Source organism: Barbus barbus (genome assembly GCF_936440315.1).
Source record: "Barbus barbus genome assembly, chromosome: 22".
Classification (NCBI taxonomy): Eukaryota; Metazoa; Chordata; class Actinopteri; order Cypriniformes; family Cyprinidae; genus Barbus; species Barbus barbus.
This window is the reverse complement of record NC_136750.1, coordinates 1,797,943-1,870,031: the sequence shown is the minus strand read 5'-3', so window position 1 is coordinate 1,870,031 and position 72,089 is coordinate 1,797,943. Positions and strand designations below refer to the sequence as shown.

General features: G+C 36.7%; 3 protein-coding genes and 1 pseudogene across 4 annotated transcripts; 3 read left to right on the top strand and 1 right to left on the bottom strand.

Moving 5' to 3' along the window:
- The first annotated feature begins 12,925 nt into the window (after positions 1 to 12,925).
- On the top strand, positions 12,926 to 22,142 carry LOC306842513 (uncharacterized protein C14orf132-like). The gene is made up of 2 exons (XM_079373434.1): positions 12,926 to 12,964; positions 21,075 to 22,142. Exons 1-2 carry the CDS (start codon positions 12,932 to 12,934, stop codon positions 21,291 to 21,293), a joined length of 252 nt encoding a protein of 83 aa, XP_079229560.1. The 5' UTR covers positions 12,926 to 12,931; the 3' UTR covers positions 21,294 to 22,142.
- Positions 22,143 to 31,502: 9,360 nt separating this feature from the next.
- Positions 31,503 to 48,320, top strand: LOC306888246 (HHIP-like protein 1; annotated as a pseudogene). Its single transcript has 10 exons — positions 31,503 to 31,562; positions 31,716 to 32,106; positions 38,344 to 38,990; positions 40,044 to 40,187; positions 44,072 to 44,400; positions 44,603 to 44,729; positions 45,340 to 45,485; positions 45,582 to 45,663; positions 46,288 to 46,370; positions 47,665 to 48,320. The product of its transcript is annotated as an HHIP-like protein 1 (transcript).
- Positions 48,321 to 50,539: 2,219 nt separating this feature from the next.
- LOC306888222 (protein YIF1B-like) lies at positions 50,540 to 55,509 on the top strand. The gene is made up of 8 exons (XM_079446417.1): positions 50,540 to 50,696; positions 51,052 to 51,272; positions 51,465 to 51,569; positions 51,932 to 52,010; positions 52,156 to 52,213; positions 52,984 to 53,139; positions 53,665 to 53,758; positions 54,771 to 55,509. The coding sequence occupies exons 1-8, from the start codon at positions 50,678 to 50,680 to the stop codon at positions 54,924 to 54,926; spliced, it is 888 nt and encodes a 295-aa protein (XP_079302543.1). The 5' UTR covers positions 50,540 to 50,677; the 3' UTR covers positions 54,927 to 55,509.
- A 2,705-nt stretch (positions 55,510 to 58,214) lies between these two features.
- Positions 58,215 to 60,946, bottom strand: LOC306888017 (mRNA decay activator protein ZFP36L1-like). The gene is made up of 2 exons (XM_079446110.1): positions 60,813 to 60,946; positions 58,215 to 60,232 (listed from the first exon to the last, which is right to left on the bottom strand). Exons 1-2 carry the CDS (start codon positions 60,864 to 60,866, stop codon positions 59,204 to 59,206), a joined length of 1,083 nt encoding a protein of 360 aa, XP_079302236.1. The 5' UTR covers positions 60,867 to 60,946; the 3' UTR covers positions 58,215 to 59,203.
- Between the last annotated feature and the right edge of the window lie 11,143 nt (positions 60,947 to 72,089).

Here is a 72,089-nt window from a genome sequence, read left to right as displayed (position 1 = left end):
GCAGATTATTAATCAATAAAGGCTTCTTTTTTTTTTTGCATAGTTCCTAGCACAATACTATGTTATGAGCTCAAAACACTTTTATTATAGTGCATGATTTGTAAACTAATACATTTTGATGTTTGCATCACATAAGCAGCTCCGTATGTTTGGATTTTCTGACGTAGTAAACTTGCTCATGAGCGCACCCGATACAGTGCTATACTTCTGATGTGAAGCGCTCGGGTATGAGTCTGTGATACATGATTCATGATAAATGCACGATAAAATAGAAATGCTTCAGCAAGTGTTTTTTATTTATTTATTTTTTATCTCACGTTTACTATTGTCAACACAATCAATCAGTCAGAATTAGTGTTTTTCAAATGTGTGTTTTTTTTTTAACGCCACTCATTTTTTTTTAGTGCCACTCGTTTCATTCAGGACATTTCATTCCTGAACTGCTGTGATACGTACAAAAAACATCTTTATAAAAGTTGCCAGTTTCACATTTATCTGTTTCGGATAAAACTCTCTTTTAGCACCATTGGACATTTAGCTTTAACAGTGTTGCAAAACGCCTTAAAATAATGTAACATTTCTGCAAAAAATGTCACCATTAAAGTTTTTTCAAATGAGCATGGGCTGACATTAGTTATTGTATCATCACAAATGAAGAATTTGGAAAACGACAGAAAAATTCTAAAAGCTTTTACACGATCTAAAAAGTATTTTTGTTTTGTAGTAGAAAATGCGTCTGTATCATATAGCCGATTTTAAAACAGGAGCAAATGGTTTTAAAAAGAAATACTGAGTCTTTAAATGGAAAAGTGAAATTGTTTTCTGAGATCAATGTCTGAGCACTCATTGCTCCACGTGTTTGCATGTGACACATTAAGAAAGCTGCTATTCTAATACCCCGAGGGCTCTTTACAGGCGTCAATAGCTTAACACAATCCCTGGAGAGCATGAGGTAGAGCAGAGTCTGTTCGACAATCAAACCCCCAGAGGGACTCTCATGAAGATATCATCAATCTGCACTTCGGAAATACACAAATAATTACTCACCACGCATTGTACCAGTGGGACAGTAGAAACTTCCCGTCCTGTTTTTTATTCTGGTGTTGTATCCATGCCTGCAGGAACCGCTGGAAGCCCCTTGCGGCCCGGATCCTCTCCCCCTGCACCCTTTCTTCGGCCCGGTCCAGTTCTGTCACTCTTACTAAACAATCCCTCACCGTTCAGACGGCTCGTCTATCCCGAGCTCAGACCGTCTCTGGAGCCTGGAGAATCCAGTTAGTGCGAGCTGGTTGGCTGTGCTGAGCGATGGAGCTGGTGTTTCTGCTGTGAAGAGAGAGAACAAGAAGCATGCTGAGGTTCATGAATCTTTCACTGCAACAGAACCGAGTGAGATTGAGGGTCCCGCTGTCCTCGTCTGGCGACGGCGTCCTGCATGGTATCGCTCAAGCTTGTCTTGATTGTGCACATCCAAAATAACACAATCTGAGTTCCTTTTGCAAGTCAAAATGACCCTCCTTCAGAGTCTGTGTCAAGGAGTTATGACGATGTCTTCTGTACTAACCAAGAATGGGAGACAGGTCCTCTTTCAGCTGGAATGAAGGCTTGAAGATCAAGTATCAGATGGAGAAGTTTAAAGGTCAGAGGCCAGGAAACCTTGCAGATATTCCAGAAAGGAGCAGGAAGGACGCTGGGAGCTCAGCTTTAAATATTAAAATCCCATCTGACAAAACGTCCAAGGGAATCACAGCATCTACGATCAACGTCCAGAAGACCTGAAGACTTTAAAAATCCCCAAGCATCCTGAATTTGCCTTCAACGTCTCCCATTTCAGAATCTTTGTGTGGTTTTTCTTTTCAGTCCCATTTTTAACTGTGTTTGGGTCTTTCTTCATATTTTGTCTGGCATCTTCCCTCCCGAGCTCTCAGTGCTGCTCAGAGCTCTCTCTCTCTCTCTCATCAGTTACTTTCCCTCCTCCTGCTCTCCTTGTCTCCTCTGTTGCTGTCTGTATCCTCCGTTTTTCCCTCTCTCCTCCTCCTCCTCTCTCGGTCCACATGGAAGCTCCCAGAGCAAAAGGCAGTAACAGACTGAATTCATTCATCAGTGGCTCCAAAATCACTCACGCACACAGAATAAAGAAATGAACAACATTTGAATGTGATTTCAGAGTGCCAGACTGAACTACATACAAAAACACTGATACAATTATATATATATTTTTTTTTTAATTATTTTGTATAAATTAATTTTATTTTTTTTTATTCTAATGTATGTATAATAATTAAATAAACTTCATAATAATTGAAATTATATATATATTTTTAAATTATATATATAAAAAAAATATTATCAAAATCTGCTCAAAAGTTTGGGATCAGTAAGATTTTTAATGTTTTTTCTCTTTTGTTCATCAAGGCTTTTATTTATTCGATTAAAAATACAGAAAAAACAGTAATATTGTGAAATCTTATTGCAATTTCCAATATTGTTTATTTCTATTTTAATATACTTTAACATAGAATGTATTTCTGTGACGCAGCTGTATTTCCAGCATCATTACTCCAGTCTTCAGTGTCACATGATCCTCAGAAATCATTATAATGCTGATTTATTATGAGTGTTGAAACTGTTGTGCTGCTTCATATTGTTTTTTTTTGGAACATGATATTCTTTTTTTTTTTTTTTTTATTCTTTGATGAATACAAAGTTAAAAAGAGCAGCATTTGTTCAAAATATAAATATTTTCTAACAATATAAGTCTTTACTGTGACTTATTTAAAAAACAAAAACATTAAAAATCTTACTGATCCCAAACTTTTAAGCAGCAGTGTATATATAATCATACATAATATATATATATACAGTATATTATATATATATATGTAATTTATAATTTACATTAATCAATTATTTTATTAATAATTAATATAATTAAATATAGATTAATTAAATTCAAAATCTATAATGATAATTATATAGTCATAAAATATTGTATAAAATACAAAATTGTCATAATCAATTTTAATAAAAAAATAGCAAAGGTGAGGGCACAACCTATTTTAAATGACCACCTTATAGAGACAGTGTCAGGAGAACAAAGTGAAAAGGAGGGAGATTTCTTTCCCTAATTAGCTTCAGTTACAGAGCATGTCGGGGTATGTGATCGTAGAGATAACTTCTGATGGCCTGACTCAGCCGTACACACATTCACACACATGCACACCATCTCCCATACTGGCGTTTTCTTACTTCTGACTTAACCCATAATCCAACAGTAGCCAGTTGCTTAGCAACTGCCTCCAGGGAGACTTTTCCGCATCAAAAGCAGCCTGCCCAAGACATGTGAGTCAGAAAGCTAAGGAGGTAGAGAAGGGGAATGTGGGAGGATGGAGAGGGAGGGATAGATAAGGCTGACACAGAGTCAGAACATATGTCAGAATAAGAGAACTGCAGCTCCTCATGAGGAGGAGGCAGAGTCCTGCCCAGTTCCATCAAATGTTATTTATTTATTTATTTTTATTCACCCTCCTTTACTTTTAGAGGAGAAGATGATGAAATATTCACAGGCTGCAACGCAATGGCAAACCCAATGCAAGCATCTCTTACCCAAAGCTTACCAGGCTGATAACCGCTCAATATAACAGCTCAAACGGCAAATCTGCTCTTTACGTTCAGAATGGTTTTAAATGTATTTTCCAGTGTTTTTGTTGTTGTTGTTTTGATTAGTTTTTACAGATATGTTTTATTCATTCATAAATGTCATTAAGCTCTTGGGGAGTTACACCAACCAACTAACCTTGCCTTGCCATAAAAAGGTCAAATGATCTAATATTTTAAGAATCTTGTTGATAGAGACATGAGGTACCTTTCTGTGATTTTATTTATTTATTATTATTTTTTCTGCATACCCATTACCCCATGGTGTATATGTCTGTCCCTTTCATGATATGATACATTTTTCAACCATATTAAACCAATACATTCATATACACATATGCACAGGATCTGTACAATTTTGTTAAAAGTGAAATGTTCATTTGCAGTGACATTATTTATGATTCATTTTTAATCTGGTTGGTCTGACAGGATCAGATGGGTGATGCTCACATGCATATGGCAGAATGTGAACGCCATCCAATATTCATTAAGTCATTTTAAGTTAGTATGGAAGCCCATTTCTGCCCCAAAAGAGAGAAAAAATGCTTTGGTAAATCATAATTATGAGATACTAAGTCCATTATGCCTATTTTGCAATTATGAGATAAAAATGTAAAGAAAAAAAGAGATAAAATAATTTTTGGCATATCACATCACAATCATGAGATAAAATTTTTAAATTACATAAAAAGTCAAACTTATGCGATCAAAGTCTAAAGTCAAAATTAAAACAACATTAATTTAAAGGTTAAAATTGACATAAAAAGTTGAAACTATAAGGCAAAAAAGGGTCGTAATTATGAAATAAAAACTAAAAATTTTGACATACTAAGTCATGCTTATGAGACAAAAGTCAAAATTGACAAAAAAAATAAAATTCTGAGATAAAATCTTGATTCAATAATAACTATCTCATAACTGTCGAAATTGACAAGTCATAATCATGAAATAAGTTGAAATTATAAGATAAAAAGTCAAAATGATAAAAAAGTTTAAATGAAGACATAAATAATTATGAAAAAAGCCAAAATTGACAAAAAATTAATAAATTGAGATAGTCATGACCTAATCAAAATTGGCCATTTGAAATTATGATAAATCATCAATACAAAATAAATTGAAATTATGGTATAAAAATCTAAATTATTAGATAAAAAGTCAAAATTATGACATACTAAGTCGTAATTTGTTAGTAATAAAAATTGACTTTTCATGTAATGAGTTTTTATCTCATACTTTCTCCTTATAGAATCTCATAATTGTGACTTTGTCTCATTTTGTCTCTTTATGATTTACCAATGTGTTTTTTTTATATATACATATATATATATATGTATGTGGTGGAAATGGCTCTCCATAAGTTAGCACTAACACTAACCTGCACCCAAGCTGTCCAGCTGGGCTCATGGCGTTTTCAAGTTGGCCGATATTGTTGTTATTTGAGTGCTGATTGTCAAGAGAAGATCATTTCTAACTATAAACTGCTTGCGCTGATGGTGTGTGTGAGTGCATACTGTCTATAATGAATGAGCTTTTTGATGTCACGCTATGAAAATGTGAATGGAGAGCAAGCGTCACAAAGTGAGGAAAGATGTCAGAATGTGTTGAGCCTGAGGACTGAGTTCCTCCTCATAGAGAACGAGTGCTTGTGTGAGTGAATGCGTGTGTGTCCGGCTCCCTCCGAGAGATTCACAAACCATGTAGGCCTCAGAAAATGGCTGTCACTTCATTCTAGCGCTCGCTCTACCCGAGGCTCTCCAAACAAACTCAAGCATCCTGGAACTGAGCTAACTGCTGATGCTCAGGGACCGTCTGAGTCGCCTTTGAAGATTGGGGCAATTATATTTTGACTGACATGTGGAAGTGGATTATCCTGTAAAATCCAACAGAATGAAGTGATAATGAGATAAAAACAGCAGCGCTGCGTGCCATAAGGCGATCTTTACAGTCAATGACTTATTGATTTCCTTAGACACAGAAATAATTAGTAACAAGTAAAAGAAGCTTTACTATATCACACGCCGATTTACAGACGTATCAATCAGTGGAAGAGTGACAAACTCATGATCCACACACACACCATTAACCCCTCATAGCATTCATTATATTGGCTTGTTCATTGGACTGTAAACTGACTACAGTGTACTGTATGGACAGCACACTCACACATGTTTGTGGGGGCATCCCATAAGTGTAATGGTGTTTATACTGTACAAACCGTATTTTCTGTCGCCCTACACCTAAACCTACCCCTTACAGGAAACTTTGTGTATTTTTATGTTCTCAAAAAAACTCATTCTGTTTGATTTATAAGCCTTTTGAACTATGGGGACACTGAAAATGTCCTCACAAATCACCTTATCCTTGTCATACCCATGTCATTATACAAATTGATGTCCTCATATGTCATAAAAACACACACACACACACACACACTCACACACACACACACACACGTTTGTTTCTGTGAATTGTGGGAATTGTGGGGATTTTCCATAGACTTACCTAAACCTACCCCTTACAGAAAACCTGTTTGCACTGTTACACTTTCAGATAAACATCATTTACATCTTTCTTTTTTTTTTTTTTTGTTTACCGCAGGCCGGTCCCCACAATGTCAAAGTTTCAGGTTTTACTATCCTGGTGGGGACATTTGGTACTCACAATGTAGCATAAACAAGTACACACACACACACACACACACACACACAGAACAAAGAACACACAGTGTTTAACAGAACAATTTTTATTTTTTTTAATGCATTATTATAAGTTGTTCTGTGTCATGTTCTTCAATCATTTTCAAAAACCTGTTCTGTATGGAGAGCCAGAAATATAACGTGCCAATGCCTTCTGCTGGCTTTGTTATGAACTGCACGTGTTCGATGGAAATATACAGCATTTGCACAGAAAATGTAAAAATTGTGTTGTATTTTTGCAATTAAACACAAGATTGTGTTTCTACATATGATCTGAGACCACCCAGCATTAAAAATGTGTTATTTTACTATCAATTAATTATTTATTTATTAGATTTTATTAATATTTAAAATTAGTTTTTATTTCTATGTATTCCATTTTCAGCTATTTAAAAACTGAGTTTTCCAAACACATAAACACACATATTAGTGATAAAATTGCTTGGGTGAAATATCATCAAAATTCATAGCTGGTTTTCAATGTTTGCCAATGAATTAAGATACTTTTACAGTAAGTTTACATACAGTAGTTACAGGCACTGGTGGTCCTGCCCCAGATTTCTGATCTCTGGGTACACATTTTTCTGTAACAAAATCCTTCTCAATGCCTCACGACCTCCATACATTTACACATTGCATTTAATCAAAGGAGAAACTGAGCTCTCTAGTGGTGAATCAAGAGCACTGCACTCATTTAATGCATCACTGAGGACTTCAAAAAACAATACAAATACTGGAGAAATCCTTTCTAATTACACATTATATCATGCATGCTTTTTGTCAAATTTGACTTCTGGACACAGCACAACATAAATGGAAAAGTCTGACTGTTGGCATTAAACCACAAACATGCACTTGCATTTCTTTGAGCTGTTCTGTGGGATCTCAGAAGTATTTATTTTTGTTGGGTTGTGAAATATCTCATAAATCCTCTCCTCTGCTCCTCTCACCCTGATTTTCACTGATTTTAGGTTAGAAAACACTGACTCTCCCGTCGTCCTACACCCGGACCACAAGCAAAAAGACCTAGATTTGTAGGTTTTGCAATGTATAAAGAGATTTGTGAGGGTTTGTCTACATTTGAAGGACCAAATGTCCTCAGCGGGATAGTAAAAGCTGAAATCAACAGCAAAGCAACTTAATACAATGTACTAAATAATGCTTTCAGCAAAGTCTAAAAATGTATAAAATTTGGATTAAGAAAGGGTAGAAAACATCATTAGCGCTGAATTTGTATAATAAAGTCTAGAAATACAGTAAATTGCTTTGATCAGCAAATAAATAGTCAGACATGATCTTCACATCTCCCATACCTACAGACAGAAAGAGAAATCCGAGGAATAGCTGGAATAACATAACCATAATGTTAAAAGGCTGTGATAATATTTGCATATCCTTCACTATCACTGACGACAAGTCACAAGTAATCCATATAAATTAGTGCAATCTGAAGACGTTTAATCTTGAAATTCAATGACAATCCATTATGGGATATTATAAAACGTATTACATATTTAAATCTATAGGGAAAAAATGATTAAAATGCAGAAAATAAGTATATAAATGTAAACTATTTCAATAGTTATTATGCCAGAATTATTTATAAACACGTTTACACAAATTACAACTGTACCTTAGTTGTGTTGTCAGTTTTTTATAAAGCCAGTGGGAAAAAAACAAGGTAAATATATATTTCAAGTTGTAATTTTTAGCAAATTATGAAAAAAAAAAAAAGTGCTGCAATGGTAATAGGGTGGAAATATTACTGTGGTTCAATAAAAATGTCAGAATTCTCCTGTGAAGTGCGTATGCTGGACATTGTTAGTGGACATATGAAATAAAATAAGGAAAGATAGCATATTAAAATGTGTTTTTAAAGGTTTTTGAGTGAGTTCACTTGCTAAATGAAGTTGTAATGCTTGTAGTTGATGCAAAGAATCTAAACTGGATCAAATATGTTTGCGTGGATCCTCATGCAGATATATCAGGCAGAATACCGACAGCTGGCACAGGAAGGCATTAACTGACCCAACATACAGCATGATGACCTCAGCCGCCTCACGCGGGTGCATATAGTAATCTGGGGCAGCATGGCTTACCCAAACAGCTCTTGCACTTTGGAAGCTGTTTGTATTGCTCACACTGTGATACAGGCACAAAGTTTGAGCTTTCTTTGGGCAATTACCCAGCTAATAGGGAACATTCGCTTTGAGTGCCTAGAAAAGCTCTATACAAATGTAACAAATTAGAACATTCTGGCAACATTGTCTCAAAGTTAAGAACAAATATCAATTCAGAAACATTAACATAATGTTCATTCAGCTTGTTCTGGGACCAGTTGCATAAACTTAGCCATGATGTTATGATGGTGTCTTAAGAACTAGCAAGAGGTAATTAGTCTTACTTTCCAATTTCAAATTAGATCAATCTTCCATTTTATGTAACTGAATTTTAAACTGACCAGTATTGAAGAAAATTAGATGACTAAATTTTAAGACTTGTCTAAGTAGTTTATAAAACCGGTCACTTGTCTTTAATAACTCATCTTCAAACTGGTCTTTGTTCATTTTGTTAACAATGACAACCTTTTTTTTACATGACAGTGACATCATTTACTAACTTTGACTATATCAACATGTAATATCGTTGACAAGAACAAACAATACTAAACTTAAAAAACACTTTATATCAAAAATATTTTCTTGAACAAGTAGGATGAGAAAATTATAGACTTTCATGAGTTTGTATACATGGGGTTGCCAGGTAATAATAATAATAATTGAATAATATGGAATTATTTAAATTAATGTTAGAAATTTCACCGTTTTAGCTTTTGAGGGAAGCTTTTGAGTCTTACCAGTCAACTAAAACTTGACTATACAAAAATCCTTACTAGTTATACATTTCATAACCCAGAAACCATGTTTAAAACATTTTTAAATCTAGATATTTTGATCGTTCAGAGAACATTTAGAGAGAAAAAAAGAAACATGTTCATAACTTAACAGGAACATTAGCAAAACGTTCCTAGAACATGTTTTGTTAGCTGGGCTTTGTGTGTGTGTGTGTGTGTTTGTGTCAGAAATATTGATAGAGATGTCAGGCAAGTAAGATGTTGGCAGTATAGGGTCTTGGAAGATTGGCAGCAACTTGAACCAGTGAGGATTTAAACAGCTACACACACACACAAGCACACACACACACACACACACACACACACACACACACACACACACATACACACACACACACACTCACAGAAACATCCATAAAAGCAGTCTTTCTCTCTCATTATCTCTGTCTCACACACATGCACACACCACATCGGGTCTCCTCATGCGTGATCAGCACACACACCAGCGCCTGAAGCGACTGCTGTACTGTCTGCTCAAAACCAGAGTAAAACTGTGTGACACGACACGACGTCTGAATGAACACTAAAGTGAAGCACAGCACAGGAGACCAGCGAGACAATGAGCATGTATGGGCACACCAGACAAAACAAACGCTTTGGCTTGAATCTGCAAAACTGAGCTTGCTGTTACATTATATAATGCAGAATGTGTTGTATCGTCAGATTTTGAAGTTTAACGTGATTTAGGACTGGGATTTTTAACCCTCCATTGCTATCATTTATCCAGCATGCATTATTTGAGGCACTGTATTGAGTTACAGCCCTCTAGTGCTAAAGCCATTAAGTTAACCAATAAAGTGTAACAAAAGTCTGAAGCTTCTGTTCAAATGACACTGTGCTTTTTACATTGCTTTGGGGTGAGAGATGGGAGTTTGTCTCTCTTCGCTGCGTTTCGACACTCATTGTGTGTCCGCATGAGGCATCTGCTCCCATCAGCCGCAAGCAGCTCCTCAGCCTTTGTTATCACTTAAAGGGAAAGTTCACCCACAAATGAAAATTCTGTCATCATTTACTCACCCTCAAGTAGTTCCACACCTGTATGAATGTCTTTGTTCTGCTGAACACAAAGGAATATATTCTGAGGAATGTGGGAAACAGAGCAGTTCTGGGGCACCATTGACTTCAGAAAGTATTATTTATTAATTTTTGGGAGAACTATCCCTTTAATAAAGCAAATGTGTAAAAATAGCTTCAGCCAGGAGGTTAATAATATTTAACAGTTTGAAGTGATTCCAGGCCTGGAGCAATAAGATGTCTACGAATGACAGATTGCCTCAAAAATACTAATAGTTCCTTCTAGCCCAGAAGACGCTTTATTTCATAAAATAAAAGCATTACTGCACATTTTTCATAACAGTATTATGTCCCATATTGAAGTATTTCTATTTCTCACGGTACCATTAAATGTTTTATTACAGCATGACTTCTAACAGTCAGTTTGAATATCTATTTAGTGAAGATTGTTTAAAAGGTTTGGAAATGTATTCAATAATTTGTTATATGGTATGTATTCAAGATTTTGAAATATGATGTTCTGGCCCTTAAAGAGGAAAATAGGTGAATAATTCAATAGAAATGTCAACCTGATGAGATGAAAAAGGGACCTTTTTAATAATTGATGTTAGACATTGCTAAACTATTTTCAGTTATTATAATTTATATCTATTAATTATTTTGAGAATGGTCAATTTTGTTATTCAAATTGTTCAGGGTTTCAGGTAAGACAAAATCTGGAAAATTATTGTGACACAAAATACCAACAGAACATGTGGTTTAAATCATTTTACCTATTAATAACACAGAAGCACATAATGTTAAAATAAGGGGCTACATTTGTATTTTTCTGTCATGTGCGACAGCTTCACAATAATGCCACATTATTTTATTACGTCCAAGATGCCCCCTAAAAAAACCTTATAAACGATCACAATTAGATGTAATTTAAGTAAGCCAAAAAGTGCTTCATCAGACCTGCTAGTGGTTAAGGGAACATGTGAAGAAGCTTTAAAATATCTTCAAAATATTGGTGAAATTAATGACCTCAAAACAAGTCTGAAAGGCCATATATAAAATGATAGAGCTCCGTTACATTTGAATGGGAGTTTTTGTAATATTTTATTTGTACTAATGTTTATATGATGATATTGTTACCGAACTGACGGGTGTTGTGTTGGTAATCAGAATATAATTGATAACTGGTTATCATTTATGTACATCAGTGTAATTAAAGCAAATGTAAATGTTGTTTGGTTTCATCAATCCATTTTTTTAAGTTAGCTGCAGCTTGTTGCCCATTTGACACATTTTATAATCTTTCACTGAGTTTAAATTAATTCCCAAATATATGCAAATCTGCCTTTGTTGTCCTGTTGTTAGAGGAGGGGATCTTTCCGACATGAATAACTATAGGAAGATCTCTAAACTTAGTTTTTTTCTTATGTAAGGTTTTTGAATCTCTCATTAGTGAGCAGTTGACTTCATGTCTTATGATATTTTATCATATAATCAGTCTGTTTTCTTTTATGAAACAAAACAGCACAACCACAGCTGTGACTAGGGTTATAAACAATATCACTGAGGTGCTTGATAAAGGTCATTATTGTGTTTCACTTTTCATTTACCTGTCCAAGGCTTTCGATACTGTTGATTTCATTTTATTAAAAACTAAACTGAAACAAATTGGGTTGTCACATGACACAACCTCCTGATTTGAAAGCTACTTAGTGGTCAGAAGACAATGTGTGCAAATGGAAGGCCATTCATCTGCACCATTCCAGATTATAAGGGGTGTTCCTCAGGGCTCTGTCTTGAGACCTCTGCTCTTTATTTATTTATTTTTTTTAAAATTGGTCATGTTAATGTTAATTTTTATGCTGATGACTCTGTGATTTATTGTAGCACCCCTAAATTACAACAAGCTGTGTCCCTACTCCTTTTGATGCTTTTGATGTTGTGCAACAAAGGCTTTGTGGCCTAAAATTGACTTTGAATTTGACTAAAACTAAAGATATGTTATTTTCAAGATCAAAGCATGTGGCAAATCAACAATCACTCAAAACATTACAGGGTACTATAATTGAGGTAGCGACAGAATATAAATATATTGGTTTTATGATTGATGACTCCTTATCTTTTAAATCCCGTATTAATCAATTAAGGATGGAAATAAAGTTAAAACTTGGGTTCTGTTATAGAAATTAACCCTGTAAATGAGAATTAACCCTGTTAAGAATTAACTTGTAAATGTTTTTATTTGTGTTTTGTGTTCTGAAATGTATTGCTGCATCTTGGCTAGGTCACTTCTGTAATATATATATATTTTTAATCTCAGAAAGTTTTACATGGTTAAATAAAGGACAAATAAATAATAAATACATAATTAGGCTGTTGATTTAGATATGTTTAATGAAACTTGCTCCAACAGTAATTCATTATAATTCGCCTGATAAAAGCTCTGCCTACAGGCCAATAAGTTGTGAAGTGGTAGCAGGCAGCTTAACAGTGTGTTTGACCGTCAAAGAAAAAGCGTAATTGTGTGAGGATGGCATGCGCGTGCACGCCTGCAGCTGAATTCAGCAACAGAGGCGCGCGCCGCGTAGGCGGCCACGCGCTTAGAACAGCGACAGAGACGCGAGTTCATCTCATCATCAGCGGGTATGAGCAGATGATCATGGAGCTATCACTGATGGCTGCGCAGGTAGGACTTACTGCGACATTTTTATTATTAAATTATGTTTTAATACTCATAATTGAGGCTAACATTGAATAGTGTATTGCAACAATGCTGGACTTGGTTATAATGTGTTTTTCAGTGCAGTGTGTAACTTCTGCTAGCTGATGTTCGAGTAGAGTGTTAACACTTAACACAATGTTAAAAAAGTGGAAGTTACAAGGGATTTGTATGTTATCTTTGAAACTCTTGTTTAGCAAATAAGTACTTTGTACTTATTTAAACTTTGTGTAATAGTACATTTAAAATGTGAGATTTAAAAACATTTAATAGTCATGTGAAACACAAACAAAACAAAAAATACGAATAATCTGAACAGATTGGGAGACATAAATAATTCCATCACTCGCTCACCAATGGATGCTCTGCAGTGAATGGGTGCCGTCAGAATGAGAGTCCAAACAGATGATAAAAACATCACAAGATCAAGCAGTTAACATCTTCAGAAGACAAAAGCTGAAACAAATCCATCATTAAGATGTTTTTTTAATTAAAATACAAGTCCATAATCCATAATAACGCTTCCTCCAGTGAAAAAGTGTTCTGGTCTGAATCAGGAGAGAAATCTGCACAGATCAAGCAGAATAAACAAATATGTGGCTGGATTTTGATGTGAGAGACAACAGGAGATGGACTTTTTCACTGAAGATGAATGATGGATTATGGACTCAGAAGCAATGGTTTGAAGTTGTAAACGTCTTAATGCTGGATTTGTTTCAGTTTTTGTCTTCTCCAGATGTTAACTGATAGACTGGAGTGGTGTGGATTATTGTGATGTTTTTATGAGATGTTTGGACTCTCATTCTGACGGCACCCATTCACTGCAGAGCATCTATTGCAATATTGCATTGCATTTCTCCAAATATGATGAAGATACAAACTCATCTTCATATTGGATGGCCTGAGGGTGAGATTTTCATTTTTGGGTGAAGTATTCCTTTAAGCAAGTTTGAAATGAAGATCTACTCATTGGATTTCAGGATACAGTCCTTCTGCATTGTGTGTGTGTGTGTGTGTGTATGTGTGTGTGCGCGTACACATGTTTGAAGTTTTGAAGTTAATGTGACTGTTGAAAGTCAGATGTCCGTGCAGCTCAGAGTAACATGATTCACTTGAGGCTAATATTTTCTGTAATGTGAATGTCAGACCAGCTGAAGATGGATTGATTTTTCATGTTTAGTTTATTCCCTCTTGCAATCTGAGTGCATTGTGGTCTTAATGGAAAATGCTCTGGTTGTGCGACAGAACTGGCTTACAGAGATGGATGACATTTGACGAGCTTCTCGTGAGATCCAATCAGCATTAGAGCGAATCTGAGCCAGTTTACAAACTAAGGCGAGAGAAATATGAGCTTTAGAAACAAACAGAAGGGTTGCATAAAAAAACAAAAAACTAAAAATGTTTCAGATATACAAGATTTACTTCAAATGAATGGATACAAATCTGTCTTTCAGTTTCTGTTTCTGTATCTGAATAAGTGAGATTGTTCTGACTTGCTGCGAGTAAAAGTCAGCAGATCAGCAGAGACTGACTGTAATCAAGCAGCTAGATCTCTCTCTCTCTCTCTCTCTCTAACACACACACACACACACACACACACACACACACATGTGTGGATCCGGGTACAGTCGCTGTAGAATATGAGTGACACGACTCTTATAAACACACTTTTTCCATCAATCAACTCAGGAGCTGAAACCTAGAGGTACCCGTTTAACTTTTTCTGTATTTATTTAATTTCCTCTTCCCCTGCTGATAGTCTTTTCTGTGTCTGTATTTCTGTCTCTATATTGTGCTTCAACTGCTCTGATAGCAACAGATTTCATGAATTCTTCATTCTTGTGATATTTGCACATTCAGTTTTGGTGTGATATAAAGCGTTTATTACAGATAGTGGTTTGATAGCTGGATTGTTATTAATAAAATGAAGTTCAGCGGTTTGTAAATTGAATTTAATTTATGGCTGTAGAAAACTGATTCAGATTCAAACAACATGTTCCCAAAGAGAGAGAGCTATAATGTATTTATACTTATATACTTATTTATATGTTATCTATATTTATGTATTTAAGTATATAATAGTAAAATAATATATTATTTGTGTTATTTATATACATATAAGAATAACAACAATACTACTACTAATAATAATAATAATAATAATAATAATTATTATTATTTATTCATCTCTATATACTAATTACTGTAGAAAAACATTTATTTCATATGTAATTATTCAAATAAATAATATTTTCATTAATGATATCATTTATTTCTGTTTTATATTTTTACTATAAATATATTTAATGCATATATATACATATATACACATATGCTTAAGTAGTGATACATTGCTTGTGATCAGCATTGCTCTGGATGGCACACATTAGTGTTAATGAGTTTTAGCGTGGGGTTGCATGTGTTTGTTGACCTTTTAATATCCAAATGTGCTGGCATGTGGCAGCGGGACGCCTGATTATGCACATGACTTCAGGAGCGAAATGTTCGCGCTGATGCACCTCATCGTATTATGTTATTTTACCTTGTGCTGCACTCAAACGTTGGCTGTTTTACTTTATACATTTTGCTTTGTGCTCCTTTGGTTTGCTTTGCAATGTGCTGGAAGTAATGAAGAAATCATTTCACTGGAAACGCGCCTCAGCTTGAGTCCTGAGATGAGAGGAAAACAAGAAACATTGGAAGAGCGACCAGTCTCATTTATTAAATATGCATATCACGAGGCTCGTGATGATTCTAAAGCAAGCTTGTGCAAAGTCAGTCATAAATTATTCTTATCAGATATGGTTATGGTCCTTTTAATATCAGTTGGAAAATAAGAGCTTAAGGTTTATAAAAAAAAAAAATGACAATGAAAATGTATAAATAGCTGTCTTTGCTTTCAAATCTGTGTGAATATTGTATATTTTTAATAAAATAAACCAATAAAATGGGTATTTTTGCAAGAGTAACAGATTTGAATTGCTAAAGGGGAATGAAATTTGGGCCACACTAGAATTTGATTTAGCTGGCACTGCATGGTTAAACTGATGTGTTTCTTTATGGTTTGTGTTATGAAGAGCGGTGGGTTAATGACGTGTGTCTGTGTGTGATCTCTGAGGGAAGCTGATGTATTTCTGAAGCGTGACGGAGGCTTCACAGCTGTTCTTCCTCTCTGAATGAGCACAGAGACCCAGAAACGCATGTTTACACGAGACGACGCCTCATTAGAGAATGATAATCACTGATAACGGCCTTCATCTGTAACAAACAACACTAGTCGCTCACTACTTGTAGACAGATGTGTTTTCTGTGTGTGTATGTGTCAACTAACAGGATTTATTGCTGCCTGTCAGTCTCTGTACTATTAATGTATTTAATGCAAATAATATTCTATTGACCTGAATTGAACTTTGCATATCTTTTTTTGGCTCTTAATCTAATCATATTAAGATTTGAGTAGTATGCAGCTAATGAGCCGTATTCAGATAATGAGGGAAAACTGTCACTTGAAATTTGTTTTAAGTTGGCACATCATTAATTTGAATTAAGAATACGAGCGTTTTATTTATGCTCAGTTTTGAAGTCAGCATGAAAAAAAAAATGCATGTTAAACTCCGCCCCTAAAAGCTCTCGCTTATCTGCATACACTTGTGGGTCACATCTCAACATCCAATCAGCAACCGATGCATAGAAGTCAAAGTCCCGCCCCACATTTTTTAAGTTTAGTATAACTGATATACTTTTTTTGTTAATATATTGAATTAGAATATTAAATTAAAATATTTTGAAATTATTTTTACATTTTCTGTTTTCACTTTTTTTGTTTTGTTTTAGATAGTTATATGATATTTTAATGTCTGTAGTTTTTTTTATGTATTTTTGTATTTATTTGTTTAAGTTTTTTAATTCACATTAAACTAAACAAGAATTAGCAGCAGTAAAGTAAGTTTAAGTTTTAAACATGTTTTATTTTCTATTGAAGCTCATTCACCATGGAATAAATACATAAACAGGCAATTGTGACTTTCTCACAATTCTCAGAATTGTTTGTTCAGTTTATTTCTCATAATTCTGAAAAGCAAAAAAAAAAAGAAAATCAGAATTGTCACAAACACCAATGTCAACAATTTTCCTTTTTCAAGCTCATAACCCATTAAATCATTTCAAGAAGTAATGAATATAGGCTAAACCATGGGTGTCAAACAAAACGATGAAACATCTAACCAGGGCGATTTCCTTTGACACCATATGAAGCAGTTCTTCTCCAACCTTCAAACAGCTGTTCTGAGGTCAGATGACGATTGTGACGATCTGATGAATGGAGCTTGTCATTGTGTAGATAGAGGAGCAATGAGGTGACGAAGAGCAACAGAACAAAATGATCATCATTAACCAGAATGCACCTGTACACCTCCAGACTGATGACATCATATGCCAGATGGGAGCCATCAGAACATGACATGATAAATAGAGAGGTGTTTTTTAAAACCTTTTTTTGTTCTTTTTTTTTAGCCAGGTATGTTATCAAACAGCTCAGAGCAAGAAAGTCAAGCTTTTGAGAACTCTATCCAAGACGCTTCATAACTATAAAACTATAAAAGTAAATTATTACTTGGAGAGTTTTATTAATTGAGATTTAAACTTTTTTTACTTTTATTAATTGGGATTTTTTTACAATACAAATCTACAGGAAATTAAGTTTCCACAATATATTTATATATTGCAGAAACTTAATATATTTAATTTATGGAAAAATTGGGTAATTCTGTATGTTGTCTGAGCGTTGGCATCCTCTGAGGTCCTCTGAGGGGTTGGCATTATCTTTTCTCAGGTGTTCGGTCATCTCAGATCATTTAAGGGTTGGATCCAGACTGAAGCTTCTGTAATTCCTAGTTACCACGGTATGTTAATCAACAGAGAAACAAATAGAGACATGATTAGTGTAGCTGCTGTTCCATCTAAGCAAAAATGATTTGTTCAACCCAAGCTAAAGAATAATAATAATATACATTTGATCAGATATAACTGCAGTACAAGATTATAAGATGCATTATGTGAATGCTTGGCTAAAGAGATGTGTCTTTAATCTAGATTTAAACAGAGAGAGTGTGTCTGAACCCCGAACGTTATCAGGAAGGCTATTCCAGAGTTTGGGAGCCAAATGTGAAAAAGCTCTACCTCCTTTAGTGGACTTTGCTATCCTAGGTACTATCAAATGTCCAGAGTTTTGCGACCTTAGAGAGCGGGTTGGATTATAGCGTGGTAGAAGACAAGTTAGGTACGCAGCTAAACCATTTAGGGCCTTATAGGCAAGTAATAATATTTTGTAAATGATACGGAACTGAATAGGTAGCCAGTGCAGAGACTGTAAAATTGGGGTAATATGATCATATTTTCTTGACCTGGTAAGAACTCTAGCCGCTGCATTTTGGACTATCTGTAGCTTGTTTATTGAAGATGCAGGACAACCAGCTAGCAGTGCATTACAATAGTCCAGTCTAGAGGTCATGAATGCATGAACTAGCTTTTCTGCATCAGAAACAGGTAGCATGTTTCGAAGCTTGGCAATGTTTCTAAGATGGAAGAATGCTGTTTTTGTAACATGGGAAATATGATTTTCAAAGGACAAGTTGCTGTCTAATATAACGCCCAGTTTTTGACTTTAGAGGACGTGACAGTGCATCCGTCTCGTTGTAAATTATAATCCACGAGATTCTGTGTACTGTTTTTTGGTCCAATAAGTAATATCTCTGTCTTATCTGAATTTAATAGGAGGAAATTATTGATCATCCAATCTTTTACATTTTTTACACAATCTATTAGCTTAGATAGTTTAGAAATTTCATCTGGTCTTGTTGAGATATATAGTTGAGTATCATCAGCATAACAATGAAAACTAATCCCGTATTTTCTAATAATATTACCAAGAGGCAACATGCATATTGAAAATAGCAGAGGACCTAGGACAGATCCTTGTGGTACTCCATACTTTACTGGTGATTATTGAGATGACTCCCCATTTAAATGAACAAAGTGGTAGCGATCGGACAGGTAGGATCTAAACCATCTTAAAGCCTGCCCTTGAATACCAGTATAGTTTTGTAATCGATCTATGAGTGTGTCATGGTCTATAGTGTCGAACGCAGCACTAAGATCAAGTAATACTAGCAATGAGATGCAGCCTTGGTCTGATGCAAGAAGCAAGTCATTTGTAATTTTAACAAGTGTAGTTTCTGTGCTATGGTGAGGCCTGAAACCTGACTGAAATTCTTCATAGAGATCATTTTTTTGCAAGTAGGAACATAATTGAACAGACACAACTTTTTCTAAAATTTTAGACATAAACGGACGATTTGAAATGGGTCTGTAATTTGCCAGTTCATTAAAAACTAGTTGTGGTTTCTTAATAGTATAGTAAATATAGTAAAGTGTTACCCTACTTTTTAATAACGTGCAACATTAAATTGTGCACAATGCTTTAATGAACTTTGACACTGTCATTGAACTGAATAGAGCTGAATAATGACACTGCTGTCCTCTGTAGAGCTGCTTTACAGCTGAAATTAAATTTGTTTCATAACTGAACTTTGTAACATTTTGTAACACTATTTGCCTGTGTATTACTGTAAAGCTGCTTTGATACAGTCTGCATTGCATAAAGTGCTATATAAATAAATTTGGCTTGACCTGGAACATCCATTCAGCCTGCATTTTGTCATGCCATGTTGACTAGTTTTCAACTAAAAACTGAAATCTTTTTATGCTTTTTGGCCACTTCCGTTCACTCACCACCAGAGGTCACCCGCTCACCACATGGACTCTTGCACTACACTAGTGTTGCATTTCCCCCCGGACTACAGTTCCCACCGTCCATTGCACTGATGACATATACACACACACACAGCTGAAAGCACTGATTACACAGCTGATTCCTATCACACGCCTTACTTAAGCCATGGACTTCCTCATTCAGATCGCTGAGTATTGTAAGTACATTTCACTACCCTAGATGATAGCTACTTTACAGAGTTTATCTTAGTCTTAGTCTTAGTCTTAGTCTTAGTCTTAGTCTTAGTCTTAGTCTTGTCTTGCCTGTTTTCATTCTAGTCTGTGAATCTTGGTTTAACCCTTTGCCTTGCTGTTTTGGATTGTGTTTTTCCCTGCCCGGATTATTACTCGCGTACCTGGATTATCTCTCTTTGCCTTGCCCTGTTGGATACTGTTCGCCGATCGTAGACCCACGCTTGTCCTAAGAATACTCTTCTTTTGTCTTGCCTCATCTATGTCTGTTTGCTGTGTATCGACCAATGCTTGTTTCATGACCAGGCCTTTTAATAAAGCTCTGCAGATGGATCCACACGCCTCACGCTTCTGTCACTCCGCTACAGTAATAAACACAAACTTTTAAAAACAGGTTTTAAAGTGTGTAATGCATTACTAAATAATTAATTACTGTAATATAATTTGAAAAGCAAAGCATGGAATTACTGAATTTTTCTGAAATTTAATTACAGCATTAAATACTTTATATAAAACAATAGTGGATTTAACATAAAAATGTAACATCTAATGTTAAAATGTATGCTTTTCTTCCTTTAAATACTTTGGTCAGTTCAATAATAATTTATGCAATTTTTATTATTTCATTGAAAGAATTAAGAGCAGAATTAATTTGAGAATTAATTAAGTTTCGTGTCTGTCCTTGTATTGTTCAGTTGGTCGAGGTTGATTTGGGGTTTAGAAAGTAACTAGTAATAAGAAACGTGGTACTTTTAATCCCATTACACTGTTGAAGATGTATTAATCAGTAGCTAGTAATTAATTACTTTTTAATATTAACTTACCCAACATTGTCACTGATTTACATGTTCACGTAATGTTTCTTTACAAAGTGACATGGCCAACTACTGGCCTGACATACAGTGCTTTAAGATGTTTTCACGGATCATTATGATAATGTTGCTGTCTGTATGTGAAAAACGCTTTTGCCTTGACATTTTTTAGTCCAAATGCACCCTCAGTAATTACGTTAATCTTTATTCCATCACAAAGAGTTTTTTTATTTATTTTTTTACAGCATTTGCAAGCAGTCAGCGGGTCCTTCATGGATTCTCCATACAACGGCAACACGTCTCTTCAGACGTCCTCCTCCAACCTCAACACCAGCTTCTCCAGACCAGCTGAGCAGGACGAGGAGGGCAAGTTCTCCAGCGATGCCATCTGGCTGTGGGTGGCCGTCATTGCAACCATTGGCAATATTGTGGTGGTAGCAGTGGTGTGCGCCTGTGCCTTTTAGACCCCGTAGTCTTCAAGAACACAGCCTGAACTCCTGATCCCTCACCCGTTTGCACCTTAGCACAGTATGTAGTACGCAAGCAACAACCTTATGTCTCCTTCCTCCAAAAATGTCCCCTTTGAGTGCATTTAAAGGAAGCCTATCGATTTCTATTTTATTTGCACTTAGTCTATAGATCTGTTTTGTGACTGAACCAAATAATGGGTCAGTTTATTCATCAGAAGGGGTTGGTTACAGTTTGCTTGCTTATGTAAGCCAGCATTACACAACATCTGTCAACTGTTGGTTAACGTGATCAACCAAATCCATGGGACACGTGTCTGCAGATAGGACTCATGTTTGTGGGAGTCAGTTCTCGCTAAATCAGACAGATGGTGATTGTCCGATGGGTCGACGCATTTAGCATGAGTTAACTTTGCTTCTGGTCATTCTGCCCACTTCTCTCCGCTTCTGCCTCTTCTGGTGGAGTCAACATTGTTTTGGTTTATTTTGGGGCAATATAGGAGCAATATATGATGCGTGACGACATATATTAGCTGCAAGTGTGATAATGTGTTGGTGCATTCAAGTCGAGTCAGAAATATTGCATTTAATTGAGTTGAATGCACAGGAACAAAGCCTGTTTTAAGTTTATGTGTGCAACTCTGGAAGCCCAGACTTTCTGAGTTGAGGAAATGCAAAGATGTCAGATGCAATGGATGCAGAGTCTATATTTAAGAATAAATTTGTTAACATTAATGAAATAATTAGGATTTTAAACCAAAAGCAATATCTAAGTTGCATGCATGGAATACCATAGTAATTATGATCAAATATATAATGATTCAATTTACAGAATATTCACATGTGAATAAAAACAAAGCAAAAATACATTCAGTGCATTATTGTCCATCATTTTGTAAATTATAAATTGTGCAGCACACTCTGCTCTATTTCTATTTTTATCTAAGCTACTCGCATTCACTATTCTTTTTCTATTCTATCTACTAGTTTTCTTATTCATATATATATATATATATATATATATATATATATATATAGTTCACAAACCCACTGCTCTCCCATTTAATTGGGTGTTTTTAACACTTGTGTTGTTAAAAGAAACATTAGCCCTGCCAGCTTCAGTCCGAATTCATATTTAAGTGTGATCACATGCAAGATAATATTAGTGCTTGAATGATCCTGAATCTCTTCTTCTGTGGGTTACAGATATGCCAGCTCATTAATTCAATCAGAGCTAATTTTTCAAAGACCAAAAGTCTTTTTTGTAGACTGTTGATGATCCACACAGTTACTAACGGTCTGCTGGATCTCTGAACCGAGACGTGACTTCAGTTCCAGCACGATTAATCAGACCGTGGAGGAGAGATTCAGGTTCAGAGGTTAAGACGAATTTAGCACGCAGTCGCTCTGTATTGTTAAATCGTGGGTGAACTCATTTTGTGGGGTTTTGGTTCCGGGATGATGTAGTGTGAACAGTATAAACCCTCTATTGCATGATGTTGCCTCGGGGTCTTTACTTGGCAAACACATTAATGAATATAGAATGGGAATAATAGTTAATAATGATGTGATGAGATTAAGTAAACTTTTTTCTTGGACCATACATACATACTGTGTATATATAGAAGAGTTCAGATGCAAAAGGGTCTAAGTGTCATCTGAAATTTTCTTCTAAAAATAATAACCTATTTATTGCCATAAAAGCGAAATTACTGAACCTACACACAGGAGCCTGAAAAAAAAGCTTAAATATTTTTAATCCCAAATTTCATATTTTGTTTAAATATTTTGGGTTAACAAATTAAAGGCTGTCTTTAAATCTTAAATTCATCAGGCTCACAGATTTTTTGCTCTATGCTGAAGCCGACTGAAGGCTTGAATCGTGTCTCTCTGCCTCTGTAATCTCCTTCAGGAGTTTAGCAGCAGGGCTGTGGTATTTTTCTGGCCGTGGTTTGATCTCAGAAATGTGGCACAGCCCGGTGTCGTGTTTAACTCCGTTTGTGTGCTTGGCTTCGGAGTCAGTGGAGACATAGGTGCCCATCAAACCACACCACAATGTGCCTTAAAGCTGCCCTTCCGTGTGCTCCGGCATGGAATGATCCGTCTCGTTTTGGAGGTAAGCTTTCTTTAATTTGAAGGCTCTTTAAACACCTTGTGTTGACTCGTGTGACCTAGGCCTGACAGCTCTAAGCACAATATCCAGGTTCTCTTTCAGAGGCAATAAGTGTGGCTCACAGCATGACGCTAACGTGTGGAGGATGTTATATTCATGTAAAGACCACATAAGCAGGGATGATCTTAACGGATTATAAAATCCAGTAAATACCACACTCCTGGTAGAGTGTGCCCAAACGCTAAGAGGTGAAAACCACGCACCTCGTAAGCCAGCAAAATTGCTTCCCTCACCCCGTGACAAATTCTGTGCTTCGATGCGGCAAGCCACGGCAGCCAGCATAAAAGCTAAAGTGGGCGGGGCCTGCGTCCCGAAGGCCAACTTCCGAGAAGTGAAAGTGGCGATGAAAGTGGCGACAAAGGGCCGAACTGCTTCTACAGTGTGCAGGACCCATGGAGACACATCTGGCAGTAGTTTCCACGCTGCCAATGGTCTGCTAAGGGAACCAGTCTCCTGAAACTGGTCTCTGGTGTGCTTAGAGCTGCTAGCTCGGTGCCCTGGAGTGGAGGACAAGCAGGAGATGGCCGAACTAGCTGCTCTAGAGACCCCCGAAGGGGTGGCGAGCCTCTCACAGTGCGTTCACACCAGACGCGACTTGCGCCGCAGGATGTCTATTCGCGTCTTTGCATTGACTTAACATGTAAACCACTCACGCTTAACACTTCATTCGTGTCTGGTGTGAACGCACCATGAGAGAAGCGCTCGCTGGAGACCGCTGCGCACTGGAACACTGGCAGGGTTGGCAGACCGATCTCCTTTTTTATTTTTTTTACAATATAAAAGCAGCAAACCGAGCAGTGTGTAATTTGTAAATGTGAATTATGCCACTCAGAAACCACTCGTTGACTTTAGATGACTGGGATTCGCGGGGCTCGTGGGACCAATCAATAGAGAGCTTCCACGAGGCGCGCGCCAGCACTGAGATCGGAGTAGGCTGCGGAAGGCCTTCCTGATTGCTAGGCGGGGGATCGTTGGCTGAAGCAGGCCCGAAATCCTCTGAGTCGGACGCCGCGGTGTACAAAGATTTTTCTATACCGGAAGAAATCGTTTAGCTTGCCTCCGGGCTACAGCATAAAAATCATATGAGAAGTCAAACCGCGAATCCGGACACGTTGGCTCAGGCGAGAAAGGGAGAGAAAGGGCGAGGCCCGTCTGCTCACTCTCCATCGCCTCGAGCTCAACATCCGAAGCCCAGGCCGTAGATTCACAGAGGGCCTAGGCCGCTTCCGGAGCACGACGGGGAAAGACGGACGACTTGAACAGTTATACATTTAAAAGCGCTGTAAACCGCATCGCACGTGTGTGAAAAGCCCAAACATAAAGTTAACACGCTTACCGTGCTGGTCGTCGCTTGCGATGAAGCGAAAACACGGCGGTTGGCAGTGGCGAAAATCCATGCACTTCACTGTGAGGAGAACATAGTTCCACTATTGCAGTCGCCGAAGTACAAATGAAGAAGCTCAGCGAAAAACAGTCCGAATATCAGGCCAGAAAAACCGCAACAGAGGGGCTGATATGGCCACTTCGTGAAGGCAGAGAAATCTGAGGACGATATGGTGCATTCGCCAGTATATGGATGACGACGTAAGAATGTCGAGGACGACATCCGCGCCATCAGCCAATGAATTGGCTTGTTTCTATAAGGGCTTCAGACAGTCGGCACACCCAGAGGGCATTCCCAATGCATCATAGCTACGCAGCGTCGAGTGAACCTATGAAAGACAACTGGAGTTCATCATCTGCATGTGTTTATTCAGAGGCTTTGATTTTTGCCTATATATGATTAAAACATTTCAACATTATTCTGTATTCCATTTTTCTATTTATTTTTATTTTTATATTACTGACTCATGCAAAGGGATCTACTTTATGTGGGCTCTTCTGACCCTTTGAACATCTCTTGTCTTTCAGACTAGAAGAAGCATGTTGCAGCCTAAAGGACGTTTATATGAAAGCAATGAAATGCTTTGAGACACTTTGGTTGCTGCAAGAGCCCAGTGGAAACCTGGTTAGAAGACACGGAAGTGGAGGAGCTTCAAATGAACAATATATATTATTGCTTGAGAAAGTGGATTCATGTTGGAGAAACAGATTCATAATTGTGAAATCTTTAATGTGCTCTACATGTCTGCAAATGTTAGGATTGGTAGAATTAATTTGAGTTTTTTCTTGTATTTTGCAGTTGAATCACAAAATGCATTCCATATTTTGGTTATGTGTGGTAAAGACAGATTGTTTAAAATGTGCAAAATTATCCTAAAAAAATAGCCAAATAATTAAAACAACGAGAACTTTAGTATTTTTAGAACTACTAAAAAAGTAATAAATAAGTAAATAAAAAATAATAATAAAAAAAAGTTTTAATGATAATATGCAGTTAATTGTTGATTATTGTTCATGCATTAATTAAAAACAAGTGCATAGTTGATGAAATGTGTTCATATATTGTGTATAAATGCACTTTATTTACAGTATACTGTATGTTGTTCAGTATGAGACTGACTCTTAACTTTGGAATGGGTTTCATTTTAAGAAATCAGCTGTTCACACATATGCATGCATGCATATGAATGAATATGATTTAACTGCTTGCTCAATATCGGTCTGATCTGTAATTTGTGAGCTAGTATCACCGGACGCTCAGGGACGCTCTTTGTAAACACACACCTGATGCCAGCACAATACAGCACTGTTTCACATGTTTGATTTGTTGCTAAAAAATCCAAGCAGTTACAGTCATCACAAATTCTGCTGTTAAATGTATGAAATTAACCTTTGAAAACATATAGATGTGTTAAATATGTAAATATTATTCCATTATTAAAAAATAGCAGCATAAATGCATAGGATTGCATTGATGTAACAATTTGGATCATATAAAAACAACCACCAAGAAGTGTCAGAATGTGTCTCATTCATCCCTTAACAAAATAATTGGATTTCATTAAAGTCAACACTTCTGTAAGTTTTGCCTTAACTGATGGCGGTTGTTTGCACATGATGTACATTTTAAAATCATGATAATTTTACTTATTTAATTAATGCATTTTTTTGTGAACATGTTTTTATTTGTTTATTTTTCTTTCACTCCATTCATTCACACTGCTAGATCACATGATACTGTCTTGCATGGGAAATATTTTTCTGTTCTGCTGTTATTTTTATGCAAGTATTATTGTCTTTACAGTATGTCCAAAATGTGTCAAAATTAAGGATTCCTTCATGTATCTTCTTAAAATGTTTATGCAGCAAATAAGTTGCACTCACACACACAGTACAGTATACTTTTCATGTAATTTTGGACACCAATTTATGTAATTTTTTTATTTATTTATTTTGTATCTGTAGTAAAATTTGCAACGTTTGTGTGTAGAGTTACGTATGATCCAGATGTGAACTTTAATGATATTTTAATAACTTTTATCAAATATATGTTTGTCTTTTTCCTATATACTATATACAGTATATCCTATATAAAAAAGGTGCAAAAGCTGTCACTGGGGTGGTATCATCTCAATAGGTACTAATATGGACCTTTTAGATACTAATATAACACTTTAGGTATAAAGGTGTACCTTTTGAAGAGGTATCGTCCCATTAGCAGCTTTTGTACCTATTTTCAGAGAATTTTCTTCTGCAAGAACAAGTCAATATAATGGTCTATTGGACACAAGTGTGCAAATACCCTTTAGTGACTGCTCATCTGTACAACAGTTCAATCACCATGACTAGTCTAATGTTTGTTGGGAACAAATGCAAAATTGTGCACTCTTTCCTTTGGCTCTTTTGACCTGGAATGGCCTGTGTCCGCTGTCTGGAGGCTTGACCATCTGCTGGAAATTAACTGTGAAGCCGCTGTCTCTTCATTTAATGTCCTCTCAATAGTAATTACACACCACAAACCAGCCAGAGATCACTTATAGACGTAACACTATTTCTCTCTGTCTCACACACTCTTTTTTTACTTCCACATAGATAAAGTACAGAGCTGAGAGCTAACCATTAGTATTTCAGGTCAGCCCAGAAGGTAACCCTGATTCTGTAGTTTTGTATTTAACCAGCAGGGGCCAATTAGGTCGTGTTGTAACCAGCCAAACACATTAGAAGGCAAATTATCATCACAATTTGTCTTCCAATTTGCCCAGGTTCATTAAAAGGCTGGCCGGTTGTTCAAGTGACCGGTCATCCAGTAATGCCTCAACAGAAGGATGCAATCTGCTCTGATTGAGTACAGTGCAGTTAAACTACAGTCGTTTCTGCTGCCTGTAATCACAGAGCTGCTTCAGAGCATGTTTGACCTCATCTGTTGTTCCACACCATGACTAAATGTCGAGCCGGAGGCCAATTCTAATTAAACATCATTTGTGAGGATTACAATAATTTTAGCTGTTCATTATCATTTCTAAAGCAGGTTACTAGGTGAAAACGAAGAGTATAACATTATTTACCCATTTCCCATAAATAATCTTAACAAATAACATTATTTTACAAAGCTGCAGGATTAAAGTGTTTAATATATATATATTGTGCAGATTAAACATGACATAACATGCAAAATCAGTAACAAACATTCATACTTGACATTCATACTATAGTGAATTTTAATTATTGTATGAAAAAGCTGCATAGAGATTCTTTTTGGAACAGTTTGAGTAACAGGTCTAACTAACAGCAGGATTCTTCTCCAGCATCCCTCACTGCTGTTGTGTCGTCATGACCTCCCAAAACCCTTTTATCTCACTACTCTGTTTATTCACTCTCCTCAAGGACCATCTGAACTTCTCGTCATAACAGAGACAGTGACTCAACACACTTTTGAAAGCATTTGCCTAGTAAGGTCTTTCTAACATAACAGCAACACTTAATCTCAAGTTCATGCTGTCCTCCTGGCTGAAACACACACACTGGAAAATTTAAAGGGAAAGTTCACCCAAAAATGAAATTTGCTGTTAATTTACTCACTTTCATGCCATTCAAGATGTAGGTGACTTTTTATTGTTTAGAAAAACAGTAAAACAATATATATTTTTTAGCTGAAAAAAAAATTATGTAAAAAGGTGAGCTAATGAAGACTATTATTCACTTTATATACTTGAGACATGTAAAACATCAATTTCACATTTGTACTGAGTGCTTTAATAATATAATTGTGTATGTTGACGTCATTGTGTGAATTGATTGTTTGAGCCAATTTATTGAAACAAGCTCTAAATAAAAAAGTTGACGGAAATAATCTGACCTGTTCGCTGAGGTTTTGGATTACAGGTAATAATCTTGTAAATAATGTACAGTTTCTTGCACAGACCAATCGTTTCGCTTCATAAGACCTCAACATATTGTATAAGCCACAGGTATTAATTTTGTCTTGACTGTATTTCAGATGTTGGTAGCCACCGACTTGCATTTTGTGAATCACTAAGAACCAAGGTTTCCGGTAATTATTATTATTATTTTAAATTTTTCTACTGAAAAAATTCCCTTACGAAAATTAATCCTGGTTTTATTTTAAAGAGTAGTAGGTTTACAAAGTCACTTTCAAACCAAGCAGCGTTCGTCCAGCGTGGTAAGTTCTCGTGACCAATTCAAATTCGAGGGAAATCTGCGTGGGAACTTTTTTTTACCCTCATGCAACGCTCCCACTCCCACAAAGTAAGTTCTGCTTCCAGTTATATACGTTTTTAGTTACCAGTACAAAAACAGGATGTTTAATGCGCCTTTATATTGCATGCTGGTGCTTTGATATCACGTTATTTTTATTATCATAAATGATTATGTATCGGAAGTCTCGCACATTGACAGAAAATAGACAATGTTGTTTTATTGGTAGTCTCATTTTCTCAAAAGTTGTGCATTGTTGCTTATTCAATTTAAATGTGATTATTTCCATATCTAAGTACAGTCTACAGACAGTGAATGCTGGCATAAAATCACAAGCTTGCCTTCAAAGAGAAAACCTATTTGAAACGGATTCATAAAAGCTTTTCATGGACAATGAACATCCTCCAGATTTAAGGACACAAACGCAAAGCTGAGAAGCACCCAAATGTCTTCTTATTATTCAGGATGCTCTTCTTAGAAATACTGCTCTTTAATTGTCGGCCAAAACATACTAGAACTGCCACTTTCATCTTCTCTATCTGCTTCATTTAGGAGTGTTGGTCACGTTGACAGCAGTTGTTAAGTTACCCATAAGACGTAGTTTCCCAGAAGGTCTCCACATGGTGTGGCACTGAATCACCAGGTTCAGTTTAATGGACTTCCTTCCACGAATTGCTCACCATATACAAAAAAGTCCTCTTTTGCTTCTCTCAGACACAGTGGGATGTGGATCAAGCTTTGTTATGCTCTTTTAGCAAGAGTCCAAGTTTATTAAGCCTTTGGCAGACAGTCATTGGCAAAGCAACTGGAGCTCCTTTATATTAGTTACATGCAAGGATTAAAGTTTAATTTTCCAAAAGACAAATCTAATATCATATTCAGAGCAAACAGGGCTTATAAGAAAAATGAACCTGGGTTTACAAAAACTCTGAACATCAACAGCACAAAACAAGGCATCATATCTGAACTCAATCAAAAACATTGAGTGCAATCAGGTTTTTCAAGAATGTGACACAGATTCACTTCAAGGGCTTGTTTTCCACACTGGTCAAATACAAACCCTCAATACAATTAACCCAAATAAACAGTCACCCTACACCAGAATGCCGCCCTCAGCAGCTTTTGTTGCTGTTCTTGTCTTTGTGATTTATCTAACCACGGCTGATGCAGTGAAGGAAGCGCAAGCTCTTGATCTGTGCTTACGTGAGAGAACCAATGCTGTCTGAAATGAGAATCAAAAACAGATGAGACACACATTCAGATTTCATCTGAGTAATGTATAGAGTAGAAAGACAGAAAGTCAGAGTGCAGAGATTATCAACAGCTGACATACATGCTCTCTAACTGTATGTTAAGGCATCATATGCTCTTGGTTGTTTCAGAAGACAGCATAATTAAAGGCCAAAATCTATAGAAGGAAAGCATGTGAAAAAAAATAAAACCATCTAAGACAGCAGACAAAGCACTAAAAATATGCATTATTAATATACTTACATTTCATTCATTAATGAAAAATAGCACAATTTATTACAATTTAAAAATGTTTTTTAAATATATTCTGTCAAAATATGTAGTAAAAATATGCTAAATTGTAAATATTGCAGCCATTTTTAGTTGTAAATACTTTTGGGACAATATAAATCTATTCAATTTTTTTTTTTTTTTATATATATATATATATACATATTAAATAAATAAAAAATGGCCAAATAATATATGAGGAAAAATTGAAAATATATTTTTACTTTTTTTTTTGATAGCATTATATATTCTTTTCATTCTTATTATTTTCCATTGCACTAGGCAATTTCACTACCATCTGCACTTAATCTAACACTTTAATGCCATTTCTATTGAATTAAAATGTACTTTAAAGTTACACATTTAATTTGAAATTATTATAAAGTGCACATTTTAAAAGTGTTAAGAACCAGTCATAAAAGTGTCTTTTCATGAAAGAAGCTTTTACTTCATTACTACTGTATTATCTGCAAGTACAGTATTTTAACACTTTTAACTTTTGAAGCGCACGTTCAATACAATTAAGCACACTTCTTCTTCTTTTTCTTTTTTTTTAACAAAGATATGTAAGCTGTTTGAAACAGGTCATTAGGTCACTGAGTTCCAGTTTATGTTAGGATGCAACGTTAGATCAGACAGCAAAACTAGTGTTTGGAAAAGAGCCATAAAATCAATTGACAAAACCCAGCACCCAAACAGAGAGCAATGTTGCATCATACTGAAAATGTCATTTAACTGACTCAATCGTGACTACATGGGAGGTTGAGAAGTTTTGTTGAAAACTAGATTTATATGACAATTGCATAAACAAAAGCTGGCGAAATGAAAGGACTAACATAAGAGAAAGAGGCTCGGGTTCAATCGGGGGAGGGAGGCTGCGAGCGTTTGATGCAGGCCAGCCGCACGAAGAAGGAATGCGTCTGCAGGAGAATGAGAGAAAGCAGGGAAATGCAGAGGAGGAGACCGGGTGGAAAGTGGGAGGGAGTTGAGCAGCGTGTGTGTAATGCATGCATGTGTGTGTGGCATGGCTGTTGAATGAGTAGGCCTTGTGTAGCTGCTTCTCTGCCCCAGAGCCTCATGTCAGAGCAGTGTGTGTCTGTGAGTGTGTTTGCACGTGTTTGCTGGAGACAGATCACCAGCCACTGCAACTAACCGGCGGAGAAACTGCACACCGTTGGTATTTCTCAAACTCAGAACAAGCCACCTTTGTACAGAGTTTTCTCCTGTGCGATGAGAGGAATGAGAGTGCGGAGAGCTCTTTGCTTTCTCTCTCAGAGTTTGATTCTGGTGGTCCTCCTGATCCCTCAGCAGGGAAATGCCCACCCACAGTGCCTGGACTACAAGCCTCCGTTCCAGCCTCCGGAGGCCCTGCTCTTCTGCAAGGAGTACGCCAAATTCGGATGCTGTGACTTGAACAGGGATAACCAAATATCCCAGCGCTTCTATCAGATCATGGACTACTTCGACCACACTGGATTCATGGCCTGTGGGAAGTACATCCGCAGCATTCTTTGCCAGGTGAGTCTCAGGTCAAGCTGATTGTTTTCTTTGCTGCTTTAAAAATTATCTGTAGAAATGCACATAGAAGAATTATAATACATTGACGGGGTTGTTGAGTGATATATATTTTGTAGGAATAGTTCACCTTAAAAGTTCATATCTGTCTCAGTTCTCGCTGCTTGTGTTCTTTTTTATTTACTTCACGTAATTTGGATGTGGATGTGTCTTATGTTGTTGTTCCCTGTCTTGTGTTGTACAATATGCAAGGTTACCCAAGAAAGAAAATTCTGTCTTCATTTACACATTATTTATATTTTGAAGAACGTTGGTAACCAAAGAGCTGAAAATGGAAAATATGATATATTATAGAAGTCAATGGCTACCATCAGCTCTTTGGTTACTAGCATTCTTCAAAATATAAACTTTTGTGCTCAACAGAAGAGAGACACTTATACAGGTTTGGAACAACTTGAGTTTACGAGAGTAAATGATGCCAGTTTTCATTTTTTGGGTAAACTGTCCCTTTAACTTTAATTCAAGAAATTCTCTATAGAACTGTATATATAAGAATTGAAACAGCAGAACAGGGTTATTGGATTATATTTATTTATTACTTAATTATAATATTGTTATTAAATTACACAAAATATTAATAATTAAATATTCATAAATATTTTATATTAATTGCATTATTTATTCAGTTTTGTTAATAAATGATGCAGACTGTGTCCCATTCATCAGTGTTTATACAGAGGAAGTTACATCATTTTTGTTTTGGCTATGCTTTTAGAAGGCTGGATGACTTCTGAATTTGTAATAAGCTATTTTTAGATGGCTTTGGTCATTTTAAATGTAAGATATTGCTAGTTATGGTAATTGTGTGTGAATTTTACTCTTCAGTCTTAAAAATAAACCCACTCATGTTCAACGTAAGTCAACATAAACAAGAAATATATATATATATTTGCATACATATGCGGCCATAAATAGTGTAAGTCTGTGGGACTATGGTATAAATAAATTGAACTGTATAACAGTTTCACTGCAATTCATGTTATAATGTTAGAATTAAAGAACAATAAACATAATACATATTACCGTTGCACTTATCTGTACAGTCAATGCAGTTATTTTTAAGCTGTTGTTGGCATCCCATCTAAAACGTGATTTTAGCCAAAAAAAAACAACAATAACGTTACCGCTTTAATATGTCTTGCAATATCCGTGCGTGCAAAGGTTCTGCTTTTTCCAAACCACCAAGCATGAGAGCATGTTCTAGTACACCCCCAAAACAAAATCAGGAGCATAATAGGACCCCTTTAATATTTAGGATCAAAACAGGTCACAGTCTATAAGAAAGAATCATTGAATTATTCACTCAACCAATTCATATGCATTCTCCCTTGATCGAAACAGGTGACCGTGATTGACTTGTTCACTCAGCCAGTTAATTCAACAATTCAGATTCTTTCAGGAACATACTTTAACTCTACTGTGTGTTGCTTGGAGAATGTGACAAACCACAAATATAAATACTGGAAATATTACAATAATGTTTTGTTTATTATGAGTGCACACTGCAGTTATCTCATCTGCTACTTTAAACGCGTGGGCTCTTTAAAGATATTTTGTTTTTAGATTATGATTGGCTGTCAGTGTTTTTAATTGCTGATCAGCTGTAAAAATAAAAAAAAGGTGATTTTAATTATATTGTTTGTTCTATTTTTCAGTGATGTGGAGTTCTTTATTCTCATAGAATTCGAATGAATATTACAATTTTATAGTTATAGTTATAGTTATCACCCTTGTATGATCATTCACAATTAAAACATGTGGCTGTCATCATTCACTCAACCAGTTCATTCAAAACCACTGATTTGTTCTGGATTGAAACAGGTGACTGTCTCATGACTCATTGAATAATTCACTCAGTCAGTTTGTGCAACGATTATGATTCAATCATGAATGTAATGCCACTGCTGTGTGTTGCTTGGAGAAGTTGGCAGACCAAAGATGGAAATATTGTATGTTGTATCTTCTAAAATGTAAGTTGTATAACATCAATTTCTTTCTTAAAATGGTCTAAATATCCGCTTTATTGCAATTCAGAGGCTGCAGATAGTAATCATATTTTCAGGTATGTTTTTTTTCTGTGGTTCTTGAGAAGCAGATATGTAAGAAATGTTTGTTTCATGATGCATTTCCTATTAAAGGGGTTAAAATAACGATCTTTCAACAGGGAAAAGCTGTAAACTCATAATTGCCTAACGAGTGACAGGCACAGACATATAAGCTAATGGGCTTTCAGGCTCAGTAGAGTGGAGCAAATGTGTTGATGGGTGAAACCCTGCAGGGACCATCTGTTGAACTAAATCCATGAGGAGTTTGATAACAACAGAGATTGGGAGCTCCTACAGACTCTCATAATTACAGAAGCATTTAAACAAAATGATACGAGCGGCAAAAACAGAAGAACACAATGACTGTGCAAGAACTTACAATAGGATCAGAAGGAAATCAGCATCTGAAGAAAAGAGAGCATGGGAATTGGTGCTTTTCCCAGCATTGTTCAAAACAAGTAGACACTTGGCATTGTACTTAAAAGTGTTTACTATACTCTTGCACGTGAAACAGTTTAAACGTTCAATACAACTCCAATACAAAATAAGAAAAATAAGTCTTTTATTGGACATGTGAGGGTAATATTCTGACCTATGACCTACAGTTTTTGTATTAAGCCTGAAAACTACAGTGGAATTATGTAGATTCAGAAGTTTCCTTGACACAGACATTCAGTCTAACTCATTTTTGCCCTTTCTGCAAGGTTTTTCTTCAATGCTAACAGGGTATTACATAACCTTGTGTCTTGTTTAGGAAATGCTGGACTCATTTATACCACATAACCTCAGTAGGTCTATATTTTATTTGAATTGCATTCAAACATCATTAGAGAGCCTTGAAACATTATTCATCCACCTTTTGGCCACATTACAGTGCCTGTGATGTGTTACGAGTGAGTTATCCCATCAATCCAAGCCACTTTCAGGTCCATTATTTGTTTAATGTCATTATAGTAATCTCGGATATCTTCCAGTCCCGAGCTGGCGGTATCGTTGCCAAGGCTGGCTCGGTCCTCTGATGGGTGTGGTGTTGTGGTTAAGGCATAATGAGGGCTTGGTTAGTCCAAAATGTCCAAGAGTTACTGTATTTATAGCTGAAACAATCATCACCAGCTGCTGGATTGAATCCTGGGATCCCGGCTGTAGAGTGTGCAGAGTGCCACGTTTGCCAGACTATGAGGAGGAGAGATGCAGAAAGCCTTACACAGCAAATACGTTTCAGATTAATTTGTTATTTGAGATTAACTGAAAGTTTATTGATGATAGGAGCAAGTTATTGTTCATGGGTCAATGACATGACACTTTTTTATGGATCTATAAATTTATGAAAAATGCAGTGCAATAAAAATGCAACTCATACACTATTAAATATGAAGGTTGATTCTGAATGTTGATTTTTATTTATTAGTTATTTATTTTTTGCGATTAATATTAAACCGTTCTTTAAAATAAACATTTTGCTTAGTGTTAAGAACATTTTAATACTCAAAAACACAAATGTTTTTTCACTGTAAAGATTATCTGTCATAGAACCATATATGCAAATAAGGAACCTTAGGAAAAAATATATATATATATTTTTTTTTTTTTTTAATCTTGAAAACATTGTAAACCTGGCATAATATTTATTAGAAAAATGTTTTAAAACTACTTGACTATCATAATAGAACAAAAACACAAAACAGTAAATGCTGTCATATCATATAATTTGAAAATGTATTTTAAAATTCTTTATTAAAGTAATAATTAAGATGTACACTTGTACTCAGCATGTGACAAAAGTTTTTTTTTTTGTTTTTTTTAATTGACCATTTAACATTGCAATTAAGAAATCAAATATAAGTGCATTTCTAAGACCTTGGCACATGCATTTTAAACAAATTTTCAAAGATTTTTCCTTTTTTACATAACTGACATAAAGTCTCATACTCATGCTTAACACTTTATAGTTTATAGTTATCGTCCTCAAAGGCATAGTTCACCCAAAAATGTACATTTGGTCATCATTTTCTCAGTTTCAAATTGTTCCAAACCTGTATGAATTTCTTTCTTCTATTCTTCTATGAAACACAAAATAAGATATTTTGAAGAGTTAATAACAAAACAGTTTCCGTTCCCTCTGACTTTCATAGTTTTTTAGTTTTTTTCAGTGGCTACCAGCAACAATTTCTGTGTTCAGAAGAAACTCATACAGGTTTGGAACATTTTTTTATTTTTGGGTGAATTATCCCTATAAAGTGTAGACATATTTACAATTGTTTGTCAAATTTTTGCAGATGATATGCCCCATTTCAATAAGAATCCATGCAATTGTGAATTTTAATGCACGACGTGGAGGCCAAGAACCACCCGACGCCATGCATTATCCCATTTATACCTTGGTCCTTTGCCAGCATTTAAAGTTAAAGCTGTTAATGATGTTTGCAGCGCAATATTTAACCTGATGGGTAAACATGATGGTTATATTCGTCAGATACAGCTCATTAGCTCCAGCATTCTGCCCGCTTCAAATCAGATTCAGAGATGAAATAGTGCAGTGAGATCACATTTATTTGAATGACTTATAGTCTTTGAATTAATTATCAATTGATTGAGAGAGAGAGAGAGAGAGAGAGAGAGAGAGAGAGGTCAGTTGTGTGTGCATTATCTTTGTCTGTGTCTCTATACAAACAGTGAAGCTGTGTTACTTCAAAAACAGTTTTTATCATCTTTGCTGAGGAATGTAATGTAGAAATCTATTGATAAAAGTCACGGGCAAGCGTTGACAAGCTTGTGTGTGTGTGCAGTACAATCTGCGATCACCTCTCTCTCTCTTTGTGTATGTGTGGGCATCAATTAAAGCAGCGCATTAATATAGAACAGTGATTTTCTTTCCGTGGAGGACATTGAAGATATCGACCTATTCGGAACCATGATAACAGGTCTTCTGTAGGTCTTCTGCTGATTGGATTAGGCTTTGCCCTGGGTTATCGTAAAATTCAGGAAACGGGTACAGCTGTCAAAAGCCTCACTAGGCTGCCCGTTATGATTGAAGCAGTGGGCAGAGTGGTCAGCTCTGAGACTGAGACTATTAACCGCAATATGGAGTCTATCACGGAGAAGCTTTCGAATTTGAAAAGAAAAATTGATGGATTTGGAGACCAGAATGGACAAAGAGAGGTGCCGTTAAAAATGGAATACTCGCACCAAGACTAAACAATCTTATCTTCTTTCGGCTCTCAAAACAGCACAGCTTCAGACAAGGTTGTGTTGGGAAACAACGAAAGAAACAAAGAGCACTGCAGTTGGGACGCTCTCACATTCCTTCCTTCCCCCTTCCACAGACACCTGCGGATTGTTGACTCTGTCTGGGTTCTGATCAAGGTTGTCTCCATAGCAACGTGCTGTGTCGCTATCACATTCTGCGGACTGAGTCAATTTGATTAGTAATCCAGCGTGGCAGCTCCACAGGCACACACTCACACACATACGCACATACACAGATATGCATTCACCTCCTACCCCCGATCCCTCGCCTTCACCGTTTTGTTCCGCCAGCCTGACAATGCGGGTCCGACCGGCGCCACAAATGGCTGCAGGACCCGGATGGCTGCTTGCCAGAACTGGATTACTACCCTGTTGCAGTCGTGTGACTATGTTGTTGATTAACTATGTGCTTTTTGTTGCTGGGGTGTTTTTTCTGTTCTCACACTGTACTCTCATAAGAATATAGTCTGTGAATAATTTTTTTTCTGCCCCCTCTCCTCATGTCATGCTGTATATTTCCTCACTTCAAAACAAATTCCTCGTATGTGTAAACATACTTGGCGAATAAAGCTCATTCTGATTCTGATTAAACTGACTTGGAACTACCTGTGCATTAAATGGTTTTACTGCATACCTGCCAATCAATCAGAATCCAGTATTCAGACAGACCATGGTATAATGCAGTATATCACTACACTAATGACAGTAAGTAATGGAGCTTTAGCCAAACTTTCACTAATGTGATGCACTTTTAATGTGATGAACTTAAAGCTGATTCTTAGACTCAGTGTCTTGAAGCAATCTTGATCTGTCTGGGAAACTGTTAGAAAGGCTTTAGAATTCATATAACACTGTTGTATATGTCCATGCTTTGATTTGTTTGTTTCAGGAATGCTCTCCTTACGCAGCGCATCTGTACGATGCAGAAGACGCAAACACCCCGATGCGAGAGCTTCCCGGCCTCTGTGGAAACTACTGCGAGGGTTTCTGGCTCCACTGCCGTTACACTCTCAGCCTTCTGATCAATAACAATGAAACGTATGCTATCGAAGAAGACCGGAGTAAGTTCTGCAAATATCTTGAGCTGAAAGATCCTGAGTACTGCTACCCAAACGTCCTCTCCAACGCCGAGCTCAACGCCAACCTGGGAGACGTGAAGGCGGATCCACAGGGCTGCATACAGTTGTGCCTGGAGGAAGCGGCGAATGGGCTTCGCAATCCGGTGGCGATGGTACACGCCAATGACGGCACGCACCGCTTCTTCGTGGCGGAGCAGCTGGGTTACGTGTGGACTTACCTGGCCAACGGTTCTCGGATCGACAGGCCCTTCCTGAACCTGACCAGGGCGGTTCTGACCTCACCTTGGGCCGGAGATGAGCGAGGCTTCCTCTGCATCGCCCTGCACCCTCGTTTCACAAAGGTGAAAAAGGCCTATGTGTACTACTCAGTGTCTGTGAAGAAGCAGGAGAAGATTCGCATCAGTGAGTTTCTAGTGTCTGATTCGGATCTGAATATGCTGGATCACTCCTCAGAAAGGTGAGAGACAGATATCAGATATTCACGTTATGTTCCACTCAACTCAAACCTGCGTATTTCATGGTTAAAAAGAGCTGCACAGACCAAAATAAACACACGTGTAGTGTCATTAAATTCTTTTCCACACACTTCTTTTGATTGAAATGTTACAATGTTTTAACCCTCTATGTGGTCAGTTTATTTTTTCTAACTTTATCGGAATGGTACAAAACTTGATAAAGTTTTTGAAACTTGCTATGTGAGGGAAAAAAAATTATAAAAATCATTGACGTAATTCAAAAAGGTTAAATAGTCCTTCAATAAATATAATTTAATATCATAAAATCCCCTAAAAATACAAAATATTAAATAAAAAAATCATCATTTAATTGAAATACAATAATTTAGAGTACTTATTTTATAAATAATTACATTATATTTATAGTAAAGTACAAGTATAATCATATATTATATATTAAGTATATATATATAAATATATACTGCTAAATGACAAAAGTAAAAGTAAGTAAGTATATATATAAAAAAAGTATAATCATAAATGTTATGTGTTTGATATTTTTGGGGATGTTTTGTAACATTTAAGTGAGACACTGACGCTGAAGCAAACCATGGAATAAAATGCCGGGAGGCAAGTCAGCATATTTAGTACAAGTTCAATTTATTTTGAGGTGTAGGCTACTAATTACAATCATTGCAGAAATATAAGTTCTTTAAATTATGGGAAAAAATGAGAAAAATGCAACCCTAATTACTAAACCCCAACCAAGAATTTCATAAGGTTGAAGTGCAGAAAAAAAAAATATTTTATTTTGCAATTTTTATATTTAATATACAGGTGTCAAAAAGAGCCCAGAATCCTGTAGAGTAACTTTATTAACATGTTTGGCAGATGCTTTTGTCCAAAGCTGCAGGAAAGGATACATTATATGATTAATCAGCAGCTCAAAATGAACAGATTCTGAAATAAAAGACTTTCTCTTAAATGTGTGATTTTCGCCCGTTTTTATCAGTTTGTGAAATTGTTAAAGTATTGATGCTTATTTTGGTTCACAGGACACTTCTAGAAGTTGATGAGCCTGCATCAAACCACAATGGAGGTCAACTACTGTTTGGGTTGGATGGATATCTGTACATATTCATAGGAGACGGCGGCAAAGCGGGAGACCCTTTTGGAAAGTTTGGGAATTCTCAAAACAAGTAAGGCATCTTTATTTATCTTTATTTGACACACTTGCCTTTTACAGAATGCACTATTTTTACAGATTTTTTACAGTAAATTCATGACATGATGTCAGTGCAAACGTTCACATTATCATATCTGCTAAGCCTGTTTCCACCATAGAATAAAAAACAAGAAATAACTAAATAAAAAAGTAATCGTGACTTTGTATTTTACCATTTTTTATTTTTCTCTGAATTGCAAGATAAACGTAGAATCTTAGAAAAAAAATTGTGAGATTTAAACTGAAAAAAAAAATGAATTGTGAGTTCAGATGTTTTTCTCTTAGAATTGTAAATATTTATTATTAGAATATTGTAAAAAAAATAATAATTTATTTATTTATTTAGTTGGTTAGTGAAAATGGACTTCCATAATGCATTCCTATTAGTCAAATACACACACACACGCACGCACGCACACAGACACACACACACACACACACACACACACACACACACACACACACACACACACACACATACATACATATATATATATATATATATATATATAATTATATACAGTGCCCTCCAAAAATATTGGAACAGTAAGGCCAATTCCTTTATTTTTGCTGTAGACTGTAAACATTTGGGTTTGACATCAAAAGATGAATATGAGATGAGAGATTAACATTTCAGCTTTTATTTACAGGTATTTTCATCTGGATCTGATACACAACTTAGAAGATAGCACCTTTTCTTGGAACCCACCCATTTTTCATGTTACCAAAAGTATTGGAACATGTGACTGACAGGTGTGTTTTGTTGCCCTGGTGTGTCCTATTAATTGATCATTCAAACAATAAACAGCACCGAATGTCTGCGCTCAGTTTCAGATCCGTGCAGACTGCATTTATAGTTAGTTAGACGTGTAACCAAAATGAAAACCAGAGAGGTGTCTATGGGTGAAAAACCAGCAATTGTGAAGCTGAGAGAAGATGAAAAATCAATCAAACCATTGCACAATCACTGGCAATAGCAAGTACAACCATTTGGAATCTCCTGAGGAAGAAAGAAACCACTGGTGTACTAAGTAACACCTCAAACGGGTAGATCAAGGAAAACATCTGCAGTTGATGACAGAAACATTAAAGAAAGACCCTAAAACACCTGTTAGTGACATCAGCAACAACCTCCAGAGGGCAGGAGTGAAGGCATCACAATCTACTGTTCGCAGAAGACTTCATGAACACAAGTACAGAGGCTACACCAGAAGATGCAAACCACTCATTAGCAAGAAGAATAGGAGACGAGCCTCAAAAATTCTGGGACAAGGTTTTATGGACCAAAGTGATGGAAAGGCTAAAGTTTGGAGAAAGAAAGGATCTGCTCATGATCCCAAACATACAAGCTCATCTGAAACACAGTGTACACAGGTGTACATTATAGTACACATTACACAAGTAATGTAATGGCTTGGGCTTTCATCGCTTCTTCTGGGACAGGCTCATTAATCTCCATTAATGATGTAACACATGATGGCAGCAGCTAAATTAACTCAGAAGTCTACAGAAATATTTTGACTGACAATTTACAGAAAGATGCAACCAAACTGATTGGGAGATCCTTCATCATGCAGCAAGATAATGACCCAAAACATAGTGCCAAAACAACAAAGGAGTTCATCAGGGGCAAGAAGTGGAAGGTTTTAGACTGGCCAAGTCAATCTCCACACTTAAACCCTGTAGAGTATGCATTTTACCTGCTAAAGAAGAGACTGAAGGGAGTAACCCCCAAAACTGAAAGAGGCTGCGGTGAAAGCCTGGAAAAGCATCACAAAAGAAGAATGCTAAAGTTTGGCAATGGGTCACAGGCTTGATGCAGTTATTGAAAGCAAAGGATTTGCAACTAAATATGAAGTCTTTTTCACTTTAATCTATGTTCATCTGTTCCAATACTTTTGGTAACATGAAAAATGGGTGGGTTCAAACAAAAGGTGCTATCTTCTAAGTTGTGTATCAGATCCAGATGAAAATACCTGCAAATAAAAGCTGAAATGTAAATCTCTCATCTCATATTCATCTTTTGATGTGAAACCCAAATGTTTACAGTCTACAGCAAAAATAAAGGAATTGGCCTTACTGTTCCAATACTTTTGGAGGGCACTGTATATGTGTGTGTGTGTGTGTGTGTTTTCTAAAATGAACATTTTGACTGTAAATGGCTAAAAATCTCTTCTTGTATTCTACAATTTAAAATAACGAAGAAAATTCAGCTATTAAGAGGATAATACAATACAAAAAAATCTGTATTTACTCATCCTCATGTGATTCCTATTCCTCATGTTTTTCTTCTGTGGAACAGAATAAAATATATTTTGTTGAATGAATCAGTTGCTCTTTTCCATACTGGTGCAGTCAAGCTTCAAGCAGGATGAGAAAATCATACCAAAACCTACAAAAATACATATTGTATGGTTTCAAAAGACGTGGATGGATCACTTTATTGGTATTTTAATAATGGTGTTTTTGTCTTTGAATTATTCAGGTTCAGATTTTGGCGTTGATTTGCCCCGGTTGAGTAATGCATATTTAGCCAGACAGACACAGCCTCACAATATTAGCCTTGGCTCCCCGTGTGACAGAAGCAGAGCTGGCAGAGCCTGGTGAATATACACTCACAGCGAGCCTTTCATCCTCATAGAGAGAGCTGTCTGACCCACAGCGGTGTTGCAGTCCTGCTGAGAGAAGCACACTATATTGACACTATGTTGAATGTGGAGGTTCAGTCTCACCGCACTGTTAGGTAGTTACTGATGGTCTTCCGTGCAACACGCAGTATGGAAAAGATTAAAACCTTGTATCAACATGATCAGCATCACAGGAACTTTTAATTACACTTTAGCTCATAGCTCATGGCACTCAGTTCCAGTTGCGTTGAATGTCTGTCAATATGTGGTTACTTGCGATGCTTTTATCTCTCAGAACAGAACAGTCTCACAGCCTTGTCAATTTCTTGCCTATTTGCAAAGCCTGCATTGAATATATAATCACAATGCATATGATCAGTATACTAATCATATGAAATTAACACTTTAACTTTGACAAAAGTTGCATACATTTATAGGTGAAACATTTCAGTTTTTATTAATATTTTGAATGTTTTAATTGTCATATTTTTCCTTTTTTTTTTTTTTATAATTTGAATAATATGTATAGTTTTTATTTTCTATCTCAGTTTTAACTGTAGTTATTTTAGTGCAATGAAAATGAAAAAATTTGCCCTGGAATGTAGCTGAAATAAAATAAATTTGTACACAACTGAACTTAATTTTTTTCTACAAAAAATCTAACAGCATTTTTTTCTGATAAAAATTGCAAAAATAAATAAATAAATACTGCAGTGCATTAAATTGTCTTTGCGTTTTGATAAATGCACAAAGCCATATCGCAATTTTGGTTACATTTTTTGTATGCCTAAAAACTGTATTAACCTTGGTCTGAACATAAATGTAACCCTGTGGTGCTAGAAGATCTTTAAGCTTGTAAATCAGCCAAAAACAACAGATAAAAAGAACAAAGCAGAAAATAATAAGATACAGTGAATGAAGTACAGCTCTAAGCCAGGAGTCGCTGCAGCTCTTTTCACAGGAGGGAGGATGAGTGAAGAGGCCCTTCACAGACGGTTCTGACCCATGCCAGGGTCAATATTGACACAGGGCATTGTGGGCTACGTGAGGTTAGAGAGGATGCGGTTGAGTGAGAGAAAGCAACAGCAGAGGGCGCACATGTTTACAGGGCAGCTTAAAACTGTAGTCTTATGAATGCAATCCTAAGAACAAATTCTTATTTTCAGCGCAAATTATTTATTTGTAAAGAAAACCACATCTTCGTGTAAAAACAAACACTGGTGTTTTACAGGTCCACTCTTCTAGGCAAGGTCCTGCGAATCGATGTAGACAACAATGACTATGGCGCCCCCTACAGTATCCCATCTGACAATCCTTTTGTGGGAGAGAAGGATGCAAGGCCAGAGATCTACGCCTATGGTGTGAGGAACATGTGGAGGTGCTCCATCGACAGGGGCGATCCGGTCAGCGGTCAGGGCCGCGGCAGAATGCTCTGTGGGGACGTCGGGCAGAATAAATATGAGGAAGTGGATCTCATCGAAAAAGGAGGGAACTATGGATGGAGGGCAAAGGAGGGCTTCTCTTGTTATGACAAGAAACTCTGCACCAACTCATCACTCAGTGAGCAAGCCTTTCACATTTGGCTCTTTATGTGTAGCATAGGCCAGATTCACAAAGTATTAAAAGCTAAATTAACTACCATTTTCTTCATATTGTCTAATTCAAACAAATAGTTCACTCTAAAATGAGAATTTGCTGAAAAAATATACTCACCTTCAGGCCGTCCTCTACTCAACTTTTTTTGTTTTCACTTTTTCCCAAGATGATATCCTTCCGATTTTTGCTTACCCACATAAAATCGGCAAGTCTGTTACTGGCGGCTACATCTACAGAGGCTGCCAGATGCCCAATCTTAATGGCCTCTACATCTTTGGGGATTTTATGAGTGGGTATGCATGTATTCTCTATTTTATGGACCTTGCTTCTTGAATTATAGACAATATAGAATTTCCAGAGTAAACGATGAGAGCCGCCATTACGAATTCTAACTTCCGATTGGATACTCCATAAAAACCCATTCAAATAGTGCCCATAGCTAACATCTGCAGCTTCGTGTCATCTACACATTAAACTTTAAGGAGTGAGGCACTGACAAAAGAAAGTATGGTATGGAGCCATGTGCTTTTAAAAAAAACATATTAATAGGTTTAGCATTAGATTATCAACCCAGAATATGCGCTAATTTGACTAAAAACACTGGAGACCGGATATGCAAAGCATCCTTCCAGTTAAGAGTCAGGCGTGACTTCTGCGTTCAGGAAAACATCTATAGTGCAGTATAACAAATTATAAACAAGAATGCACTGCAAAAAATAGATTGTTGTTCGATTATTCTAAGAAAATACTATTTCACACGCTGTACTAAAAAATTGTTTCTACACCATTTTTTTTTTGAGTGCATCAACACAAAACTACTGCATTAATGACTGCATTATTTCCATATTCATATATTTACTATGTACTGATTAAATCATGCTCTTCCCATTCTATGCATCCTAGGCGACTGATGTCCCTAAAGGAGAACCCTGAGACTGGAAAGTGGAGCTATAAGGAGATTTGTATGGGCGCTGACAAAACATGCAGTTTCCCCAAACTAATAAACAGCTACTACAAGTACATCATATCATTTGGTGAAGATGAGGCAGGTAACATGAGAGCAGCTCTGTGTTTGACTGCTTCATGTAAAGGTCTTTATGTTGTCCTTCAATGTAACACACTCATCTCTGTCGTCTGTGTTTCAGGTGAGCTTTACTTCCTTGCGACCGGAGCGGCCAGCGCCACAGCCAGAGCCGGAGTCGTGTATAAGATAGTGGATCCCTCCAGGTACACATACAGCATTATGTTAGGAATTAACACTTTTATTCAGCAAGGATGCATTAAATTGATCAAAGACATTTGTAATGTTGCAAAAGATTTCTATTTCAAATAAATGCTGTTCTTTTGAACTTTGTATTCATCTGTGAATCCTGAAAAATAAAATGTATTACAGTTTCGACAAAAATATGAAGCAAGACAACAGTTTTTCTAAATGTTTGTTGAGCAGTAAATCAGTATATTAGAATGATTTCTGAAGATCATGTGACACTGAAGACTGGAGTAATGATGCTGGAAATACAGCTGCGCATCACAGAAATAAATTACATTAGAACATATATTCATGTAGAAAACATTTTAATATTTCACATTTTTACTGTTTTTACTGTATTGTTGAATCCTTGAGTGGTATACCAAAATACTCTCACAATTTACAAAATAAAGTGAGATTTTCTGAAGCAATGTTTAAGGAATAATTTACAGAAAATAACAATCCTGTCATTTATTCAGTCACGTGAGCAATACTAATAGTGATGTTTACCCTGTTATGTACTGTAGGGTGTAAGATATGGTTTTGAACTTTAGATTTCAACAGCTGTGAAATAAACAGTTGGACTTTTTTTCACTATTTAGGAGGGCTCCTCCAAGAAAATGCAACTTCAAGCCCACTCCAGTCAATATAAAGGGCAAACTGATTCATTTCAGTCCTAAAGAAGGTAAGAGAGCAAGTAAATATACCTGTATCCCACTGGAGGAGTGAGTCTTGAGTAGGGCTGTAACTCCGTTTCTCCCCCGAAAAAACAAACTGCATCCACTGTTCACGTAACGCTGGGTTCTTTTGGGAAGCTGAACAAGGTTATTCCCTCACAACCAAAAACACACTTCTTTAGAGATATTCTTCCCGAGCGAGTCCCGTGCCGTGCTGCTGGATGAAGCGCGTTGATAGGCGCGCTCCTTTTCTCACTCTGGTCGATGCGTGCACGGGAGAAATGCCCATATAAGGAGTTCCACCCTCGTTTACATCAGCAAGAGCCACGGTCGGAAAAAAACTCTCCTAAACTTGTACGAAGATTTTTGGCACCGAAATACTCTGTTATATGTCCAAATAGTTTTTTGAAACTTTGTCCATGCTTAGCATGAGAATCCAACTCTTTAACAGTGTAGACAACTCTGAATGCATGAAACAGCATTGTACCCCCCCTTTAAGGGCTCCCTGCATTTTTCGGCCAAAATATAATTTTGATGGCTTAAAAATAAAATATTTAATGTTTGAAAATGAAAAAAACTAAAACAGCCATACATATTTGTGTTATAATTTTGCTGTTGCATATAAAAGGAAACTATCATTATTATCCACCTTATTCCTAAACGCGGAAGTAAGCTATATGGGCGAGACTTTATTAGCCGATAGGGAAATAACAAAGAATAACAATGTGCAGTAAACAGTAAATCTGTTTGCATTACAGACCAGCGTGTTCATAATTAAGATACAACAGTCTTAATTAATAAACACACACCAATTTTCAATATCAAGCAGCAAAACGAGTGCTTTTGTACAGCTAAAAATAGCTGGAAGCAAATAAGACCAGAAGCCAGACACATGAAATTTACTTACAAAATACGGAAGATATTATTTTTCTTATTTTTTTTTTCAGTGATATATTACAATAGTAATATTTCTTATGTAATTGTTTAGTAATTTTATATTATGCATTACTAATATACTATTATATATAACATTAATTATTATTACATCTGATAATAATAATAATAGGATAATAATAATAATTATTATTTGTACAAAATATTATTATTTTATAACCATACTGATATAGAATCACAGAATTTGGGCCAAATTGTGCAGCCCTACAAACAAGCACAGCAGACCTGCAACTGTTTTTTTAATCTCATTTTGAAGGGCAGTCACTATTTTAGTCAGAATTTTCCCCTAAATTGTCTAGCCCTAGTCTTGAGGTACACTTTTTTTTACATTGTCTATTTGTTTCACAGAGTACGTAATTAACAAAAAACCCTCAACAACTGCCATTCCCAAACCAAAACCCACCAAACCCAGCACGACCCCACGGCCACGAGTACCACAAACGACAAGCCGCCGGGTTCCTGCAGTGACCACCGTCCGGCCGTCTACACCACAGCCGCGCGCTCTCCACACGACCCCGCGGCCCAGACCCTCGTCCCTGACCACCCCCAGACCCACGTACTGGATGACGCCACCCAAAACCACTGCAAACACCAGCAGACCGGGCAAACGAGGCCGAGGCAAGCCCAGGAGGAAAGGGGACCGGAGGGGTCGACCTCGAGCCGGGACGGTGAGACTGGTCAGCTCAGACGGACGGAAGGACCACGGCCGAGTGGAGATCTTCGTGCGGGGCGAATGGGGCACGGTCTGCGATGACATGTTTAACACACAGGCTGCGGCGGTGGTCTGCAGGCAGATGGGGTTTCCCGTGGCTCTGCGGGTGGCGAAGAGAGCCGAGCTCGGCGCGGGCGGCGTCGGCGTCAGAATCCTGCTGGACGATGTGGAGTGCGAAGGGACCGAACGAACTCTACTGCACTGCAAACACGCCAAACTGGGCAAAAACAACTGCTCTCACGACGAGGATGTTGGGGTGGTTTGTGGCCATTATGAACATGCAGTGGAGTGAAAGACAGTGAGCAGATGCAGGTTGTGATGATACATGTATACAGACCAAAAATACATCTCACAGACAGAAACAAAATCATTTAAAATGACCCACTATAAAATTATGACGAGCTGGAAATACCCCATATCAAAACCAGAAGCACAATTGTTTAATTTTTGAATGTAGTAAAAATAAATATCAATCTAGACTATATAGATGACCAGAGTTACTGCATTCACAAGAAAAAACGCAGTTCACACCAAGAATGATACCTAAAGATAACGATATTACTGAGGACATGTATGAAATCAACATCCTGTTTCTTAACAGAAAGTCATATTTTGATTTTAAACCCCTTAACATTTTCCTAAGATGACACACAGTTTAAAATTTTGTCAGATTTAAATTATAATTACAAAATATTATCCTATTTTTCATGCTTAGGAGTTCTGACCTGTGTCACAAAAAAAGTATTTTCTCATCACAATTTAGAAATCATCATACATTATATATATATATATATATATATATATATATATATATATATATACATATATATATATATATACATATATATATATATATATATATATATGAAAACTTAAAATCTCAAAATTCATCCTGTGATCAAAATCATGGAAATGGTCACAATCATGTTTAAAAATGCTTTTGTTCAAGAATTATAACAATTTAAGTTTGGATAGTGCACTTTCACGTCTATGTTCAAAAATGGGAGTGAGGGGTAAATAATCAGTGCTTTTCACACTGAATCGTGAGTTGTTGATCATCTCACACAACTAAGACAGCTCTATTAACCGTTTTTCCTGGTGAAACTGATTAAAGTTATCCATATTGCAATCATGATGAGATCAAGAATTTTCCAGACTGTCTTTTTCATCATAATTCAGGTTATTGCTATGTAAATATTGCATTTGTGTTGCACATATACATGTCTTGTTTAATTCCAAATGATGATTGTTTTTAAATACAAATGCTGGACATTCTTTGTTATATTGTAATAATAAAAAAATGTAAATAAAATTGATTGCATAATGGTGAGATCACAAGGATATTTTCAGATAAATCTTTGTCCTGTTGCTCTTCGGATGTTGATGATGTGATGGTTTTAACTTGAAACAGACTGAAAATACTCTGAGGCACACTGTTATGTTCCAGCTAACCGGACTGAACTACTCTTCTCAACACGTTCCAGGCATCAATAGACGAGGTGCTCTTTTGCTGATATTTGCTCATTTGTAAATCGCTTTGGATAAAAATGTCTGCTAAATAACTAAATGTATAATGTAAGAGAAAACACACATTATGTCAGCCACCAGTCTTATACATTCTTCTATTTAAAACATTATGTGATCCCTCACAGCCCCCTGAAGAACAATCTGGGGGGATTTAGGCACATATCAAGCATCTGATAATTCATCAGCTTGTTCTCTTGTACAGCAGTCAGAGTGTGTTTGCAGACATTGAGGAGGTTTTGTTGCAGAAGGGCCATGTGTCTGCAACTTTACACAGTGTCTTGTAGTCTGTCCCTGATATGAATCATGTTTATGCATTATTACAGCCTTGTCAGGCAATGATGCACAGTTGTAAAGTCATGTATTTAGTATGGGAGACAGACACTCAGTTCCTCCAAACAGATTAAACTGCATCTGTAAAAGCTCAGTAAGTTTATCTCTCTGTCTGTGGAAAAGGAGCACAATCATATCTCCTCTGCAGGATTTGTTTAACAAAATACTAAAAAATAATTTTTTTGGTGTACAGTAGTTTAGATGATCTCGAATTTAAACTTCTTACATTTCATCTCTAGGTTATTGATAGTAAATGAACAACCTGTGCTAATATATGTGTGGCTAGAAAATAACCAAAAATGATTAGTGTTGCTTTTAAATCTCTTTACAAATAACATGACTATTATCTCCACATGATCTCATTGAGTTCTTCTGTTAATATGTTTATCTTGCACCATTTCATTAAAGACTGTTCTTGACTCATCGGCTAAGAAGTCATGCTTTTGAGTAAAATTACATTTAAATAATTTAAAATATAGTTACCTCTAGAGTAGTTGCAGTCTTCTGCAAAATAATAAAAAAAAAATATATAGACTTTTGCTTATTGAATGATGCCTGATATTTGAACCATATATAAATATATAAACATATATAATAAGACGTCTGCAAAATGAAGAAATCGAACGGTCCAATCACGAGCCGATCTGTGTACGTGACCCGGAAGTGACGTCCTCTCTAGTTTTCCTGTTATTTCTGCGGTGCTAATTTTAGTTTCACTACCGGCAGCTTGTGTTGATAAATACATGTTTTTCGTAGCCTCACTGTTTACATAAAGATATATTTCTGGGAGAGATGGAGGGGTTCAGACAGCGTAAGTAACAGCGGATAAATGATCTTATTTGCGATATAAGACACTCTGAAAATGATGTGCTAGTTTAGTTATCAAATAACTGTGTGTTTACAACTAAAGCGAATTCAGGCGTGTTTCCTTTCAGCTTCCTCCGCGTTTATTTGCTTGTTTCCATTCATTCGACAGATCAAACATCAGAATTTGTTCATCTACATGACAGATGATCTGAAATCAGCGGATAAATCTAAATCAGTTGCATGAATTGCATGCCTTGACTTGTTGTGACTGTCTGCTGTGGGCTTCTGCCATCATTTACAGTCATCTGTGTATGTAGTGTGGTCTGTAACTGACTTATATGTGATTTCTTGTATTCTAGAGCCGAATGTCAGGATGCGAGGGGCCCCGGTGGACCCCAGCGACCCCGGTCTGTTATTTGACGACACTAGCGCTGGAGGGAACAGACACCAGCACAGCGGTGTGGGAAAAGGCCCTGATGTGTATCCGGGACAGGCTTTGCTCTCGGACCCCGTGTCTAACCTCGCCATGGCCTACGGCAGCAGCCTCGCCTCCCAGGGGAGAGAGATGATGGACAAGAACGTACGTCAAGCCGCTTGAGTAGGAACGGTCATGAGTGTGTTGTTGTAGAAGAGCATGTGATGTTCACTGCTGTGTGGAAACACTTGTTCTTCCCTGCAGAGGCGAGCGGATGCGTGTTGTGGGATCTGCAGGGTTTGGATTACCTGTGTTATTATTTCAGAGTGGATTATTAATGATCTTTTTGTTCCACAGCTGGATCGGTTCATCCCCATCTCTAAGCTGAAGTACTATTTTGCAGTGGACACAGTATATGTGGGCAAGAAGCTTGGACTGCTGGTGTTTCCCTACATGCATGATGTAAGACATGCACACTTACAGACCGACATAGTTGCAATAAGAGAGTTCTTATTTTGTAAATAATATGCTTGAAAGGACTATACTTAAGTGTGAACTGAATGTAATGTCTTTTCTGGTTATTCCAATTAGTTTAACTTTTTGATTAAACTTGATTAAACATGTTTTTCCCAAACCTTTCATTTACTTTCTGCCATAGAACTGAAAAAGGAGGAGTTTTGAAGACTTGTTTTATAACTAGGGTCTGTCAAGCTCCAAAAATGCTGTATATATAGCACACAAGTCCTATAGACTTCAGAGGTGCCTTTCTTTGTTCATTGATTGGTGTCTGGATGAATGTTTGTGTAATGTCCTGCTCTCTGTAGAACTGGGAGGTGAGCTATCAGCAGGACACTCCAGTCGCCCCACGGTTTGATATCAACGCCCCTGACCTGTACATTCCTGGTATGACTCCAAACCATATGTTTCAGTTCATTACTATTGATGAGTGATGTGCAGTTAACAATGCAGATGCTGTTATTGCATATTCATGGGAAAGTGTACAGTCATGGGCTGTTTATTACATGTGTTTGTATTGTTCTGACTGCAGTGATGGGGTTCATTACATATATCCTGGTAGCAGGACTGGCTCTGGGCACACAGAACCGGTAAGAGCTCTGGACGCTTCTCCACTAATGATACTGTGAGAATGTATGACCTCTGACCCGCCATTGCCCTGCTGTTAGTGGACAAATTCATCACAGAACACTATTCTATCCGGTAAAGATTTGCCCTTGAGCCCTTACAAAGAATTTCACAAACGGGGCATTTTATTTCATTAATATTATATTGCAAGTACAGTTTTAAAAATATACTTTTAAGATTCAACACAATTAAGCACACTTCTTCTGAAGAATCTGGAGGATCAAACCACTGCATGTTTGTAATAATCAAGAATTTGTAAAAAAAAAAAAAAAAAGTTTGTAAAAGGAAAGCTGTAATGTTTTCGCAATGTGATTTTGACTTTGTCCATTTAGCCTTTGATTTCTAAGCAGCATCAATATGAGCTATTCAATTCCCAGTCAAGATGATTAAAATAATCACTATATTTTGAATGCTGAGACTTCCTGCAATTGTCCGGACTGTTCTTGACCATACTGTTCTCTATCAATTTTCCAACCGATGGGACCTGCTGTAGAATAGGACAATACACACGTTTTTAATACTAGGAGAAGATCCACCAAAACCCTTTATCCATGAAAGATTTTTAACAGAGTTAAGCCAAATGCAGAGTTTTTAGCAAAAATAAATAACGTTTCTCACCATGAAAATAGCCACAGAAGCTGGCATGGCGTTAAACACAAACAAACAAACTCTGTTTTTGCTGGTTAATGACTGTTTTTCTGCCTGATTTCCTTTTCTCGGTTCTTGTTTTCAGGTTTTCTCCAGAGATCTTGGGCATTCAGGCCAGCTCGGCGCTGGTGTGGCTCATTATTGAGGTTTTGGCTGTTCTTCTCAGTCTGTATCTGGTCACGGTTAACACTGACCTCACCACCATCGACCTGGTGGCCTTTTCTGGATACAAATATGTTGGGTAAGGCCTTTAGTTATTATTTTTTTCCCCCTAGACTTACAACAATTTTATAATTTTAACAGCGGTATCAATGTTCAAACTGGTCCTGACAGTGTTTGGACTCTAGGTGGTGCTATTGGGTAGTCTTTTAAATGTTATTTAGTGTATTTTAACAAAAAATTGAAATGAAACTGAAAAATTAGGTAAAATGATACATTCACACACTTAAAGGATAAGTTCAACCAGAAATGAAGGACTCTGCATTATTTATGGCTATTTTATTTGTTATTAATAGAGGAGCTGTTGTTAAGTTTCATTCATATTGTTTCTAATTTTATATCAGTTTATAATTTCATAACAGTATTATCCTCCTATTACGGCAAGCCTAGTATACTCTAAAACGTATTCATTGCCAGATGTGTGGTTTTAAAGGTATTCAAACAACGTCCTTACACACTTTGAATATGTTTAATTAATTGCACACAATGTACATTTTCTTTAAAGCAGACATCACTGTGTGAATTCCTGCTGTGTTTGTTTGCTCAGGATGATCGTGGGTGTGATAGCAGGACTTCTGTTCGGCCGGATGGGATATTACCTCTCGCTGCTCTGGTGCTGCGTCTCTATTTTTGTTTTTACGGTGCGTATTGAGAGATACGGGGCTGTCATTTCAAAGTGAAGCGTTATATAGCTCCAACCCTAATCAAACACACCTGAACCAGCTATTTAAGGTCTTGCTTGGTATACTTGAAACTTCAAGGCAGGTGTGTTGAGGCGAGTTGGAGCTAAATTGGTGGGCGTGGCTAAATAGACAGTGGTGTCGAAGCAGGCGTTGATCATCTTCTGTGGAGGCGGAGCTTAGCCACACTATTACATCATAGAGTAGAACATTCCACAAGCTGTGGTTTTGGCAGACTGCCTTCAGTATAAGCAGTTTTTAGACTAACGACACAGTTTTGAGTTCTGAAACTTACAGGATGTTTTTAAAGAGCAATTCATATTTATAATCAAAAAACTACCCTTACACCACACACTATAAATGCTCAAGGAATTCACTGTTTATGTATCTCTCTTTATCATTTTTTTAAGTTTATTTAAAAAAAAAAGAAGCCATGTGGAAGTAAAGAAATGTCCAAAATAATGATAATATCTGATTTTGTTTAGTTAAGAAAATCATTGGTTTTTTTTTTGTTTTTTTGAACATCTGTTGATTTTAGCAAAGTTTTTACTAGCCCAATCCACACCACATTTATATGTGGACTGTAATATGATTTATTATTATTATTATTTTATATGAAAATATTATATTTTATATATATATTTATATAATTTTTTCAAATCGATGCTGTTCTTTTCTCCTTAATCCTGAAAAATAAAATGTATCACAGTTCCCACAAAAATATTCGTCAGCACAACTGCTTTAGTTGTTTGTGACACTGAAGACTGGAGTAATTATGCTGAAAATTTTGATTTGATCACAGGAATAAATTACATTTTACAAAATGTTCACATAGGAAACAGTTATTTGAAATTGTATTTTATAACAACTGTACAATTAATTGTATAGTATCTAAATACTATAAGCAGATTTCAGTTTGAATCTGATCTCTAGAGTTCAGATGTGACGGATCTTCTCTGTGTTTGGGTGACAGATTCGGACTCTGCGGTTAAAGATCCTGTCTGAAGCGGCCGCAGAGGGTCGGTTAGTGCGAGGAGCCAAAAACCAGCTGCGAATGTACCTGACTATGGCCATCGCTGCGGTGCAGCCCATCTTCATGTACTGGCTGACCTTCCATCTGGTCAGATAAGAGCCGCAGGTGTCGAGAGGATCAGCCATATCGTTTGAACCGCAGCAGTCACAAACGTCTCTAGAGACATGAGCCTATTTGCACACGTAATAAACCAATGGACACACATTGTGCAGCTTCACAGCACAATATGAATGATCTGAACTGCAATTGCCCAGCCGTCTTTAGTTTGGACATTTCTAATAGTTTCTGTCTGCTTTTGTTTTGTATAATGTACAGTGTAATTGTATTTTTTAATGTAAAACTGTGTTTATGTTTGCAAACAAAGGTCGTTGTCTAGATGCTATGACTTGAGAAACATGTATGGGACTCTTTGGTGGCCGCAAACCAGTCGAACAGGCTCGGTGTGATGTCTGTTGTGTATGCGTGTTGATTTCTTTTTAACCAGTAAAGCAATCTGTCCTTGTTGGCACACTAACAGACACATGAAGATACAGTCTTAAGGTTAGACAGCTTTCATGTCTCTCTTTTATATATATATATATAATAATTTGCCTCATACATTTCAGGGTCAATTGTAGTTATATTCTTTCATAATTTGTAAATGAAATAAATGCTGATTCCCAAGAGCTAGTTTGTATGTTACTCTTGAGTTACTATTATTGAAGTTATTTAATAATAAATAATTGTAGATATAATGTTTAACGTTATAATCAATTTAATAACACTAATCTACTAACTCGGTTTAATACTTCCTGAAAACCACCTTAGGAAAAAATTTGAACCACTTAAGTGGGACTCTGAATAAGCAATTAATGTGAACTAAAATATACTTCAATATAATTTCAATGTACTTTAATGTTATATATCTCTGGCAATGACGTTGAAATTCAGCATAGGCTATTTAAAATAATCTCTTAATTACCTAGTTACAATCAACACAAACATAAAATGAAAACCCACTACATATATTGACAAAACAATCTTTAAAACAAATACACAAAAATGATTTTTGCTTATGCACAAGAAAAACCCAACACTATACACACAGCTGCAACACTTCAACTCACTTATTAGAAAGAGTCTGGAGAACAATGCAAAATCACTTACATACAAAAGTACCCAATCTCACCATCATAGAAAGCATCATTCTGTATGATATATAAGCCCATTTCATCATTACACATTTACTGGTATTACTATCCCTGTGGAGTCATTTGGTCTCCATAACATATAGGATTACTAAAACACAAACACACTTAATACAAAAAAAAAAAATCAAGTAAATTATCATTCGTACAGCAAATGAGACCTTATTGTAAAGCATTTATCATATGCTTTAACATACATATTTTACTTAATGCATGTTCTATTGTGCATAATGCAAGAGTCCTTTAATAGCTCCCAGTGGAATATCAGTCAAATGAAGCAGGAACTGCTCAGAATTAAATGGCTCTATTCGTTTGAAACTTTTAGTGAAAGCACTGGAATCTTAATGCGTCTTAATGGGCGATTGAGCCCCGAGAAGAAGACAGATTTAATCTGGTAGGAAACTGTCATTAGCCAGCAGCTAACTGTGGGATATTTGTCTCTGATTGAAATTCTGCTGTCCTCGTGTGGTTGGAAAGGAGAGCTGCATCATTTGGAAGATGGGTGTAAGATGTCCTAAGTACTACGGAAATATATATATATATATATTAAAATATATTGTCTGCTGTTACTCCTTTTGTTAAGATAAAAATATTCAATTAAATTCAGTTACATTTTTTAAATTAAAAATCTTGATTTTTTAAATCTTTCACTTTTAGAATTAAGGCAAGACACAACTGGTGAAAAGGGTAAACATTTTAACAAATATAAATTGCCATATTTAGATCAGTTGATTAATCACAGTACATTAAGATAGTTGTTTTGTATTACACATTTTCTGAAATGTTTAAATATTCATTATCTAATTAAATATGCACTATTTCCCAAACATTTCCAGAAGAAAAGTCTTGTTTCATTTTGTTGACATAAAAAAAAAAAAAAATTTTTTTAAATAATTTTTATCACTCCAAAAATAAAATAAAAAACAGCAGCCAAAAAAAAATAAAATAAAATAAAATAAACAAACCTTGTTTTTTGGGGAATAAAATATTGTAAATCTGAACAAACCCCTCTGTAAAACCCTTAGTAATATATAGGAACTGATTTTGAGAAAATTACCTTATGTATTGTAATTGGATTCTACAGATGCAAATAGATAAAGTGCAATAAAACACACTTAAATGTGTATTTTGGATCTTTTATTTCCACTTATGTGAATGAAGACAAATTATGGAAACAAAATAGCCAAAACTGCTATGGGGGGGAAAAAATGCATGGGGGAAAAAAGGATTTGTTTGTTATGTCTTGCCTTAATTGAGCTCAAAATGAATATTATAACTTTCTCTACCTTGTGCATATACTATATAGAGCCTTTTTTTTTTGTACATTAACCACAAGGTGGCAGTAGCTCCAAACTAAGTCTGTGGCACGAGTTGCCCTTGGAAGACCTTTTACTGAGACAGAGTAGATATTACAGCTTAAAAACACAACAAGAACTGAAAGCAAACTGTAGAATGTTTTTGGGTGTTTGGGATTGCTGTAGTGGTTGTCAGACTGTGGTGATCTGAACTAGGAGCATAAACAGTGAAATCATGTCATGGTTGTCAGGTTTTAGCATAAGTGATTCAAGTGTCCAGATGAATACCCCATCTTCCCAGGCCTCTCAGCTGCATGTGTGGAGCCAGCAGTGTCTGGTAAGCTGCTCGAAGACCTACCGCTCTGCAATAGACTTGCAAATCACTCCTCCCTTCTGCCACTACATTAGCATACAGATGTTGTTAAGAAAAGGAGAGTGGCCTCACAAAGGAGCCCTGATGTGAGAAATGCCCCTGCATTTCATTTACTGCCCAGCCTTGTCTCAATAAAAGGCAGCGAGACCTTTGGCTATTTTCCATGACCGTGTGTGACAGTGGGATGTTTCTTAGTCTTCCATGCACAAATGCTGGAACAATGAGCAAAGCAACACACAAAAGCCTTCATCTGTTCCCTTGTCCTTTGTGTGTGTTTTCAGCTTGAATAATTAAAAGAGCTGTCAAGTATGCATTTTTCTTTCTTTCTAGAAGGCAGATGGAAGGAGTAGCATTCAACCATGTTTGTGTTGTGTTTAAAATTAAATGCGAGCGGAGGGCTTCACATGCAACTTCTTGTAATAAGCAATGCTTGAGAAGTTTCACCAGAAGTGAGTAAATAGCCACACATTGACATTCAGTAGCACTTTAGAAGAGAAGCAAAGGAATGAGGCAAAAGATCTTTTTTCTTCCCTTCAAACTTTATTTTAAAACAATATATTATAAGGAAAATGGGCATTGCCATCCCATGGAATGTAAACAGTTTATTTAAATTATATATAAACAAACATGAAACGAAAGCACAACACAATATACTGTTTTCCCACTTCGAAAAACAAAATAAATAAGTTTTAAGTTAACAAAAGGCAAACGCGTGTCTTGTCTCAAGGCAAAAAGATGAGAAACAGCAACAATAAAATACAACCTACGAACATCAGAACTCACAGTTCATGTTATTACTTGCAAATGACAAGTTTCGCCTCTTAGAGTGCAAAAGACGAAGGCCGTGGTATATCTTGACTACTTTCTGGTACATTGTCACTTTCACATTCACGCTGGCTTGCATATGAACATCTTTGACTCTTCCTTGTGGATATCTCTGACTGCTATTACTTACAAAGAACGTGGAGTGTATAGATAGCACTTTAAAAGGATCTTGAGATTCCAACTTTGAGACTGTGTGCAGCTGGGTTTCATTAATTAAAGCTAAGAGATATAGCTCGTGCAAAGCAGACAAACAGGCTCAAAGAAACAAACAGAAAGCCTTATCTACATTGTTCCTTCTGCGAAATGCATATAAAATGAAAGCAACCAATGCATATTACAACAAAAGCAATAAATAGGTTTTTAGAAAGGACTATGGTTAAAACTACTCAGTAATACTGTCCATATAAAAACATGCCTTAACTAAAGGCTACAGTATGTTCAGGGAGCGGGTTAGACATTACACTAGAAGTATATACTCTAAGTTGCTCAGCTTTGGTTAGATTACAGATGGGTGGCTTTAGGAAAGTTGGTCCTGCAGACAAAACACCACAGAGCGATTCCCAAAACAAATAAACCTAAAGTTAAGTTCCCACTGCAGCTTTAGACTGGTATACAACAGTATACATTGCGTTCATCACATTTGCAGAGAAACGTCTGCTTGGGCGAGCATGCAATATGCACAGGTAATAGTTTCTAGTCGTCTGAGACAGACAGGCGGCTGAAGATGGGCAGTCGTCGGCCCTCGATTCCAGGAGAGTCGCAGCCGCTCAGACTGCTGGAGCTGGTGTAGCCGTCCTGATCGGAGAGAGAGTCTGCCGAGGTGCTTCGCTGCAGGCCCGTGAGCGCATACGCCAGGTTCTGCATGCTCTCCGAGTCACTGATGGCGTAGAAGCTCCCGCTGGCACCCAGATCTGCAAAGGGGTGACTGTGCTTCAAAGTCCCCGGTTCGGGGAACAAAGGGGACAGCAGGTCGGGACTCCCGGTGGACGGCGGCGGAGACACGGACGAAGATCTGGAGAAGGCTAGGGCATCCGGAACAGCGTGGAAACCGCTGAAGGTTTGAGTTTGCGAGGAGAAGCCGCTGAAGCTGACGCTCTGGCGGAGCTGCGGTCGCTCTCGGATGCTCTTTGTGTTCTCCGAAAGGCCGTTCTGCTCGTCTGCGTTGTGTATGAAGTGACACCGAGCGCCGTAGGGGCAGAAGCCAATGGTGTGAAAGGTGCGACATGGCTCGGTCTTGTACTTCGGGTGTCTGTTGAGGCCTCTCAGCTCCTCCATCCCGTGAGCGAACTGGCATTTGGTGCCGTATTTGCAAGTGCCGTTTTCCTCGTAGGTGCGGCAGAGCTCCGTCTTGTAGCGGGTGGACAGCGGTGCTGTAGAGGTCATTCCCAGTGCCTTTTGGCAGGTCAAGGAGCTGTTGCTGATGCTGAGACCCGGCGGTGGTGGAAGAGGGCTGGCCATCAGGCTCTCACTAGCCACATGGCCCTCAATCATGCTCACGGACCGGTCTACTCTGAAGGGGATCTGGTTCAGGGAGGAACGCGGCAGCTGCTGCTTCTTCTCGTGGCTCCAGTGCTGGTTGATGGCCGGCAGAGGCCAGGGGCTGCTTTCATTGCTGTTGAATTTAGAGTTGGGAAGAGTCACGGGGCACAGGGAATGCCTGCGCTGGAATCCCACGACACGCTGCTTCTGTGTGGCCTCTGTCAGATCAATACCGCAGAAACTCTGGGAACGGAGAAAGAGAGAGACTTCAGTATACTGTGTGGTGCACAAGTTTTCAATGAAGCAAGAAAGCAACTATAGAAATGCATGTGAAACTCAAATACACTCTTAAAAATAAAGGTTCTTTATTGGCATCAATCAACCTTGAAAATCCATGGAACCTTTAAAATGCATAAAATGTTCTTTATAGTCGATAAAGATTCTTTAGAACGCTCTTCAAAATGGTTCTTTTAGGAATTGTTCACTGAAAGGTTCTTTTGGGAACCAATAATGGTTCTATGGCATCACTGCAAAAGCACCCTTTTGAAGCCTTTACTTTAAAGAGTGTAGTTCACAGAAAAGTATTCTGAAGTTAGTGGGATCCAAAACAACATTTTATTTGGACTCCATTGGCATGTATTGCATGTACAAAATATAATATTTAAAGAAAGTCACAAAGGATTGGAACAATGTTGACTGGGTTGCCATTTTTTAGTGAGCTATTCCTTTAAATTGATTTGATTTATGTTTAAAGTGTTATGTTTAGAGTAGAGTGCATGAGCAAGTTATTGAAATGTTCAAAAAACAAAACTCATGTTCTTACCTTGCAGAATTCATCATCCAACTCGAGGAAGGGCGTGAGGAAATTTGATGGCATTTTCAAGATGCCTGGCTGTGATTCTTTATGTGCAGTTAATGATGTGTTGAACTGCTCAACAACTGATGTCAAGCTCTGCTTCTGTTACAACCCCACTGTTGGAATCTCATTTTATAAGCAGAAACTTCTAACCCCGCCCACCTTTTGAAGAGGCGTGTTTTAGTGCTGGGTTCACACCCCTCAAGAGTGAGGAAAGTTTGCTTGTGTCATGTTTCACAAAGAGCAAGCACAAACTTTAATACAACTTGGATCATCTTAGATGAACTGTAAATAATTATAAAATAGCTAAATGAAGAAAGTCTTTATCTAAAATAGCTCTAAACAGGGCTAACTGCAACTAACATTAGCAAGTTATAATTACTTTTTCGACCTATACTTACATAAGCATTTGTATCAGAGCTATAGTTTTGAGAAAAAAATGCTTTATCAGCCTTGAATGAACTCAAACTAGCCATTACTTTGAGCCCTCCCAATAACTAGAAGCTCCTTCAAGATTTTGCATTATATCACATATAACATTTATGCAAATAGTTTAACTCATATAATGGTAAATCTCACAGAAAAGGTTCTGCTTCTCAGGTTATTGTAAGGTTCTGTATGTGACACATTAAAATTAATATTAGTAAACAGTTATCAACTGTTTGTAGTATTCAACTGTAAATGACTCCTAACCTGAGGCCATTTTCACTACAGTCATTGTGTCATTGTGAGAAACCTCACCATACTTGATGGGACAAATCAAGTGGGCAATCGTAGCCCAAAATCACCTTTACAGGATCGGGAGTCCCTGGGAAACCCCTGAGAGGAATGGAAACGAGGCAGTGTCGTAATTAATTACAGAGATCCAAGAGCGTTCAGCTGCATTAAACGCATTAGTCATCTGTACATAATAGTCCATTATCACCAATTTTGAGTCAATGATTTACAGTAGCAAGGGTTAGTTGTACAGCACACTTGAATCAGTTGGGTTTCTTTGGTTTATATTGAGCAGATTGTAAGTCTGATCCTGCCATCAGAAGGTCCAAGTAAATGATGCATGTTTTTGCAAGGCATTAGGGTCCAGTGCTGTTTTGGACCCCATAAACTTTCATTGCAAGGACAAAGACAGTGGAAGACATGAACAGCGTAAGTTTGAGATCTGAAATGCATGAACATTTATAGATTTGAATTAGTTATCCAGTCTAGTATTGTGTCCTTAGTTGGTGGTTTTACCTTCTTCATCGTTCTTACATTTACACTGGACCATGCAAAGAAACCAACAGCAGTTCTCACCACATCAACTCCTGTGAAACAAGACACTTCAGATATTAGCAAAGCTGAGGTCTGGTCAAAAGACACTACTGTCCCTTTAACACACAATGAAGTCTTATCACAGAGTGGAGCGTCAACACCTCATACAATCCAGCTATGAGAATGATAGTGCAATGCAAACAGGCCGCTATCCCTGAGAGCACTTGTTCTTTTGTGACTGATAAAGACTGGAGAAGTTAAATTTGGGCAGGGAGAAGCACAACTGAAAGCAAAGGTTTTATTTGTTTGCGATAAAGTGCAAGTAAGCCAGATTAAAGCCCAGTGTGAAAACACTACTAGATGTGGGATGGACTTTGAAAGCACTGTTTTAGACACCAGGCACTAATGCAACACATTCACTTGTGTTTTTTATTCAAAACTCAAACTCTCAGTGTTTGTGCTGATTTAATTGCATGTATTGTGCTCAGCAGGCCTGAATAACTTCTTTTGAGACTCAAGTCAAAAGGCAAAAAAGAGAAGATTGCACAACGATGGGCTTCTCGGTAGAAAAGGAGCTTAGAAAAGGACAATTACACCACATAAAGGCCTCCTGGAGACCTGGGGTGGGTGATGTGCTCGGTCAGCATGGAGATCATGCATATATGTATACAGATAGATGGACAAATAGATAGACTACCATTTAAAAGTTTTTCAAATGTTTTTGAGGGAAAGTCTTATGTTCATCAAGTCTGCATTTATTTGATTAAAAATACAATAAAATCAGTAAAAATGTGAAATATTATTACAATTTCAAATAAGTGTTCTATATGTGAATAGATAGTAAAATGTAATTTATTCCTGTGTATTTTCAGCATCATTACTCCAGTCTTCAGTGTCCTTCAGAAATCAGTATAATATGCAGATTTGCTGCTCAAGAAACATTTCTGATTATTATCTTATGTTGAAAACACTCGTGCTGCCAAATAGTTTTGTGGAAACCATGTTTAATTTTATTTTCAGTATTTTTTTTTATGAATAGAAAGTTCAAAAGAACAGCATTGAAAAAACAAAAACAAATAAAAAACATCATAAATGTTAGAATTTAACGTATTACCTGAAGACTTGACCCTGAAGACTGAAGTCTTATATTTACAAATGCCAATAGCTCATATTTTATTTCCTTTTAATTAGTTGTTATCTTATAGCTATTAATGAGGCCTAAGTGAATTAACAACAGTGTGAAGTACAGACCCTTTGCCAGACACAAGAGTGAAATCTGCTCAGTTTTTTCTCCTTAGACAGGAAGGAATGTGCAAGTTGCTGGGCTACTTATAGACACCTTACATAATGCAGAAAAACAAGTGGGTTATCGCCACCCACCCTCCAGCCGTTTAGGAGGTTAAACTGTAGCTGTGAGGTTTTGACCAGCTCTCTGCTGGCTCTCAGAGTCGTGTTAACGAACTGTTTGATAATGAATGCTGCTTCTCTGAGCCCCACTAACACTAAATGATTCTGAGAACAGACGCACAAAGTCATCGTGATAATTGTCTGTGGATGAAAACATATAATGGCCCTCTCAGAAATGTGGTTTTGAAATAACATGTTTTAGGAGCCCCTTCTTGTAACCATGTCCATTGAGCTCCTCAGAAAGCATTAAACGATCATTTGGTAATTAAGTGACTATACGCTACAGGGAGACGGGGCTATTTGTCACACTTTTTACTACAGTGAATATTTATCAAGGTGGGGTTGTTTTTAAGTCAATTTTTTTATAGACACCTTAAAGTGAAAAATGTTACAGTGTTACAATGCAATAGTTTGAAATGAATATACTTTGTGAAAAATAAATGTTATTGAATGTGCACTTAGGATGTATTTCATATCTTAAAAATATACTTTTAAAACTGTACTTGCAGATAGTAAAAGGTCACTTAAGTGATTTAAAGAGAGACACTTTCATGACTGTTTCTTAACACGCTTAAGTAGACTTAAAAAGTTACCTTTGTAATTAAAAAAAGCGTTGTAATAATCTTTTGTTGTGCTTTAAAGAAGTGATACAGTTTCCAGGGTTTTTGGATGGTTAACGTTTTACCATTATGTTTAATAATATGTTGGTATGCTTTAAGTACACTTATTTTGATGTGTTGACTGACATACTGAAGCACATGTAAAGTACCCGATGTTACATTTAGAGTTAATGTATTTTAAAAAGTGTAATTACAAATGTATTTTTGACATATATGATGACTTTTAAAGATGATGGACTGAAGTCCTACTTAAGTGCGTCATTAAAGCACTCGTAAGTTCAACTAAATGCATTTAATATAAATGTAAACTATAATACATTTTTATTTAATTGGAAATAATATGTAACTAGGTGTCTGAAATCATTACTCAGTATATTAAATGAATGAAAGAATGATGCATTATTTCTGTAATAATGTTCTTCACAAATTTCTCCACAGTATTCTGATATTTCTCTCATACTTGATTGTTGAATGTACACTTGTAGTGTATTTCAAATCTATATAAATTAAAAAACTGTACTTGCAGATAATGTAATATTGATATAAAAGGTCACTTAAGTGACTTAAAGAGAGACTTTCATGACCATGTTTCTTAACACACTTAGGTATGGTTTTAAAATGTGCACTTTGTAATAATGTCAAAACAAAAGTTATATTAAAAAGTAAATATATATTTTTTATTATAATAATTATTTAAAAAGTTAAAATCTTTTGTCATGTTTTAAAGAAGTACACTTATGTTGATGTGTTGATTAACATACTAACGCACATGTAAAGTGCTTGATTATAAATGTAGGTATATTATAATTTAATTGTATATAACATGCAATTTAGTGTCACCAGTCAGTTCACACTTAACAGCTTGTTCCCAAACGTCTGCATCTCAGCAGTATCTCGAAGTTTCTCTCATGCATATTTAAACATCCATGAAAACACGTCTTTTTAAAACTTGCTTGCTCATCCACGCACGAGCAGCAGATCTCTTTGCTCGATATTCAGATGTACGGATAACTGGTTTCAGTAGGTTTTCCTGTCAGTCAGCACGTGTTCCCATCAGAAGAGAAGTTTCCTTCCCCCTCAAACTATCATCTGGGCTTTAGTGCCACTCTGACTTCACCCCCTCTGGAAATGGACCGGCCTGCTTTGTGTTTTCTCTACAAGGGCCCTTTTGTTGCAGGGCTCCATATGCCAGACAAGGGGCTCAAAGACTTGTAGCCCCAGCTCTGGCCGTAAACACGTCTGGCCTGGAGTGGGGGAAGGAAGGTTATGGAGGGAGTGGACGCTTTCTTGCCGAGTTGCGGTGGTGTGAATGGGGTGTGGGTCAGTTGTAGGCCCAAACGTTGCTAAATCAATAGGAGAAGCAGAGGGTCTATAGAAGAGCCCTGTGTGAGTGTGTACATCCTCTGTCCCGAACACGGTCCACGGAGCAGTTCCCACACACGCACACACACACACACTCACGCACGCTGACCACAGGGACATATAACACCCTTTGTAAAGTGGAAAGACTGGTAGCAGACTGAATGATCAGTTCCCAGCTAGAAAGGCAGAGCAGCAGAGTATTGCTTAGATACAATGATAGGTATCTAATTTTTAGGGATGCATCAATATTAAAATTTGTTCCAATATTAATAAGCCAATTGTAATGTATTTTTATATGTGATGTTTGTTTATATGTGAGACAGATTTGTGAACAATATTTGAGATAAATTGGCCTTTTGTGTACATAGAAATAGTCTTAGATCTTTTAGTTCAGCTCATGACAAATGGGGGCAAAAACAAAAGTGTTGCGTTTATAATTTTGGTCAGTGTATATATAATTTGTCGTTTCTTATTTAATTGTTATTTGTCTTTATTATATGTTATCATATAATTATTTTGGGTAATAATAAAAAATCGAAATAAATGTTTGCTTTATTAAATTGTTGCAATATTAAAATTCTAAACTATTTTTGTAAATTAAAACTAAATAAAAAATCCTGCATTTTAAATGCTACAAGTGGTTATGTACATAATGTAATGTGTATTTACAAAAAATTGCATTTAATTTTAAAGATTACCTAAATGATGGTGTTGGTAATTTAAATGGAAAAATGGGGCAAATTGCACATTTAATGTTAATTTCTCCCATTTTTACAGTTTTTTTTTTTACAGTGCATTTACAATTAGATTGCACATTTAATGTTAATTTATCCTATTTTTACAGTTATATTGCATTTACCTAGAAATTATGCAATGAAGAAAAAAAATTAACTGATATGGTACAAATGCATAGTAAACATTAAATATTGGTGTCATTATACGTTTATTACATACTGGCATCAGTTATTCTGTTACTTTGTAGTTTAATACTGTGAGGCTGCTTTGAAACTTTATCTATTGTATAAAGCACCAAATACAGCTTGGAAGTTAATAAATATAAAACAGTAACTCTTCAATAAAAGAACTCCTTTATTTCAGAATTTCTCAGAGGTTCACTGTGTTTCAACATCAATTTGAGAAGTCCAGCACACTCAGTATTTATCACACAAATAATAAAGAGGTGTTTCCTGCTCATCCCATTAGAAAGTGACTGTAAACCCGCCAAATAAAAGGCATCTCAAGCCATCTGGGCTTTGACTGGATCCACACATATGTAAATGTGTGTGTGTAGTTGCAAACACTGATGGGTGCTCTTAACATACATTTCCTGAGCTTCCTCTTACCTGCCCATTCACACTCTCTTTATTTCTAGTAGCGCGTGCATTTCCATGTGTGAAGTGACTTGAATGGCTGTGAATGCTTTAGTGTTTACAGAGATGCTGCTCATTGTTGTGCTGCTGTTTTGGGACAGTGGTTTGGGTGGGGAATCAGCATGTCCTCGCTAACTCGTCTAAACTGTAACTTTTAGCAGCATGGGTGAGGGATTTGAACTAATGTTAATGTTAGAAACGAACAGTAGCTTGGCTCTGAATCTTTTGAGTAAATAATTAATGGTGTCAAATTTTAAGATGCAATTTTTGCTATTTTATTAAGTGTTGGAAAAACGTATAGGGAAGCCCGTTTCTGCCACTTAATTAAAAAAAATGAAAAGAAAAGGTACCTGTGAATTTTCATCTCACAATTGCAAGATATAAACTTGCAATTGTGAGTGAGAATTATTAGCTATAAACTCTCAATTGCAAGAAAAGTATTTTTTACTTTGTAACTCACAATTGCGTGTTTACATCTTACAATCCTGAGAAAAGAAGTTAAAATTGCGAGAAACTCGTTTATATTATGCACTTCTGAGGGAAAAAAGTCAATTGTGAGATGTGAACTCGCTTTTGCAAGAAAACAGACAGAATTGCTTTTATGCATTTATTGAGCTTATATCTCACAATTCTGACTTTATTTCTCATAATTGCACGTTTATATCATGCAGTTCTGAGAAGAAAACTCAGAATTGTGAGATGAAAAGTTGCAATTATCTTGTTTTATTCTTTATGTAGTGTTGGAATGGTGCTTCCATAGAAAACACACAGTACATATTGTATTCATAAATTAATGCATTTACATTCCTCAGGTTGTTTTTTTTAACTATTCAGTTTAGCGTGCAATGCAATTTCAACTCACCCAAACATGGCTTTATTGACGTTACGTCTGTCACTAAACAGCACAGGAGCAGTCGATGCAGCGGTTGCTACGGGAGAAAGCTGCAGCTGGTCAGGATGGTCACGTTGACCAGTGAAAAGGTGGACTTATTACGCTGGACAGAGTCCAAACAAAAGCTCCAGCAAACCCCCTTCATCCTTCCTCTGCTCTCAGCGCATTATCCTCTCTTCTCCATTGTTTTCAGCCGCTTGTAACCAACTGATGCCCCAAATCCCTGCATGGATTTTGAGCGAGATGCTGGGAAGCACGGAGGAATCTCTTGGGATTTCCTACATGTTTAGTGTCTCCAAACTGACATACACTAAGATAATTTATGGACCTGCAATTGAAAGGATGGCTGGCAGTTCAATGGTATGTCTAAAACAGACTCTGCAAATACCAGCAGTGATCTCCAATTAATTCACTTAGTTTTAATCTAATTTCTTGCAATTATCACTACTAAAATAATCATGCAGTTCTAATTAAACATTACTTGAATGTCACATTATATAGCTCAACTTCAGCTTCCTTGCAGTTAAAATCCATAAGTTTTAATAGCTCAGAATGAACAATTAAAGATGAAAGCTGTGTGGCATTCCCATAAGCTCTTGCATTTGAGTTTTTAATGATGTATGGTTTGTCAAGGCATAGGAACTTATGGGGATTAGCCATTTATCTTCATGCAAATGTAAATATTACACAAAAGTGCACTTTACACACGTTTAATGTGCGTTCATTTTTGGGAATCATCAAATGTGTTCACTTGTTTACCCAGACTAAATTCACAAATACCTAAATAAATAAATGATTGAATAAATAAATAGTGCCATTCAGTTAAAATAATAATTATAAAAACTATGGTTTTACCACAAACCAGAGTTCAGTCTACTTGTAACTAGTTTATGTAAGTAAATAAATAAAAAAATAAAATCAGAGACAATTAAGTTTAGATAATTAAATGAAAAAAACAAAAACAAAACAACAACAACAGTGGTTTCATCACAGATCTAGGTAAGCCTACTTGTAACTAGTTTATGTGACTGACAAACAAACAAATAAATAAAATAACTTAACTGTGTTTGGAGCAACATGAGGTTAAGTAAATGATGACTCAATTTCTATTAATCTTAACTGTCCCCAAGAGTAAAGTAGAGAGAGAGAGAAATGACTTTTTAATTTGTTTATCACAAACATATCCCTCCTCACTTCCCTGAAACCCACGTCACTCTCTGGACACTGGGGTGGTTGAGCTCTATTTTAAGGTTGTGACTGATGTGATGAAATGAGGATGATCTTAATAATACGTGCTTTCCAGCATATGATCACCAGCAGAAGGATTCAGTGAAGCAGCTCTCCGTTCACATGAGTTTATGTGCTGTTGACACACAGACACACAGAAACGTGATTAGCCATTTGGTGAGATGAACACAATGATCTCAAGACCAAAACTAGACTCCCAGAAAAGATCTTGTTTTATGTCTCTGGCCATCTGCTGCACAAGAGCTGCAGTGTAGTGAGGTGTCGTCTGTAACACACACACACACACACACACACACACACACACACACACTTTGTGGGTCTGGCTGGTGAGGTGTTTTGTTGTGCTGTTACAGACAGTCTTGACAGCTGGTACAGTGTTATTTTAAGGATAGAGGTGTGTGTATGGGTGTGTATGTATGTGCGTTGGATAATACCACTTCCTTTTTGACTCCACACACAGGAGGAAGATGGAATGGACATCAAATGGTCACATCCTGTTTCAAATGTCAGGGAAAAAAACTAATTGTCCAGAAGGTCATATTATGTCTGGCTGGTACAAAGATAATTAGTTCATTCATACATACATTCATGTATTTATATATATAAAAAAAAAATATTAAAATAATAATAATAAAAAAATACATATATATATATATATATATATATTAGTGCTGTCAAACGATTAATCGCGATTAAAACGAATACAAAATAAAAGTTTTTGTTTGCATAGTATATGTGTGTGTTCTGTGTATATTTATTATGTATATATAAATACTAGGGGTGTAATGGTACACGTATCCGTACCGAACCGTTTCGGTAGAGGTCTTTCGGTTTGGTACGCATGTGCCCCGAACGAATACAGTATTTGGTTTTATTTAGTTTTTTCTCAGGAAATTCAAATATTAAATGGCGTTCTGACAGTCTTTGATATGGCATGACAGATCGCTGTATAAACGCCTCTGGGATGGTTCAGAAACGTGCTGGTATAAACCCAACACAAGCATTGACTCGAGTGGCCGCGATTAGCTCCAGTTGGTAAAATAATTAACGTTTTGCAGATTCTGCAAAGCGTATGGAAAATTTTGACCACGACATATAAATAGAAATATGTTAAAATGAATTTGGGAAACCTGTGGAGAACTTGTTTTATGGAGTGATGACACCCAACTGGAACATTTCAGACCCAAGGATCAGCCGTATGCCTGGTGAAAATAGGCAGATCTTATAAGCAGAAGAACACCATTCCCATTCCCTGTTATAGATGTGTTTTGCTGTTGCAGGAATTGGACATCTTGACTGTATGAAAGACTTCATGGCCACTTTGGCAAAGACTGTGATGCCTTCGGTGCAGAGACTAAAGCTGATGATCAATGGGCTTCTTTTGCAGGACAGCCGTCCCAAAGGACAGATAAACCTCCTTATGCTTGGTTCAGGAATCGGTCGTAGAAGGTTCTTGAGTGGCCTGATTAGCCTTCGGATTTAAATCTGATTTAAAATATTAGGTGGAATTTGAAGAAAGCAGTGGTGACATGAAACCCAAAGATTATCAGTGATCTGGAAGCTTTTTCAAGCAAGGAATGGGCCGCTTTTGTGGCTGATTAATTGAGATTAGTTAATCGGCAACATGGTTGAATAACAGTGTTGGAATGGAACGTTTTGACCTTTTTACTAGAATGAGGAATGCCTGCTCAAGAATGAATGAAGATAAATCCAGTCAGCTGAGGACATACAGTTACTGTGCCAATCTTGGCCTTCTAGTGATTCGGCTTGAGGAATTGGGGATGCTTGTTGACTGATCTGATAAAGGGAATAAATGTGATGTACAAAAAGCTATATATCTCAGAAAGATAAGGCACAATCAGTTCCTGTGTGACTGTGACGAATGAAAGCAGGATAAGTAGATCTGTGTGTATATGTATGTACAACAGAAAACGTGAAAGCAAGTGAGAGAGAGTTGTGAAAGTACGTCTGACTTCCCAAACCCTATAAATGGCACAGTTTGAATCCTGTGCGTGCTGATAAGTGCACACCAAACGTGTGAGATAAACTCCAACACGCTCACAGCGCATTTCGGTTAGAAACACTTGCTGAAGCCTCCAGCCCATTACTCTTGTTAAACAGTCCTGTGTTTTTGCACATGCTTTTTAGGAGACCGCATAAATTCCCAGCCATTGTTTTCTAATCACTTGTTTCCATTCATCTCTTGTTCAGACAGTCCTCTTATTATTGTCTCATGTTCAGATTTCCATCACCACAAAATGTAAGACAAACAGAGTAAGACAATAGATCTGCGGACAGTATTGCATGATAATTGCAAACCAACACTCTCACATTACAACATTTACATTTCTTCATTTACAGTGGTCTTTATGCTAAGCAAACTAAAATATAAGGGAAAACACAAGCACTGCATCATAAGCAGACAAGTTGCAGTGCTGTCAAACACAAATGTAAAAGTTGCGGTGGCCCAGTAGTGCACAACACAACACAATTAAAAAAGAGCTCCTTTGAAATATTACTGAACTCTTTACAGTGTATTGGAATGTTTGTAACATTATATAGACTATTCATAATTTATTTTAAATATAGTTTAATTTACAATGTAACAATTTAAAATGCAACTAAAAGTAATTCAAAATAAATGCAGTATGTAACCCAGTGTAATTATCTTCACAGATTGTTTTAAAGGACTCCCATCCATACTGTTGCAGCACTGTACCAGACAGCACACTATTCAGAACTGAGAATCAACGCAGTTCCTCCTGTACAGAGCTGGCACAAACCTAGAACAATGGTAAGTGGTAAGAGAATAATTAAATTCTTTAATGAATGACAATTAATAAACTTCGATTACTAATATTAACATGCCCCATTGGTATGCCTAGAGAGTCAAGCCAGGTCCTGTCAGTGGTCCTTTTTGCAAGAAAGTGGTTAAGGTAGGAGTAGACTGTCTAATACTGTAACATCATCTTTTCAAATCTTGCAATATTCATAATTTATAACATGCTTACATGATTAGCCCTAGCAGAAAAAAGACAAACACAATCATATTGAATATATATGTATGCAACATGTAATGTGGTGACAGTGGTGG

Bases quoted from the DNA above. Each gene is read 5' to 3' on its own strand.
- LOC306842513 (XM_079373434.1), top strand. From the start codon at position 12,932: ATGATCATGGAGCTATCACTGATGGCTGCGCAG. The intron at 12,965-21,074 runs GTAGGACTTACT...ATTTTTTTACAG, and splicing joins TATCACTGATGGCTGCGCAG to CATTTGCAAGCAGTCAGCGG.
- LOC306888222 (XM_079446417.1), top strand. The intron at 51,570-51,931 runs GTAAGACATGCA...TGCTCTCTGTAG, and splicing joins TGTTTCCCTACATGCATGAT to AACTGGGAGGTGAGCTATCA. The intron at 53,140-53,664 runs GTAAGGCCTTTA...TTGTTTGCTCAG, and splicing joins TCTGGATACAAATATGTTGG to GATGATCGTGGGTGTGATAG.
- LOC306888017 (XM_079446110.1), bottom strand. From the start codon at position 60,866: ATGCCATCAAATTTCCTCACGCCCTTCCTCGAGTTGGATGATGAATTC. The intron at 60,233-60,812 runs GTAAGAACATGA...CTCCGTTCCCAG, and splicing joins TGGATGATGAATTCTGCAAG to AGTTTCTGCGGTATTGATCT.